At 42.5% G+C, this 72,089-nt stretch overlaps 1 protein-coding gene across 1 annotated transcript; it reads right to left on the bottom strand.

Annotated features, from left to right (window-relative positions):
- Nucleotides 1–18,749: 18,749 nt before the first annotated feature.
- On the bottom strand, nucleotides 18,750–52,044 carry LOC141139717 (vomeronasal type-2 receptor 26-like). Its single transcript, XM_073626147.1, has 3 exons — nucleotides 51,511–52,044; nucleotides 20,054–20,177; nucleotides 18,750–19,657 (listed from the first exon to the last, which is right to left on the bottom strand). The coding sequence occupies exons 1-3, from the start codon at nucleotides 52,042–52,044 to the stop codon at nucleotides 18,750–18,752; spliced, it is 1,566 nt and encodes a 521-aa protein (XP_073482248.1).
- Between the last annotated feature and the right edge of the window lie 20,045 nt (nucleotides 52,045–72,089).

Below are 72,089 nucleotides of genomic sequence, written 5' to 3'. Positions count from 1 at the left end.
CTGAGTTTGTATAGAGACAAAGAGTCATTGATCAGTTTTAACCAGAGGGATTTTAGAGGTATTTGTGATCCTTTCCAGGACAATAGAATGGCTTTCTTCGCATAGAAATGGAGGATGAGAAAGAGTCTCTTTGCATGGGTTGAAATGTGAAGATCCCCAAAAATTGCCTTTTTTGGGGTGGAGAATGTTTGGGAGGCCTATTGCCGATGAGATGAAAAACTCTATCTCCATCCAAAAGTCTTGGACTATTGGACAAGTCCAGAAACAGTGTAAAAAGTCTGCCACTTGGCCACATCCTCTAAAACAGTCTGCTGTGGGAGCCAAGCCCATTTTGTGTAACCAAGCACGAGTACGGTGGGATAGGTGAAAATTTTTTATATCTATGATACGATCTTTGGAGGATATTACTGAGGTCTTGTATGTGTCACTGAATTCCGTGTCATCTTCTGTCATCTTCTGTAAGTGTACTGTCCATAGAGGCCCATTTTGTCTGGGCCACACGGAATCTAGGGTTACAGTAAGTCATAAGGGCAGCATAGTATGTGGATATAACTTTATTAGGGTCAGGGTGTCATAGTATTTTCTCTAACTGAGGTATGATGACAGGGTTTTCTAAAGAGCCAAACTGGGCATGAATAGCGTGGCGGAGTTGGTAATAGAAGAACATATATGAGCGTGGTAGAGCAAAATCAACATGCATCTGTTGAAAGGATTTAAATCTCTGCATGTCATACGAATGACACAGGTATTTAACTCCTTTGGAGTACCAACGTTGTGGGTCAGGTATAGAGCACAGTTCTTTCAAGTTTGGATTGAACCACAGAGGGTTGTTAGGGGACGCTGACCATGACTCCTTTGAAATTTTTGAGACAATTATTTTAAACAGGGAGAGCGAGGTACTTAACATAGATGTGCCTCGGCGGGCTGAAACTCGACCTCTGTATATAATGTTATGGAGGGTCTCTAGAGCAATAGCTCCCTCAGTGAATGTACAGGCATTTGCCGCAACCGGGTGCAGCCAGTCATGAATGTGGTCAAGTTGGGAGGCCAAATAGCATAAGTAAAAGTTAGGGAACGCCAATCCCGTCAGATGCATCGGCAACTGTAACGTCTCTAGTGCCACCCTAGGGGACCTACCTTTCCACAAAAATGCTGTGCAGATTGTATCTATCTGCTTGAAGATGGATTTAAATACTTTACAGGGTTAGTTGGCTAGAACATAAAGCAGCTTAGGTAGATAGATAATTTTAAAGGTATTAGCCCTTCCCATTAGGTCAAGGGGTAGGTCCATCCACTGGTTAGTCTGTATTTGTAGCTGTGTCAGTAGTGGGCACGGGTTGTTTTCAATATAGGAGGACAAGGGCAACTGCACTATAACCCCCAGGTATCTAAAAGAGGACACCACCTGTAGTCTGGAGTCCGGGTGAATTTGCAAGGTTGCATCAGAGTCCAAAGGGAAAAGATTAGATTTGTCCCAGTTCACCCGGAACCCAGAGTAAAAAAGAACAAGGGAAGTGGAACTTTGAGTGAAGCACATGGTAGCACAAAGATAATTGAGCTGAACCAGGAAATTTTATTTGTGTACATTGTTAGTAATCATAAATACAATGTTGATTTATCAGATTAATTGGTAAATATCGGGGCACAAATAACCATAATTGATAACACAATTGTCTCAAATGTGATCATTAATATCGAACGTACAAAGTTTAGACAAGATAATAAATTGATTAAATGATACATATGATGAAACAAGGTCATAGGTAAAACCATAATAAAATTCCAGAGTTCAACATGGGCTAAATGAAATAACAAATATAGTTGCGAGGTAATGCCTGTAGGACCTGAGGCCTCATTAAAACCTGTAGAGGTAAAAATTACTTAAAAACTTGAAGATCTAGGTGTGAATGAATGGAAACACGGCATCAAGTATCTCTACGCGTTTCGTGGCTGATCCGCCACTCACCAGGAGCATGCACGTGATAATCTATAATGGGAATGATATGAAAAATATCTGTCATTTCAGCCATCTATGCTGCCACCAGTTCACCTCCAACATCCTTCACACTTTTTTCTCCTCCCCAGAGATGCCTTGGGCTCCTGTGACCGCCCTGATTGCTGCCTGCTTGATCGCCCCCGCTGGGCTGTCTACCACGGCTCCCGGTTGGAGGTGCCACCCGATGTTTTTGGTGCCCTGCCACCACACTGGTAACTGACAAGCCTTAACTGGTAGATACGCACTTCGGTGCCAATGGGGGTTCCACCCTACCCCCTCAATTATGACTGATTATTTTTCATATCATTCCCATTATAGATTATCACGTGCATGCTCCTGATGAGTGGCGGATCAGCCACGAAACGCGTAGAGATACTTGATGCCGTGTATCCATTCATTCACACCTAGATCTTCAAGTTTTTATGTAATTTCTACCTCTACAGGTTTTAATGAGGCCTCAGGTCCTGCAGGCATTACCTTGCAACTGTATTTGTTATTTAATTTATACCATGTTAAACTCTGGAATTTTATTATGGTTTTACCTATGACCTTGTATCATCATATGTATCATTCAATCAATGTAATTATCTTGTCTAAACGTTGTACTTTCAATATTAATGATCACATTTGCGACAAATTATGGTTATTTGTGCCCCAATGTTTACCAATTAATCTGATATCCACATTGTATTTATGACTACTAACAATGTACAAAAATAAAATTCCCTGGTTCAGCTCAATTATCTTTGTGCTACCATGTGCTTCACTCAAAGTCCCACTTCCCTTGTTCCTTTTTTCTCGATTTAGAAGGGATGGAAATGCATGACCTTACCAGGTCCCTAGAACTACTTCTCCTTTTGCTCAACGGAACCCAGAGTAGTCACCAAAATTGTCTATCTCTGATAGTAGTGTCTTTAGTGAGTCCTGGGTGTCAGCCAGGTATACTAGGGTGTCATTCAAATACAACAAGATTCGTTCCTCTATTGTGGCAAATGGAAGGCCCTTAATCAGCTGGGAGCAGCGATTACACACAGCTAGTGTCTTCATAGCCAGGGCAAAAAGGAGGGGTGACAACGGACACCCATGCCTAGTGCCTCTAGTAATAGGAAAAGTATCTGTAGTGTTGGAGTTAACTCATATGCGGGCCAGTGGGGAGGTGTAAAGGAGTCCTATCCAAGCAATAATGCGGAGGCCGAAGCCATACCACTGTAATACTTGAAAAAGATAGGGCCATTCCACACTATCAAAGGCCTTACATGTGTCCAAGGACACAATGGCCTGGGTAGGTGTGCAGTCATGAGGATATTGGAGATCGTGGAACAGTCTATGAATATTCATTTTTGTAGATCTTCCAGGTATAAAGCCTCCTTAATCGCTCCTGACCAGTTTCGCAACCACAGTGTTCAGACAGTTGGCCAAGACTTTGGCAAGGATTTTAACATCCACATTAATAAGAGAAATCGGGCGGTATGAGTCACATTTAAGAGGATCCTTGCATGGCTTCAATAGTAGGATAATCAAAGCCTCCCTCATAGAGGGGAGGGAGAATTCTAGTGTTCAAGGCCTTATTATAAGTATGCAGAAAAAATAGGAATATTAAGTGTTGAAACTGGGAATACTACTCAGCAGGGAAGGTGTCTAAGCCTGGTGTCTTATGTGCCGGTAGTTGCAAAATGGCCATTGCGATTTTCTCAACAGTGAGAGGTGCCTCTAAGTCTCCACAGCTTTCAGATGAAAGGGAGGGGAGAGATATCTGGGCCAGGTAGTCATTTAGGTGGGAGTCAGTGTATTCTGCTCTGGATGAGTACAGGTCCTTATAAAAGTCCAGAAATGTCTCCATGATATCCCTAGGAGCATCACTAATCTGTCCCTGTGCAGTCATAATCCGCAGGATTGAAATAGGGGAATATTCAGGTCTAGTCAAGTAAGCTAAGAGGTGGCCAGCCTTGTTACCATGCTCAAAAGATTTTTGGTTGGTATGTAACATGCGTTTTTGTCTAAGGTCCAGCATTGCAACCAAGTATCCCTGTTAGTTGTAGTAGGGTTGGAGGCATAAGCAGAGGTCATAGCTGTCTTTATTTCCACAGTATGTTGTTGGGTATTTTTACGTAGAATGCCAGTAATAGACATAAAACTACCCCGCAACGTGGTCTTAAAGACCTCCCATTCCGTAAGCGGGTCCACTGTTCTCATTCCAGTATTCCACTATACCCTTCTTACATTCTCCCCTGTACTATCTCATCCTCCAACCAGTGAGAATTCAAGCGCCACACTCTTGGGCCTGAACCTGGAAGAAGAAGGAGAGCCACTGCCAGGGGGCATGATCCGATACACCCCTAGGTAAGTAGAATATGTCAGAGACCACCGGGAGAATATCTCATGTACCAAATGCCAGGTCTATGCGAGACATGGTGTGGAAAGAATCCGAATGGCAAGAATATTGACACATATCCGGGTGTTTCCTTCTCCGTATTTCAGTAAGTTCATGAACCTGGACCCAGTCAGTAAAGAAGGTGAAGGATCTGCCCCCTCCCCCCAGGCGGTCCATGGCCAGGCTCATTACAGCATTAAAATCGCCCACATACGGCAGTGGACCTGGGGGCCTAGATAATGGCATAAGTGACAGTTTTAGGAGCACATCTGTGGAAAATGGGGGTAGATAAACAGTTACCAAGGTGGTTGTCAGAGAGGCAATTTGTATTATAAGTACGACATACCTGCCTTCCTGATCTGTCTTAATCTGCAAAACGGATATTCGGTGGGCAGATGGCAGAGACATGACATTGCATGCCATGTCACCCAGGATATATAAGAGCATAGGCATATAATAAGAAGTATAATGCACTATTTAGGGTAAAGAAAGCACAAATATACATGAAAAACCAAAGTACAAAAAAAAAATGGCAAAAACAACAAGAACAACCAAAAAAATAAAAAAGGTAGGAAGTCCATGAAAAACCCTGTACCACCCTGCCCACTCAGCCATCCCAAACGTAGCGAGCCTCAGATCCCTGAACCGAGAAAAAACTTCACTCGAACGAAGTGAGAACTGTCCCGTGGCCGCGCCACCAACTGGTATGGGGGTGTTGTGGTGTCTGGCTTGGCTCCTGAACAACACAACACGAGGGAGAAAAAATTCTTCAGCATTAAAGTGGTCCAGCTTCAGGATATTAAACATTTGCAGTTTGGAAGGATGTGAGAGTGACGGTATACTGTCTGCAGCATAGGGAGCTTGACCACAAGGATTATAAAGAGGTCCAGTCTGGGAATGATGAAAATGTTAGGATACCAGTTCCGTAAACATCAGGGGGAGGGGCAATAGTCATCCTGAGGAGCATAGATAAAACTTAAAGGCAAAGTATGCACACCCTCTATCTGTCCATGGAGGCAAGGGGTAGTGGAATTGCAAAGAGGTAACATAGGGGTGTGTACAAGGAACAGCCCTACGCCACGGCAGAACTCCATAACGATGATGGCTTCCTTAGGGCTGGTGTAGAAGTGAGCTTTGCCATCATGGATAACACGCAGCTTAGTGGAGAAAAGCATGGCGTAAGAGAGACCCTTAGTGCATAGGCGGGCCTTCACTGCCGCAAAGGATATGCATTGTTGTTGGATGTCTGCTGAAAAGTCAGGGTAGACTGAGATGGCATTGCCATTGTATTTTGGAGGACCTTTCTCTCTGGCAAGGCGTAAAATGGCAACCTTATCCTGAAAGTTAAGTATCCATGCAATCATGGAACGTGGGGGAGTTCCTGCGGGGGGGGGGGGGGCGTGGAGGGGTACGGTGTGCATGCTCAATAACATAGGAAAAGGAGGGTGCATCCATACCAAAAATGTCCCTTAGCCAGCTATACAAGAATTTTTCTGGGTGGGAAACTTCTGCTCGCTCCAGAAACCCCACAATGATGGAGATTGTTCCTGCACAAACGATTTTCCAAATCATCAATTTTTGCACGGAGAGCTGCCATTTCACCTGTGTGATCCTGCACAGTGACAGATAACGGTTACACAACATCCTCTAGAGAGCTTACATGTTCTTCATTGGCCCTTGTTCTATCTCTCAAATTTTGCACATCTTGTTTCAATAGGGAGAAGTCCATGCGGATAGAAGTAATCTGTGTGGAAAGGGAGGCCTTGCAGTCCTGTATAGCCAGCATGATAGTGGCTAGTGTGGGCTCAACAAGTGGGAACCGGGGACTTGGCCATCCTCACTCACCAGGGGGGAGTCCTGGGGTTGCAGGGAGTCAGGTTGAGTATCAAACAGGACAGGGGTAGAGTCACTCACCAAGGCTGCAGGCTGTCTGTGGGGAGTGGAGGAGGATGGCTGCAGCGTGTCATGCCGCTCTGCCTGTGTCTCGGCACCATCTTGCCATCTGAAATGGGTGAGTTGTCCCGCTGTGGATGTCGGCATGGGTGGCCCGTATTTCACCATGGACACCAGCCTGAAATGTTCCCCCGACTGTGGGTAGTAGTTTGGTGCCGGTCTGGAGGAGAAGGGACTCAGGATTATTGTAGGATGCGTTTGTGAGCCGGAGCGGTGTCTCCACCTATCCGCTCGCACCACCATCAAGTCACACCCCCACACAAACACAATTTAGTTCACAATTTTTAGGGTAAAATATAAAAGATGGGGGTCCATGGAGTACATAGATACCAGACATGTAAAGACTTAAAATTGCACATCTGTGAAATGTCAAAAGACTACGGTACCAAAAATGGCCCATAAGCAATGCTTTAACAGCGTTTGCAGCTCATCAATTTAGAACTAACAGCAGAAGAATTACTTAAGAATTTTTATTCACACTCTAACAGACATAGCAATAGTCATTTTTGTTTGCAGACATACCTACACATAAGTGCATTTATTTTATTATACAGTATATTACATTTTTAAACATATTTTTTACTTAGATTTACTGTTATCACAAGGAGGCTAATACACCCCATAAGTAATAGTATAGTACAGGGGACGTGTTCTTTTTATTGAGATGAGATCAGAGAGATGATTGGAAATGGATGGTAAACCCAAAGCTGTGTTATAGAAGCTCATAGCTGGGGGTCTGTGTTATACAACCCAACAAATTCCCAACAATCTCATTATTATCTTACTCTCTCATTCATACATGATGATTGGCTCCTATGTTGGATGTTGCTTTGGTGCCTCCTTAGTAAGCTATTTGTGGATTGCACCTTTCCAGAATTTTGACAATTTATTGATTTATTCGGATTATGTATGTGTCCTAATATAGATCTGAAAAAAACATATTGGTGCTCTGGAGAAGACATACATTTCTTACTGACTTTATTAATAATTAATTATTCAGGGTGCAGAGTCCTGTTAGGTATTAGGGGGTTAGCTTTTTAAATGTGGAATAATAAAAGTGAAATGAGTTTATTCAGTAATGCAGAGTTGTGATTTATAATTTTCTGAGTGGTCAGCCTTGGGTTTAAAATCCATTTAAAATAATTTCTCCGATTTCATTTAATGTCCTGGGATTAGAATCCAAGGCTGACATATAATAATCTGATTTATTGTTTATATACAGAAGACTTTTAATGAATAAGCTCTAATGAGCAGGGCCCTCTGATCCCTCCTGTATTGATTTGTATTTTAAGTGTACTGTCTGCCCTCATGTTGTAAAGCGCTGCGCAAACTGTTGGCGCTATATAAATCCTGTATAATAATAATAATAATAATAATAATAATAATAATAATAACTAAGCTACTTTTTTTCTGGGGTAATTGTCTGAAATGTTCTTGCCTCCACCAGTAGTCTACAACTGGAGTGGACGGAGTAACTGGGTGGAGTGGCTTGAGTAACTGTTGTGTGGTTGGAGTGGCTGGAGTAACTGTGAAAAGTGTTAAAAAGCTTAATATTTTAAAAAGTATAAATAGTAGTAAAAAAGTTTAAGAAGTCCCATCATTCGCTGAAAGAGCTGAACATTTTTTTCAAAAATGATTTTTTTTTTTCAAAAATGATTTATTTATTTTTCAAAAATGATTTTTTTTCAAAAATATATATATTTTTTTTTCAAAAATGATTTTTTTTAAAAAATTATTATTTTTTTTTTTAATTATTTTTTTTTTTTCATGGGGTGGTCATAATGTTTTGGCTGATCATGGGGGGGGGGGGTCATAATTTTTTAGTTGATCATGGGGTTGTCAGCTTTTGTCACCTCCCACTCTAGTTTTGAACATTTTGCCATTTATTCCTATGGGACCAATTTCGCCGCAAAAACGACGATATTTCGTGAACCATTCAGGGAAACGTTCCACAAAGTAATAGCACAACAATCGGGAATAATCCGCACGTTTTGGTATATTACTGTCTATGTAGTGTAAAAGCCGTGGGAGGAGTAATGCCCCGTACACAAGTTTGGATTTTGTTCGGACATTCCAACAACAAAATCCTAGGATTTTTTCCGACGGATGTTGGCTCAAACTTGTCTTGCATACACACAGTCACACAAAGTTGTTGGAAAATCCGATCGTTCTAAACGCGGTGACGTAAAATGCGTACGTCGGGACTATAAACGGGGCAGTGGCCAATAGCTTTCATCTCTTTATTTATTCTGAGCATGCGTGGCACTTTGTACGTCGGATTTGTGTACACACGATCGGAATTTCCGACAATACAACAATTTTATATCCCGCTCTCAAACTTTGTGTGTTGGAAAATCCGATGGAAAATGTGTGATGGAGCCTAAACACGGTCGGAATTTCCGACAACAAGGTCCTATCACACATTTTCCATCGGAAAATCCAACCGTGTGTACGGGGCATTAGGATGGTAAATTTTAAGAATAATATATATGTGAGATAACAGTAAGTGGTCTTGCTATGCAAGAACACTTAATAAAAGATTCTGTATTAAAAAAAAAAAAATGTTAACCTCTTCAGCAAACTCTGTCGAGAGGCTTATTCAACTTTACGTTCATTTACTGTCTCCATCTTGGTTTCACATCATTGTGGTATTTTTACACTTTATTCATTATTCGGTTTCTTCTATTATCAAATTGTTCTAAATGTAATATCAAAATCTTATTCACTAGCTTTACCCTCTATATCTGTCTTTCAAAGATTCAATTCTTTCCCTACCCATTTTCTCCATCCTTCCACCCAGTTCTCCCCATTCCTGCCCCTACCCCCCCTCCCTTACCCCGTATGGTTTGTTCTCAACCCTCTTTCTTATTTCCGGGCCTATTCAGGCCCTGCCACCCTCTGTCAACTTTCCTAGGTATTTCCCTGATGTTTTAAAAATTTTCCATCTTCCCCAAATACTGTTGTATTTTTCTGGTTGCCCTTTTTCTCTGCTGCATAAGTATTCCATTCCACTGTAGCATTCTATTCGCCCAAACCATTCCTTTGTGTTTGGTTTTTCTATGCTTAACCACTTCTTTGGGATTAATCCTTTTGCGGCATTCAACAATATTGGAGTTAATGTTTTCCTGTATTGCTTATTTGAAACTTTTGATTCATGAAATAAACACGTCTGCAGGCTGTTAATTATCTTTTCTCCGGTTATCTCTTCTATATATTCCAGGATTTCCTGCCAGTATTCATGAATTTTTGGGCATTCCCACCAGACTTGCGTCATTGTGGCCCTCTGTTTATATTCCCTCCAACACTGTGGGGATTTGTCCGGTTGGTATTTTGTGGATTTTATCTGGTGTCAAACACCATCTTACCAAGAGCTTGTAGTCCATTTCTTTTGTGTTTATATCTGTTGCGTAATTATATACTGCCGCCATCATTCTCTCAACTCGTTGATCCTCTAGTTTTGTAGCTATTTGTAAACACATTTTTTTCCTCCATTGAGGCCGATACGTATTCTTCTACATATTTTTGGTAAAAGATCGCAATAAGCTTATATTGATTGATTTGCGCAAAAGTTATAGCGTCTACAAAATAGGGGATAGATTTATAGCATTTTTATTATTATTTTTTTTTACTAGTGATCTGCGATTTTTATCATGACTTTATTGACTTTATTTATTGCGATTTTATAGTGTCGGACACATCGGAAACTTTTGACACATTTTTGGGACCATTCACATTTATACAGCAATCCGTGCTATAAAAATGCATTGATTACTGTATAAATGTGACTGGCAGGGAAGGGGTTAACACTAGGGGTGATAGAGGGGTTAATTATGTTGCTAGGGAGTGCTTCTAACTGAAGGGGGAGGGGACTCACAAGGGGTGTTACCGGGCAATCGCGGGTGCCGGCGGAAATTGTGGCCCCTGGTGGGCAGGGAAGGCGAGGGCATCATATGAATGAGAGCCGCGCTGCCTGGCCGTTATATGACAGCCGGCGGGCGGCAAGCGGTTAAGCCTCCATGTTTTTTTTCCTGGTGATTAGTGCAAATTTTACTCTCGCCTTTTTTTTTTGCCAAATATATTTTATCATCATTGTTTTTATTATTCTGAAAAAAACCCTGTGGTATAGCTATTGGTAACATTTGGAATTTATATATTATTTTTGGGAGGATCACCATTTTAAACATATTTATCCTTCCCATCCATGACAGGGATTGCAGTGAACCCTTCTTTAATTCCACTTTGGTCTCATTTAATAATGGGATATAGTTTGCCAGATATAACTTCTCAGCAGTAGATGTCAGTTTAATTCCTAAGTATGGCAGTTCTCTTCCCACCCATGTGAATGGGAATTTCCTTTGCAGTGCGAGTTCTTCTTTTTTTTTCTACTCCTATATTTAATATTTCTGTTCTTATGGGATTAATTTTAAAATTCACCGTATTTTTTTATTTCTCTGATTATGTTTGGCAATGTCACCTTCGGGTTGGTTACATATATCAGGATGTATGCCGCGACCTTATGTTAGGGCACCCCTGTCTCATTCCATTATACATTTAAAAGGACAGCAACATTTTCCTGTTAACTTTAACCATCGCCATAGGCTGATTATACAAATTTTTAATCCATCACATAATTTTGGGTCCCAGTCCTAGGTGTTTAAGCTTATCCATCATGAATCCCCGGTCTACATTGTCAAACGCTTTTTCCGCATCGATTGACAGGCGTAGTACTGGGGATCCCATATTTTTCCCCTTTCGCAACATTAACACCGTTTTTATGCTGTTATGTCTGACCTCTGTACCAGGTATAAACCCTGTTTGATCTGGGTCCACCCACACTGGCATCAGTTTTTTTTATCTAGATGCCAGAATTTTTGCATAGATCTTCGTATCAGCGTCCAATAAGGCTATGGGCCTATAGTTAGAGCAGATGGTTTTATCCTGTCCCTCTTCGGGTATTATTGTAATATGGGCTAATAATGACTCTCACCTTATTTCTTCATCTTCCCCTATTTATTCAGATAGTCACACAGCTTTGGAATCAGTTGATTTTTAAATGATTTTATAGTATGTAATTGTGAACCCATCTGGTCCTGGGGTTTCTTTCAATGCCATTTTAATTTCATCTTGCGTGATTAGTTTTTCCAACTCTGTCAATTGATCCACTTGGATATTTGGTAATTTGGCCTTCGTTAGGTAATCTTGTGTATTCCATTTTTCTTATTTCTTTTTCTTCTTGTGTCCCCTTATTTCTTATTGCGTAGAGTGCACTGTAATATGATTGGAAGGCCAATGTGATGTCTGTTGTCTTATTTACCATTTCTCCTCTCTCATTTTTTATCTTTTCAATATAATATGAGGTCAATAAGAGATTCTGTATAAGACTGAATAAGAGTTGGAAGAATTCTAGAAATGTCTTTAATGAGGCATCAGGGTCTTTTAGACTCTTAATATTACCTCTGCACTCTGTAGGAACAAAGCACAATCATGCTCAAATAACTTCTTCCCTGGCCATGGAGATCGGGGAATGACAACACTGAACCCAGAAGGGGTCAGAGCACATCACTTCTGGGTCCATTCTTCACAGGAAGATGAGGAGAATGTTCCCGCATCTGCTGTTCTCAAACCTGACACTCCCCTTGTAGATCCTGGGTGCCCAGGTGGGACTGGTAATCCCTAGACACAGAGTTGGGGGGGAGGGGCAGAAGAGGTAGTAAAAATTTTACAGTATGTGGGGAAATAATTGGACTTCCACATGAAAGCAAATATTAACAATCTTCCAGGTGCTATAATGGTCATGAGTCTGTTTACAGGTCAGTGCTGTCACTAAGATAAGCCTTAGGTTGGTGTAACAGAAAAGGTTCAACCGATTTCTTACTGAGCTCTGTAGCCGAAGGCACCATGGAGCAATTCATCCTCAAATTCTTGAATATACAGTAGTCATTAATCAGGGCTCAGCACTCTTCTCTCCCCTCCTCCTGTGTGCCTGATCTGTGTATATATTAGAGATTAGAAGTCTGGCAGGCTGTCAAGCATGGAAGGTGGATCAGAATGAAAGTACTTCTGCTGAAAACTTTGAATAGTATTTACTTCACAGTGTCTGTACTATGTACTATGTGTCTGTACAGTGTCTGGGAATCTAGGATGGAAAAGGACCTGGGGGTCCTAGTAGATGATAGGCTCAGAAATGGCATGCAATTCCAAGTTGCTGCTAACAAAGCAAACAGAATATTGGCATGCATTAAAAAGGGGATCAACTCCAGAGATAAAAATGATAATTCTCCCGCTCTACAAGACTCTGGTCCGGCCGCACCTAGAGTATGATGTCCAGTTCTGGGCACCAGTCCTCAGGAAGGATGTACTCTAAATGGAACGAGTACAAAGAAGGGCAACAAAGCTAATAAAGGGTCTGGCGGATATTGGTTATGAGGAAAGGTCATGAGCACTGACCTTATTCTCTCTGGAAAAGAGACGCTTGAGAGGGGATATGATTTCGATATACAAATACCATACTAGTGACCCCACAATAGGGCTAAAACTTTTTGCAGAAGGGAGTTTAACAAGACTCGTGGCCCCATCATTAAAATTAGAAGGAAAGAGGTTTAACCTTAAACTATGTAGAGGGTTCTTTGCTGTAAGAGTGGCAAGAATGTGGAATTCTCTTCCACAGGCAGTGGTCTCAGCGTGGAGCATCGATAATTTCAAGAAACTATTAGATAAGCCCCTGAATGACCGCAACATACAGGGTTATACAAGGTAACACTGACATATACCCACACATATGGGTTGGACTTGATGGACTTGTGTCTTTTTTCAACCTCACCTACTATGTACCTACAGAGATGACTACAGAGTTTATCTGAACAGACTCTAGACTTAAGCAGGTATGGGCCACCTGACATACCGTTTAACATTGATAAATTATGAATGCAACTTTGTGAAAGAGACAAGGAAGGAATCCAGCAGCACAATGAGATATGAGTAGAAATGTTTACAGAAACAATATTCAGAAATGCAAGTTTATAAGGAGATTGCATTCCACACATATGTTATATGGCCAAACATTTGTAGTCACCTGACCATCACACCTATATGAGCTGGTTGGGAATCTTATTTCAAAATTATGATCATTAATATGGAGTTGCCCCCCACCTTTGTGCCTATAACTGTCTCCACTATTCACAAGATTTTTACCGTATTTGTGGGAATGTGCGCCTATTCAACCAAAACAACTGATGTGTGGGAAGACCTGGCTCACAATCAGGTTTAGGTCAGGACTGTGTTCATGATATTTGAGTTCCTCCACACCAAACATATTAATCCATGCCTTTATGGAGCTGGATTTGTGCTCAGGGGGACAGTCATGCTGGAACAGCAAAGGTTGAAAGAAAACAGTTGCCTACATAAATTTTAGAGGGGTAAATGTTCTTGGACCTCTTCTATTCTTAATCTAGACCTCCTCCCAGGGTCAGTTGATTGCCTCCCGTGGCTTTCAATACCACTTCTATGCAGATGACACACAAATCTATCTCTCTACCCCTCAGCTCACTCCATTGGTCTCCTCACCTTTCACCAACTTACTAACAGACATATCAGCCTGGATTTTACACCACTTCCTCAAACTCAATCCATCCAAAACCAAGCTCATAATATTTCCTCCCCCTCGTGCTTCTTCCCCTGATTTCTCTGTCAAAATCAACAGCTCAACTATCAACTCAACTATCAACCGGTAAGTCCTAGGTGTAGTTCTCGAATCTGAACTCTCCTTTCGACCCCACATCCAATCACTGTCCATAGCTTTCTACCTTAACATCCACAACATCTCCAAGATATACCCCATCCTAGCCAATTATACCACAAAGCTTCTAAATCACTTCGTGGTCATCTCTCACCTTGACTACTGCAACTCCCTCCTTATTAGCTTACCTTTATATAGGCTATCCCTCCTTGAGTCCATCATGAATGCTGCTGTGCTGACAGGCTCATCCACCTTACAAACTGCTCAGCCTCTGCTACCCCTCTCTGGCGATCCCTCCACTGACTTCCACTCAAAATTAAATTAAAGATATTAACAATAACTTACAAAGCCATCCAGAACTCGCCCCCCAACTACATCACTAACCTAGTCTCAAAATATCAAATAAATTGTTCTCTTCGTTCCTTCAAAGAACTCCTGCTCTCTAGTTCCCTTATCGCCTCATCCCACACTCACCTCCAGGACTTCTCCAGAGCCTCTTGTATCTAATAGTTATTACCTCTTGTATCTCTAGACCGTCCCTCTCAAATTGTAATCTCTAATGAGCAAGGCCCTCTAAATCCTCTGGTATTGAATTGTATTGTAATTGTTACTGTCTGCCCTTATGTTGTAAAGTGCTTCTTAACCTGTCAGTGCTATATAATTCCTGTATAATAATATTAATAATGATAATAGATGGATGGGTGAAGCTGTTTCTGGTTCTGATACTGAAATGCACTTCTACTGGATTAAAATGTTACTGGATGGTAGGGATGAGCCGAACACCCCTGGTTCGGTTCGCACCACAACCTGCGAACGGACCGGAAATTTGCGCGAACGTTAGAACCCCATTGACGTCTATGGGACTCGAACGTTTGAAATCAAAAGTGCTAATTTTAAAGGCTAGTTTGCATGGTATTGTCCTAAAAAGGGTTTGGGGAACCAGGTCCTGCCCCAGGGGACATGTATCAATGCAAAAGTTTTAAAAACTGCGTTTTTTTCGGGAGCAGCAATTTTAATAATGCCTAAAGTAAGAAAAAAAAGTTAAATATTCCTTTAAACCTCGTACCTGGAGGGTGTCTATAGTGTGCCTGTAAAGTGGCGTGTGTTTCCCGTGCTTAGAACAATCCCTGCACAAAATGACATTTTTAAAGGAATAAAAGTCATTTAAAACTGCTTGCGGCTTTAATGTAATGTCGGGTCCTGGCAATATGGATGAAAATCAGTGAGACAAACGGCATGGGTACCCCCCAGTCCATTACCAGGCCCTGTGGGTCTTGTATGGATATTAAGGGGAACCCCGCACCCAAATTAAAAAAAGGAAAGGTGTGGGGCCACCAGGCCCTATATACTCTGAACAGCAGTATACAGGCGGTGCAAACAAGACAGGGACTGTATTTTTGTTGTTAAGTAGAATCTGTTTGTAATTGTGAACAGACACATTTTGTAAGTGTAGCTCCAGCCAAAAAAATCAATTTTTAAGCTTTTTGGAAAACATAGGGAAGGGTTATCACCCCTGTGACATTTGATTTGCTGTCTGTGCACCTCTTCAGAAGATTTTACCTCATTTTCTGTCCCAATGACAAATGTTCTTTGACAATTTGTTTTTTTTTAGAGGATTCCCAAGTGAGTGTGTACCTAAAAACAGGGTTACACTGTAGGTACTGCTATAGTGGTGTGCCAACGTCCCTATATCAGATAGGTAAAGTGTGGGAGCTAGAAAATTGGACTTTAAAGGCACACAAGTAGTTTAACTATAAAAGATAAAAATAATTTTATTTTATTAAGTTTAAATTACAAAATTGAAAATAGGTACTGTAAATGTTAAATTTTCATATAAAAATATTGTGTGTTTAGTATTTTCTACCCTGCATGCAACTTAGAACACCACTTGTTATACATATTTTTAAGTTGTTTCTTCTGCTTCTATCTTCCATATCAGCCATTTTGGATTTGAGCCCTTCTATTACCTCCTCTTTCTCGTTATGAACATCCACCAAATCATTTATGGTGGATGCAAATTCCCCCATCTTGCTTTCAATGTGTTCCACCCTCGATTCCACTGCTTGGATGTCTGTATTGAATTTTTGCATGCAGGACATCATGTCAGTTTGAATTGAGCTCCTTAGTGATAGTAACATGTCTTTTAAGACAGTGTCCATAACAGGCATGTTATTTGTTGGGAACACTTCTATACTATTTGGCAGTTCTCTAGTGTCTTCCCCTGAATCATTGCTGGGACTGGCTGCTAATTTGCATCCAGCGCCATCCATCTTAAATCTGGCTTTAGGTGGGCTTGCAGATTGTGGGGTATTAGGACATGACTGCGGGCTTCGGGGAGACCCACTATTGAAGCTATTTGATGCCTGTTTAGCTTGGCTGGAGTGTGGTTTCTGGGCTGGGGTAGATGTGCTGCCGGCGCCATCTTGCCTACCTCCATGTGCTTGCCAGGATACAAAGTCCATCAGTTTCTGGGGTCCCCCCCGTCTCCTTTCTCTTCCTTGTCATGATCCCTGGTGCTGTAGGGTGTAGATCGCTCTATTTGTGGGGAGAAATCCCCCTCTGGAAAGCCGATTAGAGCCGCTGAAGATTCATGGGAAGAGGAGCTCAGCTCTCACACTGCCATCTCTGTTCCCGGCTGGCCACGCCCCCCCACTTGTTATACATATGACTTAAGAATAAACATTCAAAGAATAATGAATAGGGAACAAGTTCCCAAATCAAGGTTACAATTTGTGAATGTAAGATGAAGAGTTGTGGGTTAAATTGCAGATCCAGGTAGATTTTCTCTTAGTCGCTCGACATGTTGCTCGTCTAAATAACGCTTCTTCAGGAGGTAAGGATAGTTCCCACATGGTCAGACATGATGGAAGGAATATAGGTATACTGTTGCAACTGGTATGATGAGTAGTCACTTGATTGTATTAGGAGGTTGGCAGTATATACAGGGCGTTGCGGGGCCAAGTTAAACAGTTTGAGGGACTCCTCAGGAGGACATGGTGGGGCTAGGGAAGGAGTCACTGATGCCATTGAGCTGAGGGAAGAGGCCGCTGCTTTGCCAGACAAAGTACCCTGAGTCTGGATGAGAGAGGATGAGGAAGATGAGGACGACTTAGTCATCCACTCGACCAAGTCTTCTACATGTTGCGGCTCAACACGGCCAGCTGCCGAAAAAAAGGCCAAGCGTGTCCCACGGCCACATGCTGATGAGGATGCACTGTTGTAGACACAGAGCCTGCTTGCCCTCTTTTATTGGCTTGTGACTGTCTACCTCTCCTTGTTGGCCTTCCAGACATACTATTGGCCTGCAGTGAGCTGCACAAAACTGGGATGTATATATATATATATATATATATATATATATATATATATATATATATATATATGTATATACCGATTATACTGCAGCTAGCAGAATCAACTGCCTGCCTATAGTATTATTAGTATGATAACACCTTAACTTGTCCTCAGGTAGCTATACAGTAGGTGCAACTGTGCAGGGCACACAGTACAGTAACTGGAAATACTTCAAGAGCCTACACAAGCACCTGGCTGCAGGTAGCTATACTGTAGGTGCAACTGTGCAGGGTACACAGTACAGTAACCGGACATACTTCAAAGAGCCTACACAAGCCCCTGGCTGCGGGTAGCTATACTGTAGGTGCAACTGTGCAGGGTACACAGTACAGTAACTGGAAATACTGTAAAAACACCTGCCTGCCTGTCAGTATATTAGGAAGAGAAGAACAGGATCTAGCTAAACTGAATACAATATATATATATATATATATATATATATATATATATATATATATATATATATATAACACCTGGGATGCATATATATACACAATACACTGTAAGTGCAGCTAACTGACTCGACCTGCCTACTCTATCTAACTTAAATCAAATGACACTGTCTCTCTCTCTGTCTATCTCTCTCTCAAGCTGGAACACACTACACAGGGCCGACGTGCAGGCGGCCTTATATATTGTGGGGCGTGTACTAAACCCCCTGAGCCATAATTGGCCAAAGTCTCCTTGGCTGAGGCCAATTACTGCTCTCTGTACACACAGTGCTGTGATTGGCCAAGCATGTGAGTCATAGTGCATGCTTGGCCAATCATCAGCCAGCAATGCACTGCGATGCCACAGTGAATTATGGGCCGTGACGCGCCACTCGAATTTGGCGCGAACGGCCCATATCGTTGACGAAGGACCGAACACACAATGTTTGAGTCGAACATGGGTTCGACTCGAACACGAAGCTCATTCCTAACACATTGTGATCTTAAAGCTTTCTTTCCTCTAACACACTGATCAGTGTGTGAGCGCAAAGTGATAGCAAGCTGGTAACTGCAGGTGTTGGTTACATTCTGTGATACTAAGATTGGTCACAGCATATTTTCGTGATCAGTACCGTCCAATAGACAGTACAGTCACAGTACTTTGCTTGTGCATTCTAGAGGGCATGTAAGAGCAAGAAAAAAATGAAGCTGTATAGTTTCCCATCCTGTAACATCCACCTTCCATCCACTTATATACAATAGGCAGACAGAAGGCAGTTAATTTACACAAAAAATCATAATGATGATGATAATGTTATTCATAATGATGACAATGATTATGATTTAACAATATGGTTACATTTGTTTAATATGATCTACAGCATTATACATTGAATCAATGTGTTACATTTACAACATTCTTTTCCCCAGCATTGTTTTCTTTGTATTCAGTTCAGGTTTGAAAAGCAAAATGTAAAGTTTTGGAGAAAACATACACATTAATATTCCAGCACTGGAGGTCAGTATGGCGAATATCTCCACAGCCACCATGTATTTCCCCCTGGTGCTCAGATAGGCCGGGATCATGGCAATCCAGACACTGCAGAACACCAGCATGCTGAAGGTGATGTACTTGGCCTCATTAAAACTGTCTGGTAATGTCCTCACCATGAAAGCCAGAACAAAAGTCACAGCTGCCAGAAACCCCATATAACCCAACATAGAGTAGAACCCGATAACTGACCCTTCATTACACTGAATGAGTATCTTCCCAGGATAGGAGTCCATGTCATACTCCTGAAATGGTGGAGAGATGGACAACCAGAGAATGCAATTCATAACCTGAATGGATGAGCAGAATAACATGAATGTATTGGGAAGTTTGACTCCCACCCATTTTCTACAAGAGCTTCCAGGTCTGGTGGCTTTAAAAGCAATGAAGACCATGATGGTTTTGGCTAGAATAGAAGTTGCTGAGATGGTGAAGGGAACTCCAAAAGTGACTTGTTGCAGCATACAGGTTATATCCACAGGACGGCCAAGGAACAGGAATACAGAGAGGAAGCTCAGTATGAGGGAGAGGAGCAGAATGAAGCTGAGGTTCCTGTTATTGGCTCTGACTATGGGAGTTCTCCGAAACCAAACAAATAGTCCAAGTATAAAGAGAGATGTTGTAGCAAATATGACTGAAGTTACAGAAAAAAATAAAACTAGAATGTCCTCCTCATATGATAAATATTCATTGACCTTGTCAATACAAATATTTTTAGCTTTGTTAGGCCATTCATTTTCAGGACACTTCTTGCAGCTTTTACTGTCTATAGAGTAAAAATAAGTAAAAATAACATTAGGCATGGTATACCAAGAATTCAACATTTTTGGCCTCTTTCATGTAATCATTTTCAAGACCATTACTTTTAGATAAGTGCAAAACTGTTGTCGGCTTTCTCATGCAGACAGTAGGAGGAAGCTGATTGTCATTGCTTGCTTGAGAAAGCCTCCAACACTCCCAGAAGTGTCAGAGGTAGAAGAAAAGTGCAGCAATCTTTCCCCTAAAAAAGGCAGAAAGGCTTCATCAGTAATCATTAATTTCAAACAATTAAGGGAGATGTTCAGCCCGCGAACTGTAAAGTGGTTACAGAATCACTTTAAATAACTTTGAAAGTTTTCATTTTCTAATCCAATATCAGAGTTTATATTCAAAGAAACATTACCAGAATGGTTTGATATTTCTCCTTCTGAACATGGAGCACAATTATAACAACATGGGTGATATCCTTCTCTTACAGATTTTCTGAACCCTGGAAGACATTCCTCGGAGCATCGACCTCTTGGGACCTAAGATAATATAGAACAATATGAACTATTCAAGAATAAAGATGTAAGTAAGCTAAGCTTCTGGTGTTTAAAATGAGGTAGAATGCATACCTTGGTATAAACACATTCCAAAAGGTGACAGGAGTGTGTGTAGTGTGGAAGGGTTCATTGGCCATAAAGGGGGCACCTGGGGAGTTGTGAAATACAACACCAGAATTCCCAGCCTGCTTACATTTTTTAGAACAACTCAACTGCTGATGAGGGTCTCCACCCTACGAGAGGCCAAGGAAACGGCCACTGTATCTATACACACCCATCACCTGAAGTATGTGCTTCCTGCTTAGGAATTGGGATTTCTATGTTTTGAAGGAGCTGGAGTGACCTTATAACAGATGTCTGGATGACCATTCATCCCCTTGGTACATGCGATCTTTGACTCTTTATAATTTAAGGGCCAATTTTTGTCCGGTAAGCAGAATTGCCTCTATTTGCACGGTGGTGATGAGTGTATTCAACATCCTTTTCACTCTGCTGGTGCTGGGACTATATATTTTTCACCACCTGATCATTTATCGTTATTGGTCTTTATTGCAGGACATTTTAAACTGGCGCTGCACCTTTTATAATTCATTACAGAAGGTGGCCCTTCTTCTTTAGTCTGGATACCACAGAATATGCTCTGAACCAGAATACAGAAATAGAAATCTAGGGGGATGATTTACTAAGAAGAAGGCACTGCAACAGTTCATACATTAATTCATGTGCGAACCGGCGAACGTGCGAACCGCACACATTGAATCGCAAATAGCGAAAATAAATACACGCATATGTACACTGCAACTGTCGCTAGAGTAACTGTGGTTTTCTCATTGATAATAGCGCACGCCCAATACAATTGGTTAATTTCATCTCATTGGATGTGTCTTGTTAGGCAATTAGTAGGTGTTCTCAGTTAATTAACCTTTTTGATGCTAATCTCAGTCCTATCACTTCTAATATATCTTTGAAATGTGTTTTTTTCTTTTTTTACCCAAATCTTTCGATACATTACAAAGAACAGAGAAGAGTTAATAAATTAATATTTTCAGATCTTGATTTTTAAAGGTGACCATACACTGCAATCAGTTAGTTGGATTCACACTTATGCAGTTTTAGTGCTTTTTGCATTTTTCAGATTTGCACTAGAGTCCATTTACCATGGTTTCCTATGGAACACGATCTGTACTGCAAATCTGCAAAATGCAAAAAGCACAAAAAATGCATAGGTATGAATCCAGCCTTAGATCTTAAATAAATTAGATTTCGTGCACAAGGCTGTTTGATTTCCTATAATTTGAATTAACTGTTCAAGTGCATCTTCCTATTACCTATTTTGCCTAAATATCGAGTTGTACAGAGATTGGCCAATCAGATTGCTTAGTGCATGACCATTTTAAGTGCCAAATTTGGAATGTAGACCCACTTTTATTTTCCAAACAATATTTCTTGGGCATTATACAAGGCACATGAAAAAACACCTTTTTTCAAGACATGCTAGAGTGATCAGGAATCTTCAAACTATGGCTCTCCAGCTGGTGCGGAACTACACATCCCATAAAGCATTGTAAAACTCTGACATTCACAGACATGACTAGGCATGATGGGAATTGTAGTTCCTGAACAACTGGAGGGCCGTAGTTTGAAGACCCCTGTGCTAGATCATTATTATGCCTCCAGAATTGGGAGTGTGGCATCTACCCAACTTCACTCTGCTGGTGGACACAAGAACCTACATCTATAGATATATCTATAGATACACACACACAGTGAAGCAGGAAGCAATATACATTGGCCCGGAAGTGAATCTGTGCACAGGAAGTAGGTGTGTGTTTTGAGGCCATATCATTTAGACATACACACATGACCCACACAAACACCACCCCATGTAAAAATAAATTAAAAATGATCTTAATTTGCAAATAAGGATCATCTCTTCCTCAGAGAACAGTGAGCGGGGCATGGTGGTGGGAAGAAATTAGCAGCTGTACAAGCAACTTCCTGGAGGGGCGTGATGTCATTCCTGTGTGCTGGCCACCACTTCCGGGAACCAGATATGCGCCACGGGTACATACCTCCGTGCACACAGCAGTTGGGCATCTCACATACACAGTGGTCGCACATATAGATGCATTTGGCGCATCTAGATGCAGGAACCCAATATTTATGGAAATTTTTAGTAAAGCAGATGCAGATTTCCAGGACTGGACTAACAAATGTTTATAGTGAAAGGCAACTGGTGTTTTATATTAACCCCCCTGGGGTCCCAGATGCATTTGAATCAAGAGAACTATCTACGTCTTGTGGAGGAATAAACATTCAAGGAAGAAGAATAGTGAAGTTGAAAGGAGGGGGGAGAAGGGAAGAAGAAAGGGGTGGAGAAACAGAAGCCTATTCATGGGAGGGGGCCCCACCACCTTTGGAATACTCAGGAGTATTATGGTTGCACTCCTGGAATCAAGGAAATACCCATGAAGTTTGCCCAAGGTTCCCAGATAGCTTCAAATTGCTCTTTGGTGTTGTTAAGAATACTGGCGAGCTTCTCTTTGGACATGATCCAGGAAATTTTGCAGGTAGCCGCCTGGACGGAAACCTTGGGTTGTTTCCAGGCTTTGGCAATGGTGAGCTTAGCACCGAGAAGAATGAAATGTATTAGTTTATGGCTAAGTTTTGGTGTTTTAGGTAAATTAGCGTTAAGGAGCGCCAAGGCCGGGGTTTTCGGAATTTGGACTTTAGTGATTTTTCTGATCAGGTGGAAAATCCTGCTCCAGAATGGCCTCAATCTCGGACATTCCCAAGATATGTGGGCCAAAGAGCCCCTGAGTTGACATCCCCTAAAACACCTGGGGTCTGCAGAGGGGAACATTTTGGCTAGTCTGTCCGGGGATAGGTACCACCTGGTAATGACCTTGATACTGGATTCTATCAAGGATATGTTCTTAATGCCCTTATAGGCCCTTATAGAGGCGACCCTCCATTTATCTAGGTCCCACTGTATGGACAGGTCTGTCTCCAACGCGAGCATGTATGGGGTCTTGACGGATTGATTAGAAAGTGACTGGTAGATGATGGAGATTCCCCCCCTCTGTTCTGTAGACCGCCCACACCATAGTTCATATGGTGTGAATGTGTGGGGTGGGGATTTGACCCCCCCAATGTGGCGGAGGAAATGTCGTATTTGATGAAATCTGAAACGTTCAGAGCTAGGCATCTCTAGTTGGCTCACACAAAAATCAAGGATGATAGGGCCAACGTTAGTAAAGTAGTGTCCGATCCAATACAGCCCCTTGTCCAACCACCATCGAAATGCTTCGATGTCCAGGGGAAAGTCGGGATTGTTGAAGATGTGTGCTAGGGGGTGGCAATTAGAAGGTAAAGCCTGCTTGTTTCTTAATGTATCCCATATTTTGAAGGATTGAGAGAGTGTCAGGGATAGAATTGGGGAACGTTTTCTGGGGGGGACCCACAAGAGGAAGTCAATAGTGTAGGATGGTACAGCCTGTCGCTCTATTTGGATCCAATCTGGTTTCTCAGCCTTCACATAAACTGTAGAGATCTGGGCTAGCCTGGCTGCTTGGTAATACCAGAAGAGCTGAGGGAGACCCAACCCCCCTTGTGGTCTAGATAAGAATAAGGTGTTTTGCTGGATTCTGTGTCCCTTACCCCCCCAAATGAATTTGACTACTTTTCTTTGAAAAGAAGACAGGTGATCTTTCACAATGTGTATTGGAAAGGCTCTGAAGAGGTAGAGGAGTCTTGGGAGAAATGTCATCTTAAATGCATGGATTCTCCCTAGCCAGGATATCCCCCCTTTGCCCAGTTTCCTAAGTCCGCCTCGAGCTTACGGTATGTATGGGGGAAGTTGGCAGAATAAAGTAGTTCTGTTTTAGCTGTGAGCTTGATCCCCAAATAGTCAATAGAAGTGTCACTCCATTTGAAGTCAAAGGCACTCTGGAGAGAGGTCATCATGTCTGGTTTGAGGGAGATATTTAAAGCTGATGATTTAGCGTAGTTAACCTTTAACCCTGAAATCCATGAGAACTCCTTCAGGAGTTTGCACAGGTTTGGGAGGGAGGTGGTCGGGGACGTGATGAAAAGGAGCATGTTGTCCGCAAACAACCCACATTTGTGGACTTGGCTCCCGCAGGACACCCCTTGAATGTTGGGATCTAATTGCTATTGCAAGTGTTTCGATCGCGATAGCGAAAATAAGAGGGGAGAGAGGGCAGCCCTGCCTAGTGCCTCTTGCTATGGGAAGGGGTTTAGAGTATTGGCCTTGTAATCGAATCACCGCTCGTGGAGTGGAATACAGAGATCGGAGGGTCCCTAGGAAACTGGGCCCAAATCCCCACTTCTCCAGTAAGGAGAAAAGGTAGGGCCATTCGATCGAGTCGAAGGCCTTGTGAAGGTCCAGCAAAAGGATCATTCCTTCCTGTTTTGGCCCACCTTCCCAGTTTGATTGGAGAATGGAGACAATATCTATCGCTCTCCTGATTTGGTCTGGCCTTTTTCTGCCAGGAATAAAGCCGACCTGGTCCTTGTGAACATAAAGTTTGATGAATGAAGTGAGACGATTGGCTAGGATTTTGGTCAGAATTTTAAGGTCATTGTTAATTAGAGAGATGGGCCTGTAATTTTCAACTTCCTCGTGATTTTTGTTGGGTTTGGGGATGACTGAGATAAATGCAGTGTTCAGTTGTGGGTCGAGTGGGGAACCTAATCTTTTGAAATTGAAAAATTTAGCCATGTGGGGTGCCAGTATTTTGCCGAATTCTTTGTAGTAGGGGACTGAGAGACCATCTGGCCCTGGGGCTGAGCCAGACTTAAGGCCTTTGATAACCTCCCTGATCTCTTCTGCTGCAAAGGCTCCTTCCATTAAATCTTTGTATTCTTTGGAGATGGAGGGCAGCTGCAAGTTCTGCAGGAATGCATTGGTCAAGGGACTCTTCTCTGCTTGGGGGGGATTATATAGTTTGGCGTAGAAATCGTGAAAGGCAGACATGATTTTGGTTAGATTAGCTGTTGGGGGTTGACCTGCTATCCTCAGTTTGGGGAAGGTGAGGGAGCGGAATTTAGGGGAGAGTTTTGTGGCTAACATCGAGCTGCATCTGTCTTTATGGCAGTAAAATTTGGCTCCACTCCATCTAATGTTTTTCTCTGCTTTGGCCGTTAACGCTAGATTAAGCTTGAGTCTTATTGCGTCTAGCCTTTCTAAGAGAGCCCTAGCCGGGTGTTTTTTGTGGTCTGCTTTTAGGGTAATAAAGGATTTTTCTAGCCGTTGGATATCGATCTGGCGCTCCTTCTTGGACTGGGTCGCTATCCTGATGAGTACACCTCGTATGGTTGCCTTATGGGCTGCCCATAGGGTCTCGGGGGAAATGTTATCTACGTCATTTAGGAGGAAGTATTCTTTAATGGAGTTTGCTATCTCCTTGGCGTGGCTTGTGTCGGACAGAAGCGACTCATTTAGTCGCCAAAAGGAGCCTCCTTTCCCCGTGAGAACGTTTCTCAGGGAGAGGAGGACCAATGAATGGTCTGACCATGCTGTGTCTAAAATTGCTGCCTTATTCGACAAGGGTGTGAGGTTTGTCGGAATGAGTGTGTGGTCGATTCTAGCGTATGATTGGTGGGGGGAGGAGAAGTGTGTGTAATCTCTACTTTTGGGGTTCAGTTCCCTCCAGATGTCAATTAATCCGTGAGAATGGAGAATTTTGGCAATTCTGGTGCTTAATTTCGTGGGGCGTGTGAGCTAGTCTTTGGGGGGCTTAGTTTTGTCTAAACCCTGATCAAACGCCACGTTTGAGTCTCTCCCTAGTATGACCTTACCTTCCAGTAGCGGTTCTAGTGTAGTAAAGAGACCCTGGAAGAAAGTAGCTTGACCCTTGTTCGGGGCATAATACGATATAATAAAGTATAAAACTCCTTCCAGAGTGCCCTTCACCAGAATAAACCTCCCCTCTGGATCTTTATAATCAGAGATATGTGAGAATTTGCTGTTTTTGGAGAAAAGAATTGCCACCCCCTTCGTCTTATTGGGAGCATTAGCTAGGTAAAAGGATGGGTAATATGAGTGAAGGAACTTGGGGGTGTATCGGATCGGAAAGTGCATCTCCTGAAGTAGCACTACATCTAGTCTCAGGGATTTGTAGTGGTCAAGAGATAGTCTCCTTTTCCTGGGAGAATTCAGGCCCTGAACGTTATGTGAAGCCACCTTGAGATCATTTCCCTTCAGATTCGTGTCAGTCTTTAGAACAGAGGGGAGAGAGGCCACTGATCCAGCAGTCACTTACCATTAGATGTCTTCTACTTCTGGCCTGGAAAGCGATGTTGTGGAGATCTCCTGAGTCTGTTTGGGGGATGTGTGGGGTACCCTCCCGTTGAGAGGCTAGAAAAGAGAAGAGGGATGAGTGGGGGCGGAAAGTAGAGAAGGACAAACATACAAACAACAACAAAGACATGGGTCCCTTAATAGGACCCTTGGGGAGTTGCGGATTAGTATCCGCTATAGCTCCAATAATCACCTTCAGTCCACCTGTGAGGCCGACTGAAGTCCCAAATCCAAAGGACACTCTCGGTTCTTTGAAAATAAATGGAGGCGCAAGGGGTCCACCCCGGACCCTTTCTATGTCAAGTGAAATCAGGTAAACTTACACGCTAAAGAGAAAATCACAACTAAGGCTCTAACAGCCCAAATCTCCCGGCTCTTAATGAAAGGCAAAATATGAAAATACAAATAAACTGATACCGGGAGACAACACCCCCCTCCCTCCGAACCTCCCCCAACCTGGTTCCGAGAGGACCCGAGCACCGAGGGGGGAGAGGAAAAAGACCACAAAAAGCGGATCATATACAAAAAAGGTGTGGGTTATGGAGTAGCAAGTCAAGATGTTGACCCTAAAATATTCGGGGGTAGGACCTAATACAATTGTCCCATGTATTCTAGTCTCAGATCAACTCTTCTATATGGGAGATATCCCCATTCGACCACAAGGAGCTGACTTCCTGTGGATCTATTCGTCTCCAGGAGGGCCTCGAAATCCGCTGACCGGCTACAGGAAGGCGTGGATTGTAGATACGCTGGTCGAAGGTGATGTCTCTCCTCATCGCACTGAGAAGGTTTGCAGTGGAGAAAACTTTAGTGGAAAAGTATGTCCCGGTATATGGGCCCAACATGCCCGTTGTTTGGGGGGGGTTTGGAGCTCCAGCTCCGTCTATGGAGGGGACAACTGCCCCAAAGAAAGAGTCCATGAAGGGACAGTGAATGATAAAGGATCAAGCTGACCCTTACGTTGGTCTACCGTCCTTGCTCTTCTTAGAAGGACCCTTGTTCCAGAGGGGGGGACACGGGGCTGCCTGGAGGGGGATACTTGGTCGAACCCGAAGAAGCTGTGGAAAAGTCCATTGGTGCCTCCTGAGAGATTAGCTTGAGGGACAGAAACAATCTTTCGCCTTCTGGGAGGCTGGAGAAAGAATGGGTCTTGCCCTGGATTGTGAACTTTACTGCAAAAGGGAAGGACCAGCGGTACTTGATGTCCCGTTGTAAAAGGACCGTAAGGAGAGGTTTTAGTGTTCTTCTTCTTTGGATGGTGGTAGGTGCTAAATCAGCAAATACCTGGATCTGGTGCCCCCGGTGTTGCAGCTTGGGTTTCAGGCGTGATTGTCGCATGACCTCCTCCTTAACCGCGAAAAAATGTGGTTTCACAATTATGTCTCTGGGTGATCTGTCCTGTCTGGGGGGTCCAAGAGCCCTGTGTGCCCTGTCTAGCTCAAGACGTTGGGGCGGGATATTTGGTATAAGTTCAGAGATAATGCCCTGTACCATGGAGGGGATATCTGTGTAAGTTTCCGGGAGGCCTCTGATTCTAAAATTATACCTCCTGGACCTGTTTTCAAGTTTGTCGATCCTAGAGAGGGCCATGTCCAGCTGTTCTTGAATAGTCTGGAGGTGGGCTGCATTTAGTTGGTTCTGGAGACTGTGCTTTCGACTTTATCCTTTATGGCTTCTATTCTGGAGCCTAAACTGGACAGGTCTGCTTTAATAGTATTGGTAATCTGGTTAGCTGTGCTGGCCAGACCTTTCTCTAATAAAGATGAGAATTTTGCAAACATGTCCTCCCGAAGCGCTGTAAAGTCAGTGACTGAGAAGCCTGTAGGCTGGTTTGCAGCAGCAATATGTTGGGCCTGTATGGATAAGGGCTGGGGATATAACTCCTGGTGTACATGGCTCATGGGATCTGTGGAGGCCTTAGAGGTGGCCTGGTGCTTCAGGGGGCCTTGATGGGCTGTCTGAGGCATGATAGAGGATCCTTGTGCTGCCTGGGCATAGGTTAGGATCGGTGGGGATAATACTGGCCTGTGATCCGGAGCCTTTGTGTTTGGGGCTGTATGCTGCTGGATCATGTCCGTGCTGGCGGCCATCTTGGTGCTCCCGTCCGCTCCCGCTGTATCGAATTGCGGGCCGAGATCTCGTCGCACCGGGGGACCAGGCATCGCCGCGGGTTCCCCCGAAGGTCCCAGACACTGATGGGGCGGCGGGATGCTGTGCTGTGAGCTGTGGCGGCTCTAGTGTGGCGCGTTGGTCTGGGGTGGTGCGGAGCTCCTGGCTCAGGCAGCCATGTTGGAGCTCTCGCGAATGCGCTCTTATATATACTTTTCTTTCTGCCTGGAAACTGGAGATTGTCCATAGCAACCAAAACCGTCCCTTTACATCAAAAGTGGTTTTAGACCAGCTAGAAAACAGCGATAATAAATTAGAATCACTTGCAGAATTTAGCGATAGTGATTTGTGGGGAAATCCGTCATCAAACACTGAAAGTAATGACAGTGACAATTCTTCAACTGAGCAAATTTCAGTGTTTTTGATTTGATTACGTTATTGAATAATTTTTATTATTAGGATATTATTATTTGTTATACTTTTTTATAGTTATTTATTATATTATAATTTATGATTTCGTGTTTCAAACTTTACCATACCCGGGATGTCTACTAGACTCTTGTTTGGACAGATTTAAGTGAGTTATTCCTAAGAATTACAGGCCTACAATGTAAAACGCCAAATTTCTATGTAAAATAATTGTACAGCTTTCAGCATCAAAAATCTGAAATAATCATGCCACCAGGGAGACCAAAATTTGTCTGTATGGACAAAACGAGACAACAGTACATAAAGACTCTCTGGCTCGATAACTTTTCTGTTCTTTCGCTTCCTTCTACTGATTTGTTATTGTGACCACTCAATGATCTCATACGGATGTAAACTGTGTGTATTGAACTGTCTTATTTGTTCAAAATGTTCTTATTGACTTGTTAATATCTGAAAAACTCAATAAAAACGAATTGAAAAAAAAAAAAGAATTGTGCTTTGTGGTCATTGTGACCATTTGAAAACTTTAGAAGAAATGATGATAAAGGAGTGCCCGGTAATTCATTTGTAGTTTATTTGAAAGTTCATCAATAAAAAGATGCCAACGCATTTTGGGGGACTAAAGACTCCGCCTTCATCAGGGCTGCTAGTAAAAATAGTTGTGGAATAATCCTATTGGAGGGTGCCTTTGGCACATGCATCTGGACAGTTAGAAGTCCTCAATTGCAGCATCTGAACACACAGCCAGCGCTGAGGACTTCTAACTGTCCAGATCCATGTGCCAAAGGCACCCTCCAACAGGATCATTCCACAACTATTTTTACTAGCAGCTCTGAAACTTCAAATAAAATGCAAATTAATTACTTCAGTAACAAACAAATGGCCCCTGCCCCCACCTATAACTGGCCTTCACAGCAAGGAGCACATGGAAGGGCAAACACATGAAAGACAAAAACAGAACATTCCATAGCTCAACTCACCAACCAGTCTGCCAACTGACCAAATTAACCTGTCCAACAGTCTGCGTTAAAAACAGGGGTTTAGTTAGAACACATTTGCAAATGCATGTATAAGCTGCAAGGCCTCTTCACGGCACCCTGTGGATACTTGCAATTCTAACGCTACTAAATTTATAAGCGTCTCCACAATGGAAGCACCCCCTCCTCATCTATCCATTTAATGCATGTGCTTCCATTGTGGAGACACTTATAAATTTAGTAGCGTTAGAATTGCAAGTATACACAGGGTGCCGTGAAGAGGCCTTGCAGCTTATACATGCGTTTGCAAATGTGTTCTAACTAAACCCCTGTTTTTGACGCAGACTGTAGGACAGGTTAATTTGGTCAGTTGGCAGACTGGTTGGTGAGTTGAGCTATGGAATGTTCTGATTTGTCTTTCAAATGAATTACTTTTGATCACCAAGTGCTCCTTTATCCTAATTTCTTTACATTACATGCGGAGTCGACCATAAGGACACACACCGAGGTAGAAGCCTAAGCCCATACCAGGGCTCATCACCACCTTTTTTCAAAGTGGGCACGGACTTCTGGAAACAATTTTTTTCCCTCTCGCCACACCCTACCAATCTACAGCACTGACTGATAGAGTCAGTCCAGCGCAATCTACACCCATTCTTCTCACCCATTTGAAAGCTTTAGGCATAGTTTGGTAAGTTGATCTTAAGACATATCTACAGGTCTTTTACTGACATCGTTTGTTCTTGCTGTGAACTTTGCAGCAAATTTCCTTTATCTTCAGTTTAACATCAAGGCCTTTAGATATGCTTTTGTGGCACTTTTGTCTTCATGTATCTATACAATTATTCATCCAAAATCCTCTCCTATGTCCTTTGATCATGGCTTGAGTCACATGAACAGAACCTTCTTTAGTAGAATAGACTCTACCAGACACCGATTGGTCTTTTTAATTGGACAATACACCATTAAGCCACACCTCCAGATTCTCAGTGATTGGGGTAATGGAGTCTAATTACTATCTAAGAGGTTCAGATGTACCAAATGTTTTTTCTATGAAGGCCTTTGATTGCTTCAACTAGCTGGCCACCAGTATATATGACCATGTACAATGTTGCGTGTGACATTTTGTTCCTAGATTTTTTTTTTCATTTGACCTCATTTTAGGAGTCACTCATACAGAAATCCAGGTAGCTCCTTGTTTTTTGTTTTTTAGTGTGTATACACATTTTTGATCGGGGAATTACTACTCTAAACTGTTTTTTTTCTTTTTTAGTCAGATTAATTTAGAAGGTCTGGAGAGAATCTGGCCATGGATATACTGGTGGCCATTCCACTCCAAAGTCTTCTATCTTCTTCTGTACACAGGATTCGGGATCCTTCTATGAGTGTCTATGTCCCGGTCTGTGTGATGAGGAGGGGGGTAGCTAGTAGTAGTCAGTCACATTCAGCTGGACTTGTTCTGTAGATGTTTTGTAGTTCATATCCACACAGCCAGCACTGACACCTTTGTCTAATCACCATGGAATGAGTCAGGGCAGATGTTGGCTGTCTATGTACAGGATGGGAGGATGGGGGTTAGAATTTGTCTGGAGATGGGCTTTATGGTCAAAACTAATATGTTTCTTGTATAAGTTCTGGATCAGCTTCCCCAGTGTAACTCACCTTGTCTCCTTTCCATGATATTAGCTCTGGTTCTAGTGTAAGTTGCTGACCCTCTGAAAGGGACCCATCAAAGTGACCCACAAGCACACAATCAGTGATATTTTTCTCATTAATTCTTGTAATCCAATTTACAATGTTCAGTGGGCTGGGCAGTTCTCCTTTATCATTAAAAATCATGATGTTGCCATTCAGATCCTTGTACTGGACTTCTTTTACATAGCGGGACAGCTTAAAAAATGACAGAAATTATGGGTAACAAGTATATAGAACGTTTAGTAATTTTTTGATTATAGATTGTTTATCTAGTTATATCTCATTTAGAGAATGCCATCAGGATGAGCTGACCTGTTTGCTGAGCACTTATAATCAGATACATTTTATTGGGACTATTTATGAACAATTTGCTTTGCGAATGTGAACAATCCAGAGATAAATCAATAATTCTACCCCCTTACAATACACTGGCTCAGCCTCATTTTGAATATACAGTTCATTTTTGGTCACCAACCCTCAGGAAAGATGTCGATGAATTAGAAAGAGTTCAGCAAAGGGCAATACAATTAAAAAGGAGGACAGAGGATCTCAGCTATGAGGACTGATAGATTACAGGTATTCACTCCGTAGAAGAGACACTAAAAGGGCAATTCCCCTTTCATGAGAAAAGAAATGAGCAAATAAAAAAAAATAATATAGCGTATACAAATATAGTAACTGAATGTTATTAAAAATGACCTTTACTTTCAATCTGCTGCTCTGTAATGTTCTGTAAAATGCAATATGACCATCTGGAGGCGTTCTTTACACAGATGGTGTACAGAACGCCCCTTCCCCAAGAAATGTAATTTCCTGCTTGTGTGATTGTCCCACCGATTTTCCCAGAAGTCAAATACAAATTAGTCATAACAAAACAGATACAAATCGGATTTTGTGCATCCTCTGCAACAAAAGTGTAATTTTTGGTAAGATACTTCCAAAGGAAAATCACGTCTAAAGGGATGCAGACCCTTTTATGTTTTATTAAAGGGAATAAACTTAGATAGGGATAGAGATATCATGGGATGCCCACTTGGTCAACGCAATAGAACTCTTCAGATACACAACTATATACAGTCTGTATATACACTTCTCCTCCAGCACAAATCGTGCTTGTAGAACTACAACTCCCAGGACCAGCTAGCACTGTTTGGATGATCTGACAAAGTCTCAGTCAGATCAGTTGCACAAAACTCTTTACAAGCGGGGACCATGGGCCCCTTGTTTGTGTAGCAAAGTCCTAGTGCCTAGCTGTTCTCCTCCTTTGGCTACTGATCCCAGCACCACCACTTCAGGCACTACCAGCCCAGCAGCTGCCCCTTTCTCCAGCCCTCCTAGCCAAGACTCCACAGTCCTCCCAGACTGACTCTGCATCCATCCCAGATTGCTCTATCCCAGTCCTCCCAGGCATGCCTCTCACTCCTCCCCGACTGTAACACTCACCTCCCCAACTGTAAAACTCTCCTCCCTGGAGATTTGCCTGGCAGTGTTCTCCTGCTGATCTCCACCTCTGGTCAGGACACCCCTGCGTGTCGTGAATAGGGGTCACTTTCACACCCAAGCCCAGGCCCAAGGTCACCCCCCCAGACTAGGGGGCACCCTCAAGGGCCACCGACAGTTTAACACTCCTCTCAGGCATGCCTCACAGTCCTCCCTGACTGTAACACTTACCAGCCCCCCTGGCTGTCATCTTCCCTGGAGATTTGCCCAGCAGTGTTCTCCTGCTGTCCTCCACTTGTTCCTGTGCCTCTAGTCAGAACACCTCTGTGTGACGTAAAGAGGGTTCCTTCGCACACAAGCCCAGGCCCAAGGTTACCCCCAACTATAGGGCACCCTCAAGGGCCACCAACAGCCAAACATTCCATCTCCAGCTTCCCCCCAAACTTCTCTGCCCCAACTGGGCTCCCCCAGAGTAATTGAGGGGACCTGCCCCCTGCCAACCCATCTGTTGGGGATTGGTCAGGGGCCACATAAGCACTCCCACTCTTCTAGAATCTTCTGCAAGTTTCTAGAAGTAGGGGGAGGTCTCAGTGATGTTGTCTGTGAGTCATTCAGTCCTCCCTGAGTCACTCAACCATCCCAGATAAAACAACACAGGCTTGGCTGTCAGCCAACCCTGAACAATTTTTCGAAATTACAAAAATGTTACTCTAGCACACTAGAGGGAGCTACAATTATAAAACCATTCCCATTCACATTCACCCAGTACATGGACATAAAGAAACAAACAGCTATTTCTTCACAGTGACAACAGGAGGTAGGAATCTGCAACAAAATTTGGTAAAATCCATGCAATGTACATAGACCACCCAGAGGGGAGGGTTTTTTCTTAGCAAAGGTGGAGTTACTCTTTAAGAGAGGACATGATTACAATGTACAAATATATTTAAAAGTGACTTCAGTAACTGTGATAAACTGTTTACTGTAAGGTCCCGAAGAGGACACGTGGCCATAATTTGAGGTTAAAAGAAAGGAGGCTTAACCTTAGATTGTGGAAAGAGTTCTTTACTGCTAGAAAAGTAAAAATGCGCTGACAACTTCAAAAACCATTTAGATGTCTTCTTCAGAAAGCAGAATATATGGGGCTATGGGAACTTTTAAAGAATAAAAATCACACACACATACACACACACAGGATGAAATGGATGGACCTGTGTCTTTTTTCAACCTTTTAACTGGTTCCCGACCAGCCGCCGCAGTTATACTGTGGCAGGTTGTCTCCCCTGGGTGAGCCGTCATAGCTGTACGTCGGCCAATTTAAGGGGTATAGGGGGGATGCGCGCGCCGTCCACCGCGTTACTGAGTAGCCAATGCATGTGCTCGGTGGCTGTGATGTCCGTCGGGCACCCGCGATCACTTCTGACAGAGCCAGAATGGGGATGTGTGTAAACATACACATCCCCATTCTGGCAGGGGAGAGGAGACAAATTGTATGTCTCCTCCCCCAGGAAATCCCATCCTCCCTATAGTTAGAACACACTGAGGGAACACATTTAATCCCTTGATTGCCCCGTAGAGTTAACTCCTTCCCTGTCAATGACATTTATACAGTAACCAGTGGCAATTTTTAGCTCTGATCGCTGTATAAATATCAATGGTCCCAAAAAAGTGTCAAAAGTGTCCGATGTGTCCGCTGCAATGTCGCAGTCCCGAAAAAAATTGCAGATCGATGCCATTACTAGTAAAAAAATAAAATAAATAACAATGCCATAAATCTATTCCCTATTTTGTGGACACAATAACTTTTTGCGCAAACCAATCAATATACGCTTATTGCAATTTTTTTTACCAAAAATCTGTAGAAGAATATATATCTGCCTAAACTGAGGAAGAAATCTTCTTTTTTTAAAAAAATTTGGGATATTTATTATAGCAAAAAGTAAAAAATATTGTGCATCATGATAAAAAAATCCTACAAAGAGAAATGAGATGGATCCATACCTTGAATGCCACTACTGCCCCTGGCCTCAATGATGCTATTAGTTATAAACTTTTTTTGATTTGCTTAATTGTTTTTTGTTGGCGGATGGTTTCCTTTTTCAGAATAAATGTTTCCCTTTTTCTCTTGACAACTGTGTAGGGTACCAGATAAGGGTGCTTGTAGATGCTGTGTTATATTCTTATGTTGATGGGTTCCAGATTTGGGGCTCTGTGCCGTGTGGTTGCGCCGTTGTAGGCTGATTATATACTTTATGCGATATATTATTTCTCTGCCTGCTGCTTCCTATTTACTATGAATGGCTCTTCTAGTCTGTCCATCTGTTTGGTGGCTGTGTTTTGATGGTGGGCGTGTCTGACGGTTATATATTGGTGCGTCATCCCGCAGGCCTTGTTAATTCCTGTTGATATCTGCTCATTTATGTGTGAAGCATTTGTGGTCACATGATCCGGCTCACATGACCAGGATCACATGGCATTGCTGCACGCCACTTGGTCGGGATGCCCTTTGGCGCCGTGCTCCCACTGCTGGTGATGCCCCTTTACAAGATATATATGGTTACATATGGTTATATGCCCAATAATTTAACAAACGGTTTGCGATCACATGACTATGCTCACATCACCATAATCACATGGCATTGTTATATGTCATGTGACTGGTTTTCCCTCTGGTACCATACTCATTCCGTTTTGTTTCCTCTTCCTTTACCTCCACACCCTATCATATGAGGATGTATACAATCACATGACTTTGATCATGTGACCTGTGATCATGTGACGCTATTATGCGTCACATGAGTCTGCTATTTTGGCGCCATTTTCATGCAGCCACATCCCCTTTCCCTCCCTCTGCCATTTCCATGCCTCTATATAAGATGCAATGCACATGGATTTTGGGTGCCACACACAGCGAGGAAGGCGGTACATAGGGGTGCATTGCCGAAGGGTAAGCCGTAATGCTTGTTTAGCCACTTTAGCTAATCTCCATGAGACATCTCTTTTGGGAACTGGATATTTATTCCTTTTATACAATTGTTTCTATTATAGGGGTACATTTTCCCTTGCTTATGTGGCAACACTGATTCAAGCCCTAACAAAAGGTCTCCCCCTATGGGATAAGTGCAGTATTTATATATTCAGGAGGGCTCTTACATCTTTTTACTTGTTTCTCTTTTTCCTTGTTAGTTATGCCTGCATTTGGGTGTTCTCTCTCTCTCTCTCTCTCTCTCTCTCTCTCTCTATATATATATATATATATATATATATATATATATAAATATTTCCCCCCTCTTAGACATACTATCGGTTTCTATACCTAGTGGGATTGAGCATTCATCCATTTAAATAGTGGTCCTGTACCCATGGCCCATTTCTAGGTACTATTGGTAAGTACTGTTCATATATACTCTTTGTATCTTTTGTGTATTCTATGCCAGTATATATATTCTGCTTAAAGGCTTAACATCTAATTATGGACTTTGTCTACTTTTAGATACTGTATTAAATACATTTACAGCGGAAATTCGTTACTATTTACCGCTGTGTGTAACCTATATTTTAATATATTTTCACATAACCGCTACATATCAGGTTAGAGCTGCTCTAGTACAAACCGGATTTTTTGATCTGGGGATTTTTTCAGAGTGGAACTTTAGCCTATAATGCATATGTCTCTGCTTTATCTAGTGATACTTTATCATAGACCACAGGATATGCATGTATCTATACACACATATGAAAATTTGAATTTTCATTTGTCTCGGTCGCCTGTTAGTAATGTGAGGTTCCCCCATAACCTGAGCCACAAATTCACCAGGCAAGCATATATATTGTTATGTTTATATATATATATATATATATATATATATATATATTTTTTTTTTGTTTCTCTTAGAGCAATGTTATAACAGTCATAGCTATACTTATATAGATACATATTTTACTAAATATTTACATATGCACTTTCTGTTTTTAAATATACCAGAATCTACCCAGTCTTTGTCCCGAGGAAGCTAATATCTTAGTAAAACGCGTCGACGAGCAAGTTTTTGGAGGCATTACTGGATCATAAATTTTTCTCCTATTTTGATACATTATGACATCAATCTCTGTACCTTAGATCCAGCTCTCTGTAATAGGGATGAGCTTTGAGTTCAAATCGAACTCATGTTCGACTCGAACATAGGCTGTTTGCCAGTTCGCCGAACAGCGAACAATTTGGGGTGTTCGTGGCAAATTCGTATGCCGTGGAACACCCTTTAAAAGTCTATGGTATTGTCATAAAAAGTGTTTGGGGACTTGACGGGGACTTACCTGTGGCACTCCCCGTGATGTCAGAGGGGGCGGGGTCACCCATTACGTAACCCCGCCCCCTTCTGACGTCACGAGAATGCCACAGGGAAGTCCCCGTCAAGTCCACGTACGTCACCGGGTGGCCTCATCCCCCATTATTTAAGAACCGTCAGAAGAGGAGAAGCGTCACACAGCGGGAGCCTCCCTCCATGCCATTGTGGATGCGGAGTGGGCTGAAAAGAAGATGAAGACAAAAAGATGAAGAGAAGAAGATGAAGAGAAAAAGATGAAGAAAAAGATGAAGAGGAGAAGCATCACACAGCGGGAGCCTCCCTCCATGCCATCATGGATGCGGAGCGGCCCGAGGAGAAGAAGATAAGAAGACGCCGCGGAGGAGATGCTGGACGAGAACACCTGAGGAAGAACCAGGAGAACCAGAAGAAGATGGAGGAAGAAACCAAAGGAAGATAGAAGATGGAAGATAGAAGAAAAAAGAAGCATTTAAATAAAGGAATTGTCAAAAACTGTCTCTTGTCATTTTTAACATTTTTGACAATTTTTTTGTGAAATGGTAGGGGTACTTTTTTCCCCCTTACCATTTCACACAGGGGGGAGGGCCGGTATCTGGGGGTCCCCTTGTTAAAGGGGGCTTCCAGATTCCCATAAGCCCCCCACCCGCAGACCCCCACAACCACCGGGCAAGGGTTGTGGGGATGAGGTCCTTGTCCCCATCAACATGGGGACAAGTTTTTTGGGGGGATACCCCAAAGCACCCTCCCAATGTTGAGGGCATGTGGCCTGGTACAGTTCATGAGGGGGGGCACTCTCTCGTCCCCCCCTCTTTTCCTGCGGCCTGCCAGGTTGCGTGCTCGGATAAGGGTCTGGTATGGATTTTTGGGGGGACCCCATGCCGTTTTTTTTTTTAATTTTGGCACGGGGTTCCCCTTAAAATCCATACCAGACCTGCAGGGTCTGGTATAGATTTGGAGGGGGACCCCACGCCATTTTTTTAAAAATTTTGGCCAGGGTTCCCCTTAATATCCATACCAGACCTGAAGGGTCTGGTTGTCTGACCGGCAATTCATTATAGCCGCGAGTAGTTTTAAATGACTTTTTTCCTTTGAAATGTAATTTTGCTGTCAGACTGTTTTAAACACAGGAAACATGCGCCCCTTTACAGGCATACTATAGACACCCCCCAGGTACGAAATTTAACCACTTCCCGCCCGCCCTATAGCGGATTGACGTCCGGGAAGTGGTTGTGTTATCCTGACTGGACGTCATATGACGTCCAGCAGGATAACATGCCGCAGCGCGCCCCCGGGGGCGCGCATCGCGGCGATCGGTGGAGCGGTGTGTCAGTCTGACACACCGCTACACTGATCTTGGTAAAAAGCCTCCGGCGGAGGCTCTTTACCACGTGATCAGCCGTGTCCAATCACGGCTGATCACGCTGTCAATAGGAAGAGCCGTTGATCGGCTCTTCCTCACTCGCGTCTGACAGACGCGATTAGAGGAGAGCCGATCGGCGGCTCTCCTGGCAGGGGGGGTCTGTGCTGATTGTTTATCAGCGCAGCCCCCCCTCAGATCACCACACTGGACCACCAGGGATCGCCACTAGGACCACCAGGGAAGGGGCAACATGTGGATGGCCAGGTATGTACCCCATGGCCATCCACATGTGCCCAGTGTGCCCAGTCAGTGCCAATCAGTGCCCACAAATGGGCACTGATTGGCACAATTATGTTGCAGTGATGCCCAACAATGCCACCCTTAGGGGCATCACTGCAAACAACCAGTGCCGTCAGTGCCACCCATCAGTGTCCATTCATGCCACCTGTCAGTGCCCATCCGTGCCCATCAGTGCCCATCTATCAGTGCCCATCCATGCCCATCTGTGCCAACTATCAGTGCCACCTATGAGTGCCCATCAATGCCACCTATGAGTGCCCATCAGTGCCTCCTATAAGTGCCCATCTGTGCCACCTATGAGTGCCCATCAGTGCCGCTTACCAGTGCCACCTATCAGTGCCCATCAGTGCCGCCTATCAGTGCCCATCAGTGCCGCCTATCAGTGCCCATCATCAGTGCCCGTCAGTGCCACCTCATCAGTGCCACCTCATTGGTGCCACCTCATCGGTGCCCATCAGTGCCGCCATATCAGTGCCAGTCAGTGCCCGTCAGTGAAGCCATATCAGTGCCCGTCATTGAAGAAGAAAACGTACTTATTTACAAAAAAATTTAACAGAAACAAAGAAAAACTTGTTTTTTTTCAAAATTTTCGGTCTTTTTTTATTTGTTGCGCAAAAAATAAAAACCGCAGAGGTGATCAAATACCACCAAAAGAAAGCTCTATTTGTGGGAACAAAATGATAAAAAATTTGTTTGGGTACAGTGTAGCATGACCGCGCAATCGTCATTCAAATTGCGACAGCGCTGAAAGCTGAAAATTGGTCTGGGCGGGAAGGTGTCTAAGTGCCTGGTATTGAAGTGGTTAAAGGGATATTACACTTTTATTGATTCACTTTAAGCATTATTAAAATTACTGCTCCCGAAAAAACGGCCGTTTTTAAAACTTTTTTTTGCATTGATCCTTGTCCCCTGGGGCAGGACCCAGGTCCCCAAACACTTTTTATGACAATAACTTGCATATAAGCCTTTAAAATTAGCACTTTTGATTATTCATGTTCGTATCCCATAGACTTTAACGGTGTTCACATGTTCGAACAGATTTTTTGCCTGTTCGCAAGTTCTGGTGCGAACCGAACAGGGGGATGTTTGGCTCATCCCTACTCTGTAACTGCATTATTGGGTAACTGGTAACTGTGTCCATACAGGGTGTTGTTTACATGTTGGTTATATGTTGGTTATATGTTTTTTGTAATTTTAATGATGCTGTAATAAAATTTATACTTTTTTTATTAATTCTCCCTCTCACTGTGTGCCCACAAAGTCCGACAATTTTTTGACTTATATATAAAAAATATTGTGTTTTTTTTTTCAAAATTGTCGCTCTTTTTTTGTTTATAGCGCAAAAAAATTAAAAAAATGCAGAGGTGATCAAGTACCACCAAAGAAAGCTCTATTTGAAAGCTCACTCCAAAAACATGCTGGCAGGTGGATCCTGTCTAGATTGGCCCTAGTATGTATGAATGTGAGTTAGGGACCTTAGATTGTAAGCTCCTTGAGGGTAGGGACTGATATGAATGTACAATGTATATTTAAAGCGCTGCGTAAATTGACGGCGCTATATAAGTAACTGAAATAAATAAAAATAAATAAATAAATTTGTAGGAAAATGTGTTTATAGTGCAAAAAATAAAAACTGCAGAGGTGATCAAATACCACAAAAAAAGCTCTATTTGTGGGAAAAAATGGACGTCAACTTTGTTTGGGTGCAGCATCGCACGGCCACGCAGTTGTCAGTTAAAGCAACGCAGTGCCTTATAGAAAAAAATGGCAGTCAGGAAGGGGGTAAATTCTTCCAGGGCTGAAGTGGTTAAACCATTTAAACTTTGAACGTCTTAACATTTGTGCAAGCATAATGAATAATACCATAATGTTTGTATTATGTGTGTAATGGTAGTTTTGTTGCCTTTCACCGGGCAAATGTAACATTCTCTAATCTCTAACATTTGAGAAAAATAGCCATGAGACCATTTGATCATGAAAGTTACCATTCACCAATAGAGAAAATGGCCTAACATTATAGGCTAAGAACATTGGACCAGCAGTGGAAATAATATGAGGAAGACTTCTGCACTGTGTACAGTCCATGGAGAATCCTGTGTGAACAGAAAAACTAATTTTCAGTCAGGATGAGACAATGGTCTGATATAAACTTTGGCTGTTTGGGCATTCAGGCAAGTGGCCAAACTTTTGCCCATCCAACCTTCTTTTGGATTGGAGTCAATAATCACATATAGAAGCAATATTTCTTCAGCTTCCATATATGACAACCTCCTGCTGTCAGTGATTCCTAAGGAAGTAGTGCATGCTTGTACCCGAGGCATCCCTAGGAACCAATGACATCACTGGAAATCCTGGCCACATAAGCAAAGGGGTGGGGATAGCAGTGATATCACTGCCCAAATAGGGTCACTGGTCATATTTGAGCATTTTTCATTCACAAGAAAATGGCCACTTTCCATTTTTTTGTGAATGAGTAGGGGGGATACCATGTAGTCATTATATTGGGCTTCTAGAATCTGATAAGCCAACCCACCAACAGACCCTCACAATCACTGACCAGGGTTGTGGGGAAGAGGCTCTTGTCCTTATCAACAAGACATCCCCCCACGTTGAAGGCATGTGGCCAGGTATGGTTCAGGGGGGAGGTGCCTGCTCCTCCCTACCCTTTCCTGGCCAGCCAGGCTGCAAGCTCAGAATAAGGGTCTAGTATGAATTTTTAAGGATACCTCCCACATTTTTCTGATTGTTTTGTTGAGTCCCATCTTAAAATCCATTTTTTTAGGGTATGCTACATAAAAATGACTTTTACAAAGAAAATAATGTTAAATTGCAAATGACATTTCACTGCCAACTTCTTAAAAAACAAAAAAACAAAAACCCCACTGAAACGTTCAGCACTTTTTGAACATGATAAGATGCACCCTTTAAAGGCAAGATTTGGATATCCCCCTCCCCCAGCATGTTATTTAACCCTTTCGCTGCCAGGTCCATACGGTGTACAGACCTACAACTCTGCCCCCAGGTGGTCAAGTCTGTACTCCATACGGACCTCTTTTCTCCATCTTCTATAAGCTCATGATCACTTCAATGACCATAAACTTATAGCAGAATTGTTCAGCAGACTCTGCTGAACAATTCTATAAATCTGATCAGCGAATTACAACCTGCTGATCAGAGTTAATAACCCTAAATGTTACCACCCCGCCCTCCATGCTGCCGCTTCCCTGTCCCCAGCCTCTCCACCCCACCACTCTCTTCCACCTAAAACTACTCCCCTCATTCTCCTTTCCTATCCCCTTCACCCCGCTTCTTCACCCCAGCACTGATTACCCCCCTCCACCCAATTAGACCCCTCTGCAAATTAGATCCCCGCAGCTACCATCATAAGCCGACATCCATCCTCTGCCACTTCTGCCAGCTTCAGGTGCTGCATGGGGCTTGGGGGGGTCCAGATGTGTCCCCCCATCACTCAGATAACCCCCATACCAGCCCCCACACCCATTATCCATGGCCGCTCTGAGCAGCATCCCTCCTTCCCCTTCCGCAGCCTGCAGCTTCTGCTCTGGCAATCTGTCAGACTAGGGATCATGGTGTGGGGGTGGTGCAGGTGTGGGTGATGTTTTGGCTTGGGGGGCTTGGTAAACATATGTTTACCACCCCCTCAGTGTAGCACCCTGGGTGCAGGTGGTGATCACTATGATCGTTCCTAAAAGTCCAATGACATCTGATAATAGTAACCGTGAGAGTTACTATTTATCAGACTGTCATTTTATGAATAAATGAGGAATCTCTATACAGATCCCTTATTCATTCAAGTAAAGTGATACAGAAAAAAGGACTATCTTCAGTGCCTTAAGCTGGCCATACACCTATAGATTATCTGCAGATTTTCTATGGTTTGATAAAAAATGTGCAACAGATCTCTCCATGTTCGCTAAACTGTGTGGATGGAGGAATCTCCCACTTTTTCCATCTAACCATAGAAAATCTGCAGATAATCTATAGGTGTATGGCCAGCCTTACTCTGTCTGAAAAAAAAGAGATGTGGGGGTCATTTTAAACCTCTGATATCTCACCAAAGACCCCCCCAAAATAAATAAATAATTGCTTTGGTAAACATTTGGGCAAATATTGTGGGGCCTTAAAAATCAATAGCACCTTCTTTGTATTCTACTGGTACCAATGCTTTCAGAAAATATATGATTTGCGGTGGTCCTTCACAAATTCTGAAAACTGTAAGTGAAAAATGAAAACTTCCAGATTTTTAGAGAAATTTTTGGGTACATTTGATTTTTACCATTTTGCAAAAAGGCGCAATTTAAAATTTACAAATATTTGTTATTTATTAACTTCATACTGGGATTTAGTAGGAATTTTGTAAAATTAGCTGTGTTTTTATCTGCTAATAATGGTTTTAGTGTATTTTGTGCAAATATATTGGTTTGATAAACATTTGCGCAAATACCGAGGGGTCTAAAAAATCAGTAGCACCTTCGTTTTATTCTAGAGGTCATATGCTTTCAGAAAATGTATGATTTTTGGAGTATTTAACAAATTCTGAAAGCTGTAAGGGAAAAATGACAACCTCATATTTTTAGAGAAATTTGGATATTTACATTTTTGCGTACATTCGATTTTCACCAATTGGCAAAGAGGCGCAATGTCAATTTTTTTTGTTATTTATTAACATCATACAGGTTAAGCTTTCATATTTAGTAAGGATTTAGCAGGTATTTTGTAAAATTAGCTGTGTTTTTATCTGCTAATAATGGTTTTAGTGTATTTTTTGCAAATATATCGGTTTGATAAACATTTGCGCAAATGTAAGGGAAAAATTAAAACCTTCAGATTTTTTGAGAAATTTGGACATTTACACTTTTGCGTCTGTTCAATTTTCAACATTTTGAAAAAAAGACAAAAAGTTATAAATATTTGTTATTTATTAACTCAATACAGGTTAAGCTTTTATATTCAGAAGGAATTTTGTGAAATTTGTTGTGTTTTTATGTGCTAATAATGGTTTTAGTGTATTTTTTGCAAATATATTGGTTTGATAAACATTTACGCAAATACCGTGGGGTCTAAAAAATCAGTAGCACCTTCTTTTTATTCTAGAGGTCATATGTTTTCAGAAAATATATGTTTTTTTAAGTCTTTTACAAATTCTTAAAGCTGTAAGGGAAAAATTAAAACCTTCAGATTTTTGGAGAAATTTGGATATTTACACTTTTGCATCTGTTCCATTTTCAGCATTTTGCAAAAAGGCAAAAAGTTACAAATATTTGTTATTTATTAGCTCAATACAGGTTAAGCTTTTATATTCAGTAGGAATTTTGTAAAATTTGCTGTGTTTTTATCTGCTAATAATGGTTTTAGTGTATTTTTTGCAAATATATTGGTTTGATAAGCATTTTCTCAAATACCGCGTGGTCTAAAAAATCAGTAGCACCTTCTTTTTATTCTAGAGGTCATATGCTTTCAGAAAATATATGTTTTTTTTAGGTCTTTCACAAATTCTTAAAGCTGTAAGGGAAAAATTAAAACCTTCAGATTTTTGGAGAAATTTGGATATTTACACTTTTGCATCTGTTCCATTTTCAGCATTTTGCAAAAAGGCAAAAAGTTACAAATATTTGTTATTTATTAGCTCAATACAGGTTAAGCTTTTATATTCAGTAGGAATTTTGTAAAATTTGCTGTGTTTTTATCTGCTAATAATGGTTTTAGTGTATTTTTTGCAAATATATTGGTTTGATAAGCATTTTCTCAAATACCGTGTGGTCTAAAAAATCAGTAGCACCTTCTTTTTATTCTAGAGGTCATATGCTTTCAGAAAATATATGTTTTTTTTAGGTCTTTCACAAATTCTTAAAGCTGTAAGGGAAAAATTAAAACCTTCAGATTTTTTGAGAAATTTGGATATTTACACTTTTGAGTCTGTTCAATTTTCAACATTTTGAAAAAAGACAAAAAGTTATAAATATTTGTTATTTATTAACTCAATACAGGTTAAGATTTTATATTCAGTAGGAATTTTATGAAATTTGTTGTGTTTTTATGTGCTAATAATAGTTTTAGTGTATTTTTTGCAAATATATTGGTTTGATAAACATTTGTTCAAATACCGCGGGGTCTAAAAAATCAGTAGCACCTTCTTTTTATTCTAGAGGTCATATGCTTTCAGAAAATATATTTTTTTTAGATCTTTTACAAATTCTTAAAGCTGTAAGGGAAAAATTAAAGCCTTCAGATTTTTTGAGAAATTTGGATATTTACACTTTTGCGTCTGTTCGATTTTCAACATTTTGAAAAAAGACAAAAAGTTATAAATATTTGTTATTTATTAACTCAATACAGGTTAAGCTTTTATATTCAGTAGGAATTTTGTGAAATTTGTTGTGTTTTTATGTGCTAATAATGGTTTTAGTGTATTTTTTGCAAATATATTGGTTTGATAAACATTTGCGCAAATACCGTGGGGTCTAAAAAATCTGTAGCACCTTCTTTTTATTCTACTGGTCATGTGCTTTCAGAAAATATATGGTTTGTTTTTTTTTTACAAACTCTGAAAGCTATAAGTGAAAAATAAAAAAGCAAAGGGAAAATTTCAAAAATGGTCTGGCCACCTGAATGTACAAAATAGAGCACAGGGCCTGAAAGCGAAAGGGTTAAAGGAATTTAGCATTTTTACTGTTTTACTTTAAGCATTTTATTAAATCATTGCTCCTGGTCAAATGGAAATTAAAAATGTTTTTGTATTGGTGCATGTTCCTCAGAGCAGTGCCCACCCACTATGCTATTTTACACCTCCTTGCCTAGTAGCCTAGAAAATTAGCATTTTTAATTTGTTAGCCGAACAATGCTCAAACAGAACCCAAGGACATGTAGTTCTGACAGTACCACTTCAAGCCTACTGTGTGTAAAGTCCCATCAGCTTCTACCTCTGCTACAGGTACTAGTCCCAAAAGGAGCAGGCCACTTTTATTACCACTGCTAAATGTGACAGCTTCCTCCTGGTTGTTAGAGAACTGTTACCTGTTGGCATCCTGACAACCAGTGACTCATCCCCTACCGGCGCATTTAGCTGCCAGCCAGGGATTCCTGACTGATAGGTAAATCGTAACATACAGCAGGGATAAAAAGGTGGCTTTGAATCCCTCCAAAATGTACACCAGGTCCTTTAGTCCTGGTATGAATCTTAAGTGGAACCCCACAAAAAAGAATGAGGTCTCCTCAAAATTTTACACCAGACCCTTATCCAAGCATGCACCCTGGGTGGCTAGGATGAGGGGGGTGGGCATTTGTCTTCCCCATTCTGAACCATGCCAGGCCACATGCCCTCAACATAGGGGTACCTTCCTGGGGGGGGGGGGGGCAGTTGCCCAGCATCCTGGCCCAGTAGTTGTGAGTAGGGGCTTGTCTGGCTCTTGAAGTCTCTTTAAAAATAAGGGGGAAAAATATTATCTTCTAAAGAGCAAAAGTATAGTTTTTACGTTTTTACATGTTTATGCTTGAGGTTTATTATTGAAAAATGTAAAGTAATGCACTTACTAAAGTGCTAAATATATAAATGCAAGTTACTAGCGAGGGAACCCCTGAAGGAATTGAGGATGGAAAAGGATCTGGGGATTCTTGTAGATCACAGGCTCAGCAATAGCATGCAATGCCAATGTGCAGCAAACAAGACCAACAGTCTCCTAGCATGCATTAAAAAAGGGTATCTACTCAAGAGATAAGACTTTAATTCTACCACTTTATAAAACTCTGGCCACATCTGGAGTATGCCATCCAGTTCTGGTCACCAGTCCTCAGGAAGAATGTGCTGTAACTGTAGAGAGTCCAGAGAAGGGCAACACAGCTAATAAGGGGGCTGGAGGACCTCAGTTATGAAGAATGACTACAAACATTAAACCTATTCTCCCTAGAGAAGCATTTATGAGCAGATATGATCAAAATATGGCAATATCTAAATGGTGATTCTAACATAGAGAGTAAACTATTCAGTCTCAGGTTTCTTAAGAAGATATGCAGCCACTCAAAGAAGTTGGGTGAGAAGCGGTTTAACCCTAAACTCTGTAAAGGGTTCTTTACTGTTAGATTGGTAAGGATGTGGAACTCCCTCTGGTGTCAGAGAGTGTTGATAAAACTTTGAGATGGACATCTTAGTGAATGCAATCTACAGGGATATGGTAGTGACATAAACACACAAACACACACAAATGCACATACATTGAACTGGATGGACTGATGTCTTCATTCAACCCTATCAACTTGTAACTATATGCTTAGGTTTATGTGTCTATATAAGACATGTGGTTTATATAAGACAAGTGGATAAGTGGTTAAAACAATTAAAACAAATTATTTGGGGTACAAAATACAGCAAGTAGGCTCAGATTCTGTTTAACAATGTCTCTTTAAGACACCACTGGCAGTGGAAAGTTATGTGTATTTAGTCATTGTGTCCTTCTGGGTGCACCAGGTCCTTCACAATACCAGTAATGAACTGGCTTTTTAAAACAGATTGTGGATCTCCTGCTCCTCATTTAATTTTTTTGGGTGTCAAACTATTAACTTAACTTTTCCTGCCTGACCACTGCATATATACTGTATATGCGACTGATAATTAAAGTCAGATAGATTGGTACAATTACATCATAGTCGTAATAATTGACTCCAGGGGACTGACTTCAACCAGGTACTATGATGACAGCTGTCGACCGGAATATAACTGCTCTGGTCCGTAGGTTTGAAATATGTCTTCATTTCAAACTGGTGATTAATAACAGTAATTATTTTTTTCATAGCTGGTCCAATTTTTTAAAGATATACCCCTGTTGTTATTCTTAAGTTGTACCATAACCTTTTGCAAGGAATCATGTCATCACATTTTAGCTGCATTTATTAAATGGAGGGTCAGGGATCTTTTATAGGCTGACTGGGGTAAAGATGTATGGTGGAGTAGGTATTGTGCAGGTGAATATTCAAGTGAATAGGTTGTGATGTATGATGTGATGTGGTGGACCTCTGTCCAGAATGGTTGTATACGTGGTCAATTCCACCATACATGGAGCAATGAGCCTATTTAAGAATTGCATCTCCAGCATGTGGGAGAAACCTCGGGGTAGATTTTGTGCAGTATATTAGGTGTCCTATACATCTAGAGTATATTTTAAATCCATTCTATTGTGTAGAGACGTTTGTCGTCCCTTTGTGTATATGTGTGTATATGTGTGTATACCTTTTCCCAATCCTCTGTTGATAGGTCAAGGGCTATGTCCCATTCCCATTGCTGACTGGCTTTATTTCATTTGGGGTATAGCTGGAAAACATCTGAGTGTACAAGTCAGAGATCAAGTTATTTTGAGGTTCGGACCTGCAGCATAGTGATTCAAAACATGACTGGTCTCTGTACCATATAGATTAAGTTATTTAGAGCTAAGCAGGAAGTGTTTAATTTGTAAGTATGAATAGAATGTTATAGATCTGCCTGGGACATGGGAGGATACGGTGTCATACGGGATAACATTGCCTTTTTCAAAGAAGTATACGGCTCGGCTGGAGACATTGGGGTCTGTGAAGAATGTAGCGGGATTGGAAAGGCCTGGTGGGAATTCTGGGTTTCTATCGATGGGGGTTAATGGACCAGGGGAGGAGGAAATGTTTAGTTTCTTGCATACTGTCTGAAAGACCAGTAAAGTGGGGCCTGTTAAAGTGTGATGGTGCTATCTTTTGGTAACATGTTTGGCCTGATCCATGGGAGGTGTCGAACCGGGATCTTGGAAAACAAGTCCTCCACTCTTATCCATGCTTTAGTGTGAGTATGGACATGCCAGTCTATCGCCCTAGCAAGGTGGCACGCACGACCAATAGTATTTACAAATATCTGGAAGGCCAATGCCTCCTTTCATTTTGGGGGTCACTAGCCTTATCAACTTAATTGTGGGTTTTGGTCGTGCCATATGAAGTTGGTACAGATCTGTTTGTACTCTGTGAAGAAGGCTGCTGGGATCTTGATAGGCAAGGTCTGTAGGAGGTAAAGGATCCTTGGGAGAACATCTGTAGGTCTAGGAGTAGATTGCATGCAGTTTAATGGGAATCTGAACTCCCAGATATGTGATGGCCTGAGATTCCCATTCAAAGGGGAAGTTTTTTGGACAAAGTATTAGTATGCCGTGCGGGAAGGATATGTTCGGTGCCTTGGATTTGGAATTTTTTTTTTTTAACCATAGATTTTTATTGATTATCACAGTATACAATACAATGTATGTTGCATTCCTTATATCAAATTAGTTATACAAAATGTTAACACAAGAAGGGATTGCAATGTACAAGTATAACGACTTACATGTAGACCTCTTATAATACAATAGAGTATTGCTTTACTAGGAAATAAAACCTGTCAGCCCATCTGGGTTCACACTGTGAGCAGGCTGTTGATTAAGTATTATTAAGAGGCTCACCCTGAGGTCTGTGGAGCTCAGTCGCTACGTTGCTGTTTGTGCTTGATAGTACTTATTGAGGAACATAACACATAAACTCTTGCTTAGGTTGTAGAGCTATACACATATTCTTGCCAGGCTTGGGTCATATAGGTAAATTATTGCTTCTAGAGAGCTGGATCTTTCAATATTATTATTATTATCACCACTGGAGGGTGATCATTATACCTTTTTATATCAGATATCGACATTCTCAGGATGTAAAAATCACACATTATATATGTGAGGAGGCTTTTGATGAGATTCTCCATATATCCCAATATTTATGGAATACCGAGGCTCTCCCTTCCTTATATGTACACATTTTTTACATGGTATATTGTGTGGAGTATTTTTTGTGCATTGTCCCAATGATCCACACACGCTGAGGATTTATTACTATATTGTATTGCTATCTGCCATTGGCGTAGTGTGAATTCTTTTTGTAATTCTTTTCCCCATTTAATCATGTTTGGTAGCTAAGTTTGTATATGAAGGGGAGAAGCAGACTTGTAAAATAAAGATATCCCTTTAGCTTTACCTCGGTATTTGTTCCTTAATTAGTTCCATAATACTAGAGGAAATTCTATGTGATGGACTGGGTTCGCAGTTTGGTAGTGCTTTATTTGTTGGATTTTGTACCTGTCCAATGCATTTAGGTCCTGTATATCATCTGTGGAGAAATGCGTCCCTTTTTCACCCAGGATTGAGTAAATAGTTCCGGAATTAGATGTTCAAATGAAACTAAGGGTAGGTTTAATTTGCTAATTGGTGTTTCAGTGAAATTTTGTCCTGTTAGTGAGGACTATGCAGTTGGTTGAATGGTTGGGCAAGGAGGGATAGTTGGGCTGTGGTGCAAAATGGCCACCATAGCCAGTGCAGGGAGGTTATGTCCAGGTGTAACCTCTCTTTCCAAGTCAGCCCACCTATTGTCAGTGTGGCAAGAGAACCAGTATTTAACTTGTTCAAGTACTGCGGCTATGTAGTAATCTTGTGCATTGGGTAGACCCACTCCCCCAAGATGTTTAGGTTTATACAGATTTGTCAGTGCTATTCTGCATTTTTTCCCCGCCCATTCCTAAAGTCCTAAAACAATACAGCAATTTGGGGAGAACTTGCATTTGATATGTAGCAATTCTGCCAAGCCACGTCAGGTGGAGTTTAGTTCCTCTTCCACTTTAGTAAGCAGAGGAGGGTAGTTACAAGGATATATTTTAGAGGAAGATGATGTTAGCTGTATACCTAAGTCGGTAATTGAAAGGGATTCCCATTTGCAGGGGAACTCCTTTTTAAGTTTGCTGATCATTTCTTCTGTTATGTTTAGAGTAAGGGCAAAGCATTTAGTTGTATTGACTTTATAGAAGGCGACCTCTCCGAATTTGTTTAGTAATGCTTGTACAGCAGGGATAGAGGAGTCTGGTTTAGTTATATTTAGAATGATATCATCTGCAAATAATCTAAGTTTGTGATTTTCAGTGCCTATGTGGATAACTTTTACATCAGCATTTGATCTTATGTATTTTGCCAGAGGTTCTATAACCAGAGAGAAAATAATTGGGGACAGTGGGCATCCTTGACGGGTCCCGTTTGAAAGTGCAAATGGGTCAGAGAGTAAGCTGAAGGTATAAACTCGGGCAGTAGGATTGGAATAAAGTGACATTATAGGTGTGTGAATCGGACCAGATATACCCAACTTTATGTAACATGCTAGACAGGTATCCCCAATGGACGCCGTCAAAGGCTTTTTCTGTGTCTAGTGCTAGGAAGACGCTAGGTTCCTTGGTGATTTCTGCGACTTGCAGTAGGTTTAGCATCCTCCTAGCGTTTAGCATCTTCCTACCGTCAGGCGCCTGCCTGCCCTTTACAAAGCCTACTTGATCTAATCCTATGAGGGATGGGGTAATTTCCATAAATCTATTGGCTAGGATTTTAGCATAAATTTTAAGATCTGCGTTTAAAAGGGAAAAAGGCCTGAAATTTTGGGGCAATGTCGGGTCTTTGCCTGGTTTGGGCAGAATGACAATGACTGCTTGGAGCATTTCACTCGGGAAGGTTCCAGACTTCGCTGCCATATTGAAGACTGCAACTAGTTTAGGGATAAGTAGTGTAGTAAAGGCCTTGTAGTATTCATCGGAGAACCAGTTTGCTCTGGGTGATTTATGCATTAGGAGTGCTTTTATGACTGCTTCTACTTCTACATTGGTAATGGGGGAGTTCAGTTTCTGTAGTGTGGTACTATCTATCGAGGGAAGATGGATTCCCTTGAAGAAATCATTAATCTCTATGTCTGTAGTTTGGTGAGTACATGGGTCTTTATTGAGATTGTAGAGGGAGCAATAATAATCTTTAAATGCGTTAGCTATGTCTTTTGGGTTGCGCAGGGAGGCGTTAGTTTGATGATCCCTCATCTGAGTGAGGTTGGAATGTGCTTTTCGCTTTTTGAGCTGGGACGCCAGGAGTTTCCCTGCCCTGTTACTTTGTGAATAAAATTACATTTTTAGTCTTTTAAAGTATGTGTCATAGGCCGCTCTAAGCTCCTGCCATAGTTCCTCATGGCAGGAGGTGAGGTTTTTTAGAATTTGGATAGAAGAGGTGGTGGAATTTTTTTGTGTTTAGCTTCTAATTTAGCTTTAGATTTGTGCAAGTTTGTTATGCGCTGCAGCTTTTTTTTTTCTTTTCTCTGGAAGCAATTTGTATAAGGGTTCCTCTAGTGAACGCCTTGTGTGCACACCAAACTGTCATTGGGGAACAGTCACCCATATCATTGATATGGAAGTATTCATGCATTTTCTCTTTAATCTCATCCTTAATCTGGGGTGCGATAGAAGGAACGTGTTGTTTCGCCCTAGGGTTTTGTTGGAAGTAGAGCTGGTATCCGTAACCTCAATAGTCACAGGGGCGTGATCTGTCCACGTGATGTTGTGAATATCAGCTCTCCATACATTTTGCAGGGAAAACACATCTGTAAGAAAAAATTCAGTCCTAAAATAACTGTTATGGACCATTGAAAAGTATGTATTGTCCCTTTCCGTGGTTCGGAGACAACACCATAGATCAAGAAGTCTCTCTTCCATGCACAGAGATCCTAAAGTAGGCCTCCATCTCCGAACCACTGAATAGGAGTCAAGATCATCATTCAAAATCACATTGAAGTCTCCGCAAATTAGTAAATGACCCTTCTGCATTTGCTTAGCAGTATTAATGACCTTACATATAAACCTCAGAGGTCTGACGTTGGGTGCAAAAACATTTACCAAGGTGAATGAAATGGCCTTGAGGATCAATATGCTTTTGTAATAGGGAAAATTATAATGAGTCCTTGATAGCAATCAGAACTCCATTCCCTTTAGCTGAATTGTTGGCTATAAAGATGTGCAGAGATTTAGCATGTGAGCACTTTGGCGGGTTGATGCTGGAGAAGTGCGTCTCTTGCGTACATATGAGGTCACAATATAGGTCCATTGCATCTTCCAGAAAGCTCTCCCTTTGTACGGACTGTTCAAGCCTCTCACATTGTATGTCATCATTTTAATGTTCATTTGGTTATCATGAGGTGCTTTGACGCCATCCAGTGGTAATTTTTGGTAATAGAAGAGATATGAGTTCTTTGCCTGATGTGTGCAGATGATGAGGTAAAACTTTTTGCATAACCATCAAAAAACAAATGGTAGGTAACTCAAACTGAACTGAGCTATTCAGGAACTTGAAAAGTGCAATTCTGAATTGCTGTGAAGAATAGTTTATGGGAATCATCACGTAAATGAAAGTGGGGCTATTAACAGTACTTACGTCAGCCGAACAATGGGCGATCGATTAGTTGTCACAGAAGCACACAATAAACCAGATAGGCACCAAGGGTTCATGACCCTGAGGAGGTTAGTAAGGCCTGTATGCAAGCTGTATACGCTCTGTATGGTGGAGATTTATCTGCCTCTCCTGTTTTGGCGATGATGACGCTGTTCCAGGAATGGTTCAGGGTCTGCAGGGTTGTCATTTGTGGGGAGTAACCACCAATTCTGTAGAAGCTCCATACCTCTTTCCAGCGATATGATGGAGTATGAATCGTTGTGCATTTCCACTAGCAATTTGGCCGGGAAACCCCACTTGTAGAGGATTTTATGGTTTCGCAGGATTTTTGTAATTGGTACCAGGTTGTGCCATGTTGTCATGGTAGCTTGCGACAGGTTGGCGTATAGCACAATTCCTGCATAAGGGTCTGGGAGTGCAGTATGTTGCCTGGAGTAGCGCATAAGTTCATCCTTCACACGGTAGAAATGGATCCTTGCTATCACATCTATAGGAGTTTTTTCAGGAAGGTAGGACGGTTTTGGCAGCCTATGAGCTCTATCTATAATAATGTCAGCAGGCCCTAGAGATGGGAGAGCTGTTGTCATGAGCTTTTGGAGGTACGAATGCAGGTCAGCTGGTTTAACGGATTTGGGGATCCTCCTTAACTTGACGTTGTTCCTGTGTGCCCTGTCCTTGATATCCGCCATTTTTAGGCGCATGATTTTGATTTCTGTTTCCACATCAAAGTAAGCATCCAGTAGCTCATTGTGTGCCAGGGTGAATTCCTCCATTTTTCTTTCTACATACTCCACCCTGTTGCTAACTGCTAACTGTTATCTCTTTGCGAGTAGATTTCATGAAAGATGACATATCTTGTTGGAGGGCCCCTCTCAGTGTTAATAGCATCTCCTTCATGGCAGTGTCTGAGATGATCTGCCCTGTGGTGGGGATTGCATCCAGCCGCTGTGTGTATGAGGCTGTCTCCTCCATTTCCTCCCCCTCTACTCCCATGTCATCCTGCAAATCCCCCTCTTCCCCCAGCCTCCGTTTTTGTTTCATAGGGCTGTTAAATGCTGATGAAGGCAGTAGCTTGCCTGTATCAGGTGACTCACCCTCGGATGGAGGAGGATGTTTGTGTCTGTCTCCTGAGGCTGAGGGATGGCCGTCTTAAGCGGGGGCACCATCTTGGATCTGCCCGCCCATCACAGGAGGGAAGAACTCCTTGAATTTCCTCTGGTCCTGTCTCTCTTTCCGTTTGGACATCTTGCTCTGGTCGTTCTCCTAAATCTCCCCTTGCCGTGGATACCGAATTTGGGTTTGCTGTGAGCCACGGTGGTTCGCCCCTTGTGTCAGAGTGATTCCCTCACACCACCAATTTTTTTTTGAAGATTCGATAAAGTTTTGAATAAATCAAAATCTTTAAGTAAGTTAGGGATTGTTCTAATGGGGTTGGTGAGAAACAATAGAATGTCATCTGCATAGGCGACTCCTTTTATATCTGGGTTGGCTCTTAATCTGCGTAGTATGGGTTCTAGTGTTAAGACAAATATAAGGTGAGGCAACGGGCATCCAGCGAGATGAAGAAGCCAGGTCGGTGGGAGGATGATATCCAGTGATGTATGCTGATGGTTTTAAGGGTGTTGTCCCCTGCTTCCCAATCCAGGATGAAGCCCATCTGGTCTAGGCCTATTAATTTGGGGAGTAGGGGGAGAAGGCGGTTGGCAAGTATTTTTGCATATATCTTCACATCTATATTTAGAAGGGAGATGGGCCTGTAATTTGATATCATGGTGGGATCTTTGTTTGGTTTTGGAATCACCGTAATGTGGGCTTCTAAGAGGTCTCGGTTTGGAAGTGATGATGAGGAAAATACGTTTTAAGGAAGTGGGGTATTAGGATGTCTGCGAATGTCTTGTGATAGCTTAGCGTGAGCCCGTCTGGGCCTGGGCTTTTACCCATTTGATTTGTTTCAGAACCTGGAGGACTTCCTCCAACGATAGAGCATGTTCCAACTCTGACACTTCAGAGGACATCAGAGGGATAGGGCCGTATTGTTATAGGAACTTCTTTATCAATTGGCATCTTTCAGTCTGTTCTGTCTTCGCATATGGGGTGGTAATATTGTACAAAGAAGTATAGTATTGGGCAAATTGTTCCACTTTACCTTCTGAATCGACAATCTTATGTCCTTTAGGGTCTGTGATTGAGTGCATGGTTGTCGCTGCCTTTCTGGTTCGAAAGGCTTTGGCTAGTAATTTTTCGGATTTATTGCCACAGTCGTAGATTAACTTTTGTGATAATATGTATTTATGTTTAGCTATCTTCCCTAGCCCTTCTAGCAGTTCATTGCTTGCTCGTAACAGGTTGTATAATGTTTTTCTCAAATGAGCGGTTGCATTCCGTAATTTCATTCATCTTTGCTAGTCTGTCTTTTTTGTCTTTGGAGGCTATGGAGATAAATTCTCCCCTGATCGTGCATTTATGTTTAGCCCATTATGATATGGAGGAGGTTTCTGAGGTATCATTTTCAGAGAAAATTTGTTTCAGTCATGTGTTTATTTTTGAGATGGTAGTAGGATCAGTTAGGAGGGAGTTGTCTAAGCACCAGATTGGTTGTTTTGCAATCTTATCTGGGAACGTTAATGTCATAGAGACACGGTTATGATCCGAAAGAACCATTGGCTCAATCAATGCATTTAAGAGAAGTGGAAGGTCGTTTTGGGTTATGAAAAAATAGTCTGACCTAGAGTAACTATTGTGTGGTGGTAAGGAAAAAGTACAGTCTTAGGAATTGGAGTGTAGGGTGCACCAGGTGTCATGAAGGAGTAGATTGCTGAGTTATATTTTTATTGCTCTTAGAGCTCTATGTGGTAACAAGGAAGACCCGGAGGAAGTGTCTTGTGGTGAGGGGGGGAGCCAGGTTAAAGTACCCACCCAAGATCAGTACTTCCAAGTAAAAGGAGGTGAGAAGCTGCAGTGTAGTACGGAAAAAAAGTGTACGTGTTGTTGGTTGGGGGCATAAATGTTTTCCAGGGTTTAAAGTATGCCCCATGTTTCCCCTTTGAGGAACATATATAGGCCTTGTTCGTCCATGAGAGTTTCAGTAACTTTCAGTGGGCAATTATTGGAGATCAGAATGGAGACTCCTTTTGATTTTGAGTCAGGATTGGAGGCATGAAAAACTGTAGGGTAGTGGTTGTTATAGAGTTTAGGGATGGTGTCAGATCTAAAGTTGGTTTCCTGGATGAAAATTACATCTGCTTAATTTTTGCATAGAGATAATAAGAGTTCTGGTTTATTAAGCCCTCTAGTGTTTAAGGAGTATAGCTTGACCCTTGGGTGAGGTGTAATAGAGGTCTTAGTGTTCATTATGGGTACAATGATATGATGTGGATATGCAATATAGTCACTTGTGAGGAAGGGGGGAGAAAGAAGGTGGGGAATGAGGTGAGGGGATGACAGAGGAGAAGACTCCTTGTTGGGAACTTCTGACAACAGAGGGAACCTGCCCACCTGTCCTGGATGGGGGTGTTAGCAAAGGGATGAAGTTGGAGTAAAACAGTGGATTAGCGGTGAAATAAAGGTTTAGGATCTCAGGTGCAGACAAATTACCACTGTGTGGGGGTCCTAGTAAGAAGAGAGCAAGGGCGATTTCATGATATCCCGCCTGCAACAGGAGTTAATGAGAAACTGTTTATGTGGAGGTCTTTGTTGAGTATATTGTAGGAGGTGGGTGAATTAGGGAGTTAAGAGTGGGAAGAATAGTGATGACATGTGTATAGAAGGGTCCGCGTTCAACTCTGTTAGTTAAATAACAAAATAACAGTAAGTTATAAAACATAAGTAATCAACTTGGTGAACCAAAGAATATTCTGCTTGTGTTCATATGTTAGATGGATTCTCTTATGACTACTATAGCTAACCATATACACGTGCCTGTACTAACGCATCTAAATTTATGTGCAAGTATATATTTACAGCATCTCTCAGGTCCCTGCCTGTATTTAAGGTGACTTGGGTAAGTTTGAGATCAGTTTGAACATTGTTTCCCCGGATAGGGCACATGTAGTGATTAGTCCTCTTATCGAGATACAGTGTTTGAAGTTGGGGCATTGAATATGGTATTGTGGTTATATACCCATTAGAAACTTTTTACTTAGAGGTCTGCCTATGCATATATGTGGTGAAGTAGCAAGGGATAAAGGAGTCCCCGATAATTCGCCTGCTGATTTTACCCAGGAGATGAGGTATAGGCTTATTATGTCTCTTGTGGAGAATCACCACGATGCAAATAGATAATGGTACCTGGTTAGTGTGAGGCGGTCTGGAGGCGGGGAAAGTGTTTGCTATTATAAGATTGGTATAGATGTCAAAATAGTATGGGGTTACCTCTAAATAGGGTATACCTGTAACCATATTATTTATGCAACTTAAAGCATGTGAGGGAGCCCTGCGGGTGTCTGGAAACCTGGCTCCTGATGGGGAGCATTGGTGGCGATATCTCTGGTCCTGGGCTCTCATGGGTTCTTCCTGTCTTAGGTCTCATCTCGGTGGAGTGGTGTGAAATTCCGCATACCAGTTTGGTACATCAATCAAAGGTATCCCCAATGTGTCATAGAATGGTGGCTGATAGGCAGAAGGGAAATTTCTACTGTATACCTCTAGTGTGTAAGGTATACAGCAGGGGACACAGATCCCTGTGATGCTGGAGTGTGATGTTGGAGAGATCTTGGTATATATTTATGTCTGCTCCCCCATGTGTAAGCTATATTCTGTTGCATGCTTTTCTTAAAATCTTCTCTTTAAGCTTGTAATTGACGATACAGCACATGACATCTTGTGGGGGGGTGGTTCAGTCTATCTTCCTTTGGGTCTAAGGGCTTGATGCATCCACTCTATCTCAATCGGTGTTGTAAGGGGCCTATCGAGCAGGTGATTGGAGATGCCCACTACCATGTATGAGAGTTGGTCAGTGTCCACTGACGCAGGAAGCCCACGCACCCGGTGGTTATGTTACCAGAGGTCTCCTACCTCTGTTGTCAAGGTCTTCTACATGATGCTGAAGATCTCTCAGTTGCGCTGTGTGATTGTCCACTTTGTGAGACACTTGGTGGATAGTCGTTCCTTGTTGCGCCGTCACTTTTTCTACCACATGCACTTTCCCTGTTAGAGCCTAGATGTCAAGGTAGAGATCCTATATGGTGACTGACAGCGTGTCTTTTATGTCTGCGATGATGGTGTGGAGGTCATTGAGGCTTGGCTGCTGCACTGAAGGTAGGCTTTCTGCTCCCACATCTTTGCGTGAGGTCAAGCCATGCTCCCAGGGGGAACACATTTGAATCCTTTGTCAAGAGTTATTTTTTCAGCATCTGTTAATTCAATGTTACTGGGATTAAAAATACCTTGGCCTACTAAGTTCTTCTCCTTTTTCCTTTTGGATGCGCCGCCCCCCTTCGAGTGCCTCACTTGTGGTCTTGTGTTTCCCTGGGAAAGCCCCCATATTTGTTTTGGCCAGGATTGTTCTGATTATAACTGAATGGAGATCTGGCATGGTTATCCTCATCTCTACCCATATAAGGATAGGCATTATCCCATGTCTCCAACGGATAATCCTCTCTATGGGGTGAGAAGCGATTGTAGGTACATCTGGGTGACCTCTGCGGATGGTGATTATTTCGATAATAATCGCCATAATTCCCATTCTACCCAAAGGATTGAGGAGATCCTCCATAATTATCACTTACGTGATATTGAGAGGCTCTTTTCAGTAACTGGTATAGTAGAATTTGAGGTCTCCATTTCTGATGTTCCCTCACCTGTGTTTAAAGGTGTAATATCCTTTTTCTGCCAACTGAAGACTAGACTCGTTTTGTAATCATTCACATCACAAGTATATTTCTTTTGTTTCTTAGTTCTCTGCTCTCATTCCGCTTTTTTTCCTTTTTCTCCCCTTTCCTTTTTTTTTGCGATGCCAAGCAGTTTTTTATTGTAAAGATTTGTAATGGTAGGCGTTAAAATGGTGAAAGAGAAATTCATCTAAAAATGTACGTGCTACATGCAACATATATTAAAATGTCAGTTGCTAGAAAGGACCCTTAAATTATTGCAGTTGTGCAATGAACATACTGTATGTACAAAAAAGGAAATGAGTGAAAATATATTGCTGTTTCCTTTTCTACTGTAACATTGTTTCCGCTACAATGGCGTGTAAAGTCCATTTCTTCTTCCAATATGATTTATTTAGTTTGAAACATAAACATACAAGGGATTGCATCAAATAGTACAACGATATAACAGTAAGTCAAGATTTGGATATCCAAGTGTATTTCTATAGAGATTGTGGAGGTCATTCTAGCAGAGGCTAAAAAAGTATTGTGAAAACTTAAACCAAATGCTATCAAGCTTAGTCTACCGGAAATACTTAACCACTTGCCACCCGCCATATAGCAAAATGATGGCGGCAAAGTGGTTTCAATATCATGACGAGACATCATATGACGTCCAGTAGGATAACAGCCGCCGCACGCTCGTGGGGGCACGCATCGCGGTGATCGGTGGTGTGGTGTGTCAGTCTGACACACCGCAACACCGATCTAGGAAAGGAGTCTCTGATAGAGACTCTTTACCACGTGATCAGACGTGTCCAATCACAACTGATCACAGTGTAAACAGGAAGAGCCGTTGATCAGCTTTTCCTCACTCGCGTCTGTCAGATCGACTGCTCCTCTCACAGGGGTGGTCTGTGCTGATTGATTATCAGCGCAGCCCCCCGAGGATGCCCACACTGGACCACCAGGGATGCCACTAGGACCACCAGGGATGCCACGCAGTGCCCACAATGGATGCCAATCAGTGCCCACAATGGGCATCACTGATTGGCAGGCATTATTGTTTGGCACTGATTGGCATCCATCCATACCATCAATTACTGTACATCAGTGTCACCTATGAGTGCCCATCCATGCCCATCCGTGCCACCTATCAGTGCCCTTCTGTGCCGCCTATCAGCGCCCATCCGTGCCACCTATCAGTACCCATCCGTATTGCCTATCAGTGCCCATCCATGCCACCTTTCAGTGCCCCATCAGTGCCGCATATTAGTGCCCATCATCAGTGCCCATCAGTGACACCTCATTAGAGCCACCTAATTGGTGCCACCTCATCAATGCCCATCAGTGCCGCCTTATCAGTGCCTGTCAGTGCAGCCCCATTAGTGCCTATCAGTGAAGGAGAAAACGTACTTATTTACAAAGTTTTGTAACAGAAACAAAAAAAACATTTTTTTTTCAAAATTTTGTCTTTTTTAATTTTTTTTAGCAAAAAATAAAAATCACATAGGTGATCAAATACCACCAAAAGAAAGCTCTATTTGTGGGAAAAAAATGCTGAAAATTTAGTTTGGTTACAGTGTAGTATGGCCGTGCAATTGTCATTCAAAATGTGACAGTGCTGAAAGCTGAAAATTGGTCTGGGCAGGAAGGTGTATAAGTGTCCAGTATTGAAGTGGTTAAAGTGGAAGGAAAAATTGCAAGTAATGGGGACTAAGCAAATGTCTAACTTCACAGAGGGGTAGTGGCCAACTAAGCCTCGGACTATATAAGACTATTAATCCTGGGGGGCCATAGGATATATGGTCCTTAAGTTTGTTGTAGCATACTCAACGCTAATGCCCCGTACACACGGTCGGATTTTCCGATGGACAATGTCCGATCGGAGCGTGTTGTCGGAAATTCCGACCGTGTGTGGGTGCCATCGGACATTTTCCATCAGATTTTCCGACACACAAAGTTGGACAGCAGGAGATAAAATTTTCCGACAACAAAATCCGATCGCGTCAATTTCGACCGTGTGTGGCCTGTTCCGACGCACAAAGTGCCACGCATGCTCAGAAGAAATTCCGACACGGGACAGCTCGTTCTGGTAAACTTAGCATTCGCAATGGATACAGCACTTTCGTCACGCTGCAATGTTCAAAATGGTTTAATACAGCGCACTCTCTTCTTCTTTATAATGTGACAAGAATATAGTAGTTTTGCTGCTCATATTCACACACACTTCTCACAAACTTATTTCATTACTATTTATCGGGATTCCCTCAATATATTTTGATTTCTCACATCTGACAACATATTTTTGTATATTTTATTTTTTTTTTTGGCTTTAATGTAGAATCTTTTTTTGTGTTTCTCTTTTTTATATTTTTTTTTTTTGGTGATTTTGATTTGTACTCTCGAAAATGTTTGTGTGTTTTTGGTGACAAGTTCCCACAACACCACTAATATGTTGTTCTATTTAATCTGTAGGAGATTGTTTGGTGTTGTTGTCCCTTGTTAATTTCACATTGTACTTTAGAAATGTACCTGAATACTCACCAACAAACTGTCCTTTTTGGATGAAAACACACACAGGAGAGTAGAATTTACCTAAAAAAATTTTATTAAGGGGTCACAACTAAACAAAGAGGGAGGCAACGCTGGAGAAACTGCAGAAGTGGGTGAAGCCTTGGACCCCCAGGGCAGACATCAATTATTTAAAAGCAAAATTGGTGGCCTGAGGAGTCCATATCTAAGGGAGGGCAGTCTGGTCCAGAAGTCCCAGAGATCCGGAAAGCAGCAGATGACATCTATGTCCCCAGGCTGTGGTCATACGAGAGACTGCATCTTCTGTCAGACCAGACTGAACCCAGGGTCATCAATCTTTGGTCTTCTTTCCACGCCTCCTTCCACGTGGTGGCTCTGGTGGTGGAGTTGTGGCAGCAGGAGGAGGAGGAGGAGGAGGATCGTCGATCTCAATGACATCCGTCTTGGGTGTTAGTTCCCCACTCTCCCCCTTACGTAGCACTTTATAAAGCAGGTCCTCACAGAGCCTGCTTTGGCCCTCCTGCATGCCCTGCAATTTTGTGGCAGCCATGCAGGCAAAGGCCTCTGCAGGACTGGGGAAGGCTCTGAGGGACGCAGAAGCCTCCTGGATCAGCCTGTATGCTGAATCCTGCACAGGACTGGGAGTGGCCTTCCTGGCCCTTTTGTATGGCAGGCGGAGGGGAGGAACCTGAGACTCAGTCAGGCTGCGACTTGTCCCAGGCTTCTCTTGGCTGACACTTAGCCCCGCCTCCTCCTGGCTGCCACTAATCCCCGCCTCCTCCTGACTGCCACATTCCACAGCCTCCTCCTGGCTGAGGTCTTCCTGTGTATGAAAAAGGGACATAGTTTTAGTATTTTTTCCATCAATCACACACAATTTTCACCTCTTGACTGCTGCAAATTGAATGTTAACAAATATAACCGACTATCCTTCTGAGCTCAGCATTTTGCATTCTTGTCCCAATTTTGGGTGCCCACTACTGTCTATTTATATGTAAAACACTTTTTTCAATCAGCAATTAGTGATTAATAATAACATCTAGTAAACATCATTTCTTTATTGCCCAGAAATCTGTAGAAGAATGCTATACCTGACTCCAGCTGGGCTCCTCCACTTCTTCCTGGCTGGAAGGCCCAGGTTGGACATCGGAAGCCTCAGCTGGTATGGAAGGAAGCGTGGAAGGAAGAGTGGAAAGGGATTCCCTGACTTCAGTGTGGTCTGACAGAAATCGCAGTCTCTCATAGTACCAGAGCCTGGGGACATAAACGTCATCTGCTGCAGCTCCGGACCTCTGGGAATCTGTGACCTTCTTGTGCTCCCTTAGATATGTGCTCCTCAGGCCACCAATTTTAGCTTTTAAATAGGTGATGGTTGCTGTGGGGACCACCGGCTTCACCAACTCCAGCAGTTTCCTTCAGCGCTGCCTGCCTCTTCTGTTTGTGATTATAGTGGGGGTGTCTGACCTGCCACAGACAGGGCAGCTCCCTGTATTTGTCAATAAACAGGGGCAGGAAATTGTGGTCGTTGAACCCATCCATTTTCTCTGCAAGACACAACACAAGACAAACACTAATGTCAGGCCAAACTCCCCTAATCTTGTTACAATATAGGCTTCCATTTCGAATATAGGCTTCCATTAGCACGATCGGCGTCTCCGATGCTCCTTCCTCCGCTCACAGATCGTACGTAAGATGCACGCGTGTTACGATTTATACACACTGCGCATGCGTATAACTCCGCCCGCCCCTGACATTCTTTCTAGTCTATTCCCCACCCCTTTTCGTTCGGCGCAGTGGGGGAAGAGCACATGGCGGATAGACAGCAGGATCGTGCTAATTGTAGCAACGAGGAGGAGGAGGAGGAGGAAAGGCCGGAGCCTGAAACGTCCCGATCCAGAAGGAGATTAAAGGACTCAAATATGTCCTTTGGGGAGATGTTGAAGATGGTGGACATCCTGAAGAGGGCCAACTATGAGGGAAAGTATGGGCCTTACCCCAACCCCAATGTCCGAAAGGCCAAGATAATGGCGAAAGTGGTCAGGAGTCTGCACCGGAATTTCGGGGTACGACGATCGAAAGATCAGCTCAGGAAGCGGTGGTCGGACCTGAAATTACGAGAACATGAGCAGTACAGAAAGATCCGGAGAGTGCTGCAAAAAAGTAAGTAGTTGTGCTGTGTTCCTATTCTTTATGTTTCTTACGTTCGTGCTGCTCCATGTTCTTTTAGGAACTGTTGTACAGTTTAAAATGGCAACTTTCATGTTCATGGGCACATTATTCATTCGGATCACACATTTTTATTTCGGACTATAAAATACCATTGTTTAGGCCATATGCATTTGGCCACCTTTTTATGCCCTATACTTGGCTTCAAAGAATTGGGTTGTGTAGATGGCTTTGGTACTAGAATGAAATGCAAACTAGATTCTGTGTAAGGAGAGGACACTGAGCAGCTGTTTTCACATCTGGACACTGGAGCACTAGTGTGGGACAAAAGAACACCATTTTTATTAGGGGGGGGCACACAGGTGCTCCAATGTATACTATAGGGGGGGCTACATCTGTGAAGCTTGTACTAAACAGGTTAAGTATTGCAGCTTGACAAAGGACACTAAAAAAGCTACATCTTGGAACTCTGCTAAAATTGACAATTGTACCCCACTTCCAAGCAATGTTTCATCTTTATAGTTCTGACATTAAATATCTGTGTGCTAATTATACCATTTTTGTTTTACATAGGGGAGAAAAGACTCGGAGGACACCCCTCATCCGAGGAGACCAGAGCCCCCCCCCCTCTGGAAGAAGGGGAAATCCCCCCAACACAAGCTGAGCAGGAGGATGAAGACGTGGTGGAACTAGTCACCACAACAGGTGAGTGTCTGCAACCACAGGCTCAGATAAGAGATGGATGGCGGCATTTTTTTTAAACCTAATTTATTCTGGGTTTCCTCTCTTTTTAGGTGATCGTGAGGTTGTGGATCCAGATCCTTTCACATCCAAAAGTGCCCAGATCCTGTTCGGGGAGATCATGGGGTGTAATTTACAATTGGAAATCATCAAGCAAAACATCATTGATGTTATTCCAAAATATAAAAACATCATTGATGTTTTGGGGCGAGTTTAAAACCCCTCCAAATCAATTTCTTCTTCTGTGTGCTACAATGTGCGAAATGTTTTTGTGATTTTTCCCAAAGCCAAATTTGGAGGATGCACACAGTGTGTCAACATGTGCTATCTGCCATCACGGGAGATCAATGGTCGCGTTTTGAGGGTGCAACCCCTTCCTCAATAATAAAGTAGCGGTGAGGAAGGGCTTTCTCCCCCAAAACACATCCCTTGATCCCCCGTGATGGCAGCTAGCACATGTTGACATTGTGAAATTTGTGTGCATCTTCCGAAATTGGCTTTTCCAGGGGTGATTTCCCCCCATCTGAACGCAATATCAAACCCAGTTCCTAAATACTCATGTCTGATATTGCCTTCCAGTTCTACCAAATGTGACGTTTGTAAGATCAAGATTTGTGTCTTTCTTGTTGGTTTTACACAGGCCTGTTTTCTATAAAATGCACATTTTGATTTTGGATAATGACACCACAAAAATTGTTATAAAACAAACATGTTGGTTTGTCAGAAAAACCTTTGGTAAATGCACATGTGATTGTGCAGGTATTAAAAAGATTGTTCATCAAGAATGTGTGGATTATTGTCTAAACGCTACAACACTTTTGGGGTGATGTAATTGTTGTTTTATGAGAAAATGGGGGTAATTTCCTAAGGGCAAATCCACTTTGCACTACAAGTGCTGTTTCATTGCAGTTGCAAGTGCACTTGTAGTGAAAAGTGTCTTTGCATTTAGTAAATAACAGCCAACAGTGCTTTGTAAGGTTACACAATCACAACATTTTCTGGACTCCACACATTTCTGTCAGGGTCAGCTCAAACAAACACAAGCAGTAAATGTCCACAAAGAAGAGCCTGGGGGGAGATGCCTGTCGAGAACTTGAGGTCCTGCAGGCTTCTCCCTGTGGCCAAATACCGCAAGGTAGCGACCAACCTCTGCTCCAGAGTGATGGCTTGCCTCATGCAGGTATCCTGCCTGCTAATATAAGGGGTCAGCGAAGCCAACAGACGGTGAAATACGGGGTCCGTCACCCTGAAATCATCAGGATTATTATCACGGATCTCACGGAGCAAAGGCATATGACAGAACTGGTCACGCTGGAGCAACCAATTCTTGGTCCATGAACTCCTCCCCACCCTGTTCATGGACTGGACTTGTATCAAGGTAAGGACCCCAACACCAAGCCCCCGCACAGCACGAACTCTACCGAGGAGTACGCATACAAAACATGGCTAGAAAACGGTCGGCTGCTCAGAACGAAGTAACAGAACGCACTGAAGAACAGCAAGGCCTGTGAAGAGCGACCTGAAAACCAGTAACGAACGAACAAGAATACAATGACTACCTAAAGTCACGCGGAACTTGCTGCACGCACTGAAGAGCAGTTTGACCCAACATCCTTCGGAAAAAATCCTAGGATTTTGTTGTCGGAATGTCCGAACAAAGTCCGACCGTGTGTATGCCCTATAAGAGTATTACAGGGAGGAAAGAAGATAAGATAGTGAGGAGTAGAAAAGTAGGTGCAAAAGGGAAGAAGAGCGAGGAGGATTAGAAATGTTCCCATCTTGCCATCCCCGAAGAACCCCGTCTGCTTCATCATGTCTAGTATTGTTTATCAGGAGGCTCCTACATATGTGGCCCATGGTTCCCAATCTGACTCAAATTTTGCCGTTGTGTCTTTCAATGAGCTTACCATTTTTTCTTGTGCCATTATCCAGGATATTTTTCTTTTGTCTGCGACAAAGGATACATTATTTTGTTTCCATACATTAGCTATAGTTAATTTCGTTCCCAGAAGGATGAAGATAATTAATGATTCGGTTGCTCTGGTCAATGGAAGGATTTTTGGGGCTGTGGCTGCCTGTTACTTTGCATATCATATAGAAAATGCTGTTACAGAATCCCCTGATTTTTGGGCATTCCCACCAAATGTGTATCATGGAACCATATGTATCGCATTTTCTAAAGCATAGAGGCGAGGTGGAAGGGAACATCGTTGCCAATCTTGCTGGAACAAGATACCACCTAGTAATCAGTTTAAGGTTTGTTTCGATCAGAGCTGTGTTGCATGTTTTTGTATGACTGGAAGACGTTCCTGTGCCACTTGTCCTAACTCCAACTGATCTGTGTCTCTTTTTCCCAGGTCAGCATATGGGAGCTTGGGGTTGTCTGAGGCAAGTGACTGGTAAATTACCGAGATGCCCCCCCTCTGCTCAGTGGCCTGGCCACACCATTGTTCATATGTTATCGTGGGTGGGGGTATGGGTTTGTTGCACCAAAGCGTAGTTAAGACATGGGATATTTGCAGGTATCTGTAGCGTTCGGATTCAGGCATCTCCAGCTTGCTTTTGCAGTAGCTGAGTGAGAGTGGGCCTTCGAGAGAAAGGAAGTGTCCAATGCGGTATAATCCTTTGTTCAGCTACCATCTAAAGGCTGTGATATCCATTCCCGGTGGGAATTTGGGGTTATGAAAAATATGTGCAAGTGGTGTCATGTCTTATAACAGGGAGGGGTGATTTTTCAGGCTATCCCAGAGGGAGATGGAGTTAGAGCATACTGGGGACATAATTGGAGGGCGATCTTTTGTAGGGCCCCAGAGGAGGAAGTCCAATGTGTGTGTTGGTACTGCCTGTCTCTCTATCTGCACCCAATCAGGCTTTTCCACGCATGTGTAATGATATATAATTGTGCGAGTCTAGTCGCATGGTAATACCATAGAAGGTTGGGAGCTCCCAGTCCTCCCTGTTTCCTTCGTCTGTAGAGCACTTTTTTGGAAAGGCGGTGACCTGAAGAGCCCCAAATGAATTTTATCAGTTTGCTTTGAAATGTTCTCAGGTGATCTTTTCTGATTGGGATAGGTAGAGATCGTAAGAGATAAAGCAGTTTGGGAAGCAGTGTCATTTCAGTTGCGTTCAGTCTCCCTAGCCAAGAAAGGTCATGGAGAGCCCAGTTTTTGAGGTCTGAAGTTTGTCATACATGGGGGGGGAGTTGGCCGAGTATAGTAGCTAAACCCTCGTGGGGAGTTCAACTCCCAGGTATCTGATGGTGGAGTTACTCCCCTCGAATCGGAAGGAGCTTTTGAGGTTTTTTTGCAATTACTGGGGGTAAATTCACGTTCAAAATTTGGGATTTAAAGAGGTTAACTGTCAAGCCCGAGGCCCTGGAGAATTGGTTCAGCAGTTTACAGATATTTGGGAGAGAGGTGGTTGGTGACGTTACAAAGAGCAATAGATCATCCGCAAATAGAGTGCATTTGTGTGTCTGCGGGCCACATGACACCCCCTGTATATCCGTGTTGGTGCGAATGGCAATTGCCAGAGTTTCTATGGCAATCACGAATATAAAGGGTGACAGGGGGCATCCTTGTCTGGTCACTCTGGCTAATTTTATGTTGTCAGAGTAACAACCCTGCAGTCTTATTCTTGCTACTGGGTTGGAGTATAGTGCTGCCATTAAGCCCATGAAATTCTGACCAAAAACCCAGCGTTGTAAGATGGTGAACAAGTATGGCCAGGAGACTGAGTCAAATGCCTTCTGGAGGTAGAGTTAAAGGAGTATCCCTTCTTGGCATGTCCCCTGGGTCCATCCCAATTGCAAAATGGAAATTATATCTTTCGCTCTTCGAATTTGGTCTGGGCCCTGTCTGCCTGGGATTAATCCCACTTGATCCTTGTGTATGTATAGGCTTATAAAGGAGGCTATGGGCCTATAGTTTATAGCTTATATAGCGATATGGGCCTATAGTTTCCTACCTCTCATTGGTCCTAATGTGGTTTAGGTATTACAGATATGTAAGCCAAATTGAGGTGTCTATCTAGGGGTTTCCCCCATTTGTTTTAGCATTAAAGAAGCATGTGAGGGACTGGGCTAGAGTCTGTGTGAACGTTTTATAGTAGGGTATGGAGAATTCATCTGGTCCAGGGGCAGAGACTCTCTTTAGACGTTTGATGACATCTAGCACTTCCTTTGCTGTAATCGGAGACTCTAGGATGTTGCGATGTCTGGGTTCTATCTTCGGGATTGGAAGTTAGTCCCAGAAAGAGTTCAAGTAAGACTCATCATCATTGTTATCTGTGCGTTATAATTTCTCATAGAAACGGTGAAAGTTTTCCATAATGTGTTGTGGATTGGAAGTGTGATGATTGCTTGTGACACATATTTTGGGTAGGTTTCGCTGTCTGGTTTGGGATGTTAGTTTGGCCGCCAACATAGAGCCGATTGTGTCCCTCTGGTGGTAGAATTTAGCTCCACTCCAGCAGATATGTTTTTCAGCTTTGGATGTAAGGGCAACGTTTAGGGATAGGAGTGAATTGTCTAATTTGTCTATGGGGACCTGTTTGGGGTCCTGTTTGCGTAAATGATTAAATTCTGTTTCTAGCCTTTCTATATCAATCATTTGTTATTTTTTCACCTGGGTGGATAGTTGGATCAATTTGCCGTGAATGGTGGCCTTGTGAGAGGCCCAAAGGGTTTCCACCGATACCTCTACTGTTGTGTTGAAGCAGAAATATTTTTTAATGGCCTTTTCAATTTCTGAGGCCCTGACTGGGTCGCTGTGTAGGGATTTGTGTAGTCTCCACTGAAGGAGGTTGGGCCGGCTGGAGCTTCTTTTCAGGGAGAGAAGAACTATGGAGTGATCGGACCAACCTGTGTCCCTTATGGATGACTTGATCATGTCTGGGGTTTTAGATGTGGAAATAAAGATGTGATCAATCCTAGCGTAGGATTGATGCGGGTGGGAATAGTGTGTGTAATCCCTTTTTGTTTGTGTTTTAGTTCCCTCCATGTGTCCCCTAGGCCATATTGGTGTATCAATTTGGCTATTTTAAGGCTCCTTTTGGGTGGGTGAATGAGCTGGGAACCTGGAGGTCTGGTTTTGTCTAGTCCCTGATCAAGGGCGGTGTTGGAATCCCCCCCATAAATGACAGTCCCGCTTACCATAGGGGCCAGTGTTTTTAGCATAAGCTGAAAGAATGTCGCTTGGCCCTGATTGGGCACATAATAGGAGACAAGTGAGTATAGTTGGTTGTCTACTGTGCCCTTTATGAGGATGAACCTGCCCTCTCGGTCCCTGTGTTCTAGTTGTGGTGTGAACTTGCAGTTCTTGGATAACAGGATCACCAAACCTTTGGTTTTGTCCTCAGCGTTGACTAAGAAAAACACTGGGAATTTGGCATGTACTGTAGAAAGGAAGGATTAAATAGCTTTGGAAAGTGGGTCTCCTGAAGTAGGACTATATCAATTTTTTGGTAATGCATGAACTGTAAGATTTTTTGAAGCTTGATCAGGGAGTTCATCCCCTGTGCGTTGTGTGAAGCAACCCGCAGGGGAGGAGAGGGTGTAGTGTTATCAGCCATTGAGCAGGGGTGGAAAGCTCTCTGACGTTACCTTGTCACCTACCTCAGAGGTATTTGTGAATCTCATCCGGTATCCATTCCAGCTAGGATTGTGCTTCCTTGTCTGAGCAGCGTGAGCAGGAGGGTCCCTGAGACTGGCAAAACAGAGAAGATTAGGAGAGGAAAGAGAAGGATAAGAGACAAGAGAGGAGGTGAAGAGCCTTCTAGAGGCTCAGATGGACAGAAGTAGTGCAATGACTTGCTGTACGTGTAATGTACAGTAGATTCAGCCTCTACTTGAGTTGAGGTCCTACCGAATGATCTTAGGAAAACCAAGACCATTGGATAGGTGGGGCACAACAGTGTATTACCCCGGCCGAGGCACACCAAAACATATAAATGTAAAAACATTAAAGACAAAAACTCCGACTATGACTCATTCAATGTAGTAGGTATACTACGTTGGACATGTGTGGAGGTGATTAGGGGAGACAAGAGGAGGGGGTTAGTAGTGCTATGGGAGCCTAGCAGGTAATTTAGGGGGGAGGGGGAGTTGGGATATTCAGGAGGGTTCTAGAGGGAAGGCCCAGTGTCAATAGTATAAGAATGTGGGTGAGTTCCCGGGGTTGAGTCCCGCCCCAAGAAATTTGGTCCTTTGCCTTTGGGATCCTGGACGGGATCAGGTTTACTACATAGGGAGTCTTTGGTTCGTAGTTGCATTGATGAGTTCCTGGAAAAAAATCAAAAACTATCATAAACTGTTCAAACTGATATATCTTGTGAAGAGAAGAGTAACTTGAAGTAAGATTGTGGTGGTGCTTCAGAAAGGCACATTGTGTAACATAGTCTCGAATAAGGCAGAGCAGACCTGAAAATAAGGATGAATGTGCATTCAGTCCTCTTGCGGTATCAGGGGGGTCTACCTTCCTTGGAATGCTTGAAGTTGGATTTGTTCCATACTGGTGAGATGGGGCTGGAGGGTGTTAGTCATTTCATGGCGAGTGGAGATTCGGTGGGGTTTGTGGCAGGCCCAATGTGATCAATTTCAGGCCCAGTAGAAGTTTCTCTCCTTCCTGGAGATTGGAAAAGGAGTATGTCTTGGATTTGAAGGTAAACCTTAGGGCAAATGGGAATGTCAACCAATATTTAATTTCTTTCTGTGAAAGGACCGCTAGTAGGGGTCTTAGAAACTTTTTTGGATGGCCAATGGGGAGATGTCTGCAAAGATTTGGATTGCATGATTTTGACATAGGAGAGGTTTTCCCTTGCAGGATCTTTTCATGACCTCTTCTTTTATCATGTAGAAATGAGGCTTCACCACAAAGTCTTTAGGAGCTCCGTATTTTCTCGGGGGTCCAAGGGACCTGTGTGCTCTGTCCAGCTCCAGTTTATGTGGGGGGATGTCTGGAATAAGGCTCTTGATGAGGTCTTGTACTGCTGCTGTTATGTTGGTTACCGACTCCAGGAGCCCCCTTATCCTGAAGTTGTACCTTCGCCAACGATTTTCAAGATCATCAATTTTGGACAGGGCCTTGTCCAGTTGTTCATGCAAGACCTGAATGTGGTCTGAGTTTTTATTGGTCCTGGCAACTGTGTCTTCCAGCTTGTGTTCCATGACCTCCATCCTGTCTCCTAGTCTCTGAAAGTCTGCCTTAATGTCCCTGGTAATTTTAGCTGCTGTGGTGGTTAGCCCCCTGTCCAGAAGTTCTGACAGTTTGTTAAAAAGATCAGCCGTGTTGATAAGGGTTTCTAAGTTACTCTGTGTGGGGTGGTGTGGGGAGGTGGGGTAAGCCTCATCAGGCCTCATGGGTGATAACATATAGTCCTCCATTGTGCGGCTTATGAGC

The sequence above is a fragment of the Aquarana catesbeiana genome, linkage group LG01 (assembly GCF_042186555.1).
Source record: "Aquarana catesbeiana isolate 2022-GZ linkage group LG01, ASM4218655v1, whole genome shotgun sequence".
Taxonomy (NCBI): Eukaryota; Metazoa; Chordata; class Amphibia; order Anura; family Ranidae; genus Aquarana; species Aquarana catesbeiana.
The sequence above is the reverse complement of the archived record's forward strand: the minus strand, read 5'-3'. Positions and strand labels throughout refer to the sequence as shown.

What these genes read in the sequence shown, in the direction of transcription:
- LOC141139717 (XM_073626147.1), bottom strand. Translation starts at nt 52,044, where the DNA reads ATGAGGGATCATCAAACTAACGCCTCCCTGCGCAACCCAAAAGACATA. An exon ending in CCCTCATAGGATTAGATCAA is followed by an intron (nt 20,178 to 51,510) that starts GTAGGCTTTGTA and finishes ATATTATCTTAG; the next exon opens with GTCCCAAGAGGTCGATGCTC. An exon ending in AGAAATATCAAACCATTCTG is followed by an intron (nt 19,658 to 20,053) that starts GTAATGTTTCTT and finishes TTTACTCTATAG; the next exon opens with ACAGTAAAAGCTGCAAGAAG.